This window comes from Schistocerca gregaria, chromosome 6, assembly GCF_023897955.1.
Source record: "Schistocerca gregaria isolate iqSchGreg1 chromosome 6, iqSchGreg1.2, whole genome shotgun sequence".
NCBI lineage: Eukaryota > Metazoa > Arthropoda > Insecta > Orthoptera > Acrididae > Schistocerca > Schistocerca gregaria.
The window spans coordinates 372,207,412-372,279,500 of record NC_064925.1 but is presented as its reverse complement, the minus strand read 5'-3'; the positions used below and the strand labels follow the sequence as shown (position 1 = coordinate 372,279,500).

Sequence of the window (72,089 nt, the reverse complement as noted above, 5' to 3'; positions counted from 1 at the left end):
TAACCATTTAACGTCAACGGTCGATTCAGTTGGACCACAGCACACAGTCTATTCCATGTAAACTCATCCCACACCATTATGGAGCCACCACAAGCTTGCACAATGCCTTGTTGACAGCTTGGATTCATGGCTTCGTGGGGTCTGCGCCACGCTTGAACCCCACCATCAGCTCTTACCATCTGAAATCGAGACTCATCCGACCATGCCACTGTTTTCCAGTCGTCTGGCGTCCTACCGAAATAGCCACGAGCCCAGGAGACGCGCTGCAGGCGATGTCGTGCTGATAGCAAAGGCATTCGCCTCTGCCGTCTGTAGTCATACACCATTAACGCGGCCGGCCGTGTGGCCGAGCGGTTCTAGGCGCTTCAGCCTGGAACCGCGCGACCGCTACCGTCGCAGGTTCGAATCCTGCCTCGGACATGGATGTGTTTGATGTCCTTAGGTTAGATAGGTTTAAAAAATGGCTCTGAGCACTATGGGACTCAACTGCTGTGGTCATCAGTCCCCTAGAACTTAGAACTACTTAAACCTAACTAACCTAAGGACATCACACACATCCATGCACGAGGCAGGATTCGAGCCTGCGACCGTAGCGGTCTCGCGGTTCCGTTATGTTTAAGTAGTTCTAAGTTCTAGGGGACTGACGACCTCAGATGTTAAGCTCCATAGTGCTCAGAGCCTTTTGAACCATTTTGAACCCATTAACGCGAAATTTCACGGCAATATCCTAACGGATACGTTCGTTTCATATTGGTTTCGGCGGTTATTTCATGCAGTGTCGCTTGTCTGCTAGCACTGACAACTCTACGCAAACGCTGCTGTTCTCGGTCGGTAAGTGAACGCCGTCGGCGACTGCGTTGTCCGTGGAGAGAGGAAATGCCTGAATTTTGGTATTTTTGGCACACTCTTGACACTGTGGATCTCGGATTGTTGAATTTTTCTAATGATTTCTGAAATGAAATGTCCCCTACGTCTAGCTCCAACTACCACTCCGCATTCAAAGTCTGTTAATTCACGTAGTGCGGCCATAATCACGTCTGTAACCTTTCCACGTGAATCACTTGAGTAATGATGACAGCTTCGACAGCACAGTGCCCTATTGTACCTTATGTACAGGATACTACAACCATCTGTGTACATGCACATCCCTACCACATGACTTCTATCGCCTCATTGTATATCGGACGCCATTTCGGTGACTTTTCTACTATTTCTTATCATATGATCAAGGTGTCACTGAACGTATGGGCAAAATTCTCCGTCAAGCAGGTGTGAAGCCGATTTTCCGAAGCAGGAGTGGAGCAAAAGGTATTCTTGGCTCAACGAAAGACGCAGTTCCCAATCTACAAACTGCTGGAGTTTACGAAATCGGATGCGAGTGTGGTTCAGTGTACTTAGGTGGGATGGGGGCGGCCCATCAGCAGACAGATATCTAAACATGAAAGATATATCCGACTAAGAGAACACACCAAGTCAGCGGTGGCACAACAGCAGGACGAGTGCGGCAAACATATCGAATTTCGTTAAGACGGCTTACTGGTGAAACAACCTCTTACCTTCAGGAGGAAGATTGGAGAGGCGACAGAAATAGCCAAGCGACTCTCCAACATGAATAGAGGGGAAGGGCACCCACTTCCAACGTCTTTTTTTTCTTTTTTTTGCATTTTGTTCATTGTTCATTGTTGATCGTTGTGTTCGGTCGTGGCGGACGTCGAAAGGAACCCTGTTCAAGTTCGGTGGTTGATCTTTTCACTCAGTTTATTTTATTAAAGAGGCCAACCGGCTCTCTGGCCGAACACGCTGAACTACCGTGCCGGCAACGTCTTGGCGGCCAGCAGTAACAACGCTACGGAATGGCAGCTCACGCAAAGCAACACACACAGGCGCTCGTAAGACCACAGAAACCGCCCATATACAGAGTGCTAGCACGCCTCAGCTGGCAACAGGCAGCAAGTAAACAGAGCTACGTCACAGCTGCCGCCCGTTTCCCATTCGCCCATTTCTACTGGTGGCAAGCAATAAAGTGAACACCAATCAAGTACGTCTACTTCCACCGATGCAAATAAATATAGAAAAAATCAGTAAGGCGCCTGCCGCTGCGGCAGAGCGGTTCTAGGCACTTCAATCCGCAGCCGCGCTACTGCTCGGTCGCAGGTTCGAATCCTGCCCCGGGCATGGATGTGTGTGACGTCCTTAGGTTAGTTAGGTTTAAGTAGTCCTAAGTTCTAGGGGACTGATGACCTCATCTGTTAAGTCCCATAGTGCTCAAAGCCATTTGAACCAACAGTAAGGGCGTCTAACATTCTGCCTCCTCATCCTCAATAACCTGTCAGAATTCGATAACAGTCTATTCCACTAGTATATAAGAAACAAACTTTTCTCATTCAGCAATTAGCAAAATTAATAAAAGACCTCCTGTGGAATGCCACTTGCAGTAGTGACCGAAACATTGGAAGATTTACACATTGAGAATGTGGACACTGACGTAAAGGAATTTTGTACTGTGACTATGACCGCGGAAGCCTACCCTCATAGTTTGAAAGAGCTTCGCAAAGAGGAAATCTGAGTTGTTTCAAAGAAAGTTAAGAAAAAGAAAAAAGATAAGTCGATCCACAAATAGAACTGAGGACGTGTTTTTGACATCCTTGGGGACACAATAGAAAAGGCGGTAAATCAAAACATTACGACCACGTGCTTAATAATGCGCTGTCCACCTTTCGAACGCAATACAGAAGCGATTCTGCATGACGTGGACTCCACTAGTCCTTGGTACGCTTCCAGAGGAATGTCGCACAAGATGTCTACACACAGATCAAGTAATTACGGCAAAAAAGGCAAATTTAAACTGAAATAATAAAGTCGATGAATTGAAGTCTTTCCCTATTTTGGCCCGCCGGTGTGGCCGTGTGGTTCTAGGCGCTTCAGTCTAGAACCGCGTGACCGCTAAGACCGCAGGTTCGAATCCTCCCTCGGGCATGGATGTGTGTGATGTTCTTAGGTTAATTAGGTTTAAGTGGTTCTAAGTTCTAGGGGACTGATGACCTCAGACGTTGAGTCCCATAGTGCTCAGATCCATTTGAACCATTTTTCCCTATTTTGAACTAATCCAAGTTGCTTTTGGAAATCATTGTGACTTAAAGCTATATGAATCATTTAGTTTGGATTGGATTGTTTTGGGGGGAAGAGACCAAACAGCGAGGTCATCGGTCTCATCGGATTAGTGAAGGATGGGGAAGGAAGTTGGCCGTGCCCCTTCAAAGGAACCATCCCAGCATTTGCCTGGAGCGATTTAGGGAAATAACGGAAAACCTAAATCAGGATGGCCGGACACGGGATTGAACCGTCGTCCTCCCGAATGCGAGTCCAGTGCGCTACCACTAAGCCACCTCGCTCGGTGAATCATTTAGTTAAGTTCACCTATCAGACGATGCTGTGTTCACTGTGTTTATGAACTCGCAAACGAATGCAGACGTAATACGCGGAGTTAAACATCACACAAGTGTTATATGGAATTTAATTTGAAATGGCATTAGTTTATTGATACTTCCTGCCCCCGATACTTACAGCTCATCAGTCTGAAGGCGCACATAGTCTTCTGACTTCTGTCGAAAGAGCTGCTTCCGTCAGGCATGGTTCCGAGAGTCTAAGTGAACGATCAGAAGTTGTTTCGTCACATCAGTTGCTGCACAGTGGCACAAGAGATCATGTTGTACAAATGGTACTCACTGCTGCAAATAACGTATCTTCGAAATGAAACATAGCACAGTGATGAATATAGTGTATTTACCTACAGCACATATTGTCATTTGATCGACAAAGTTGGAAGCGGCAAGAATTACCATGCTGGCAGCTCGAATTCCAGCGACCTCTGCCGATTCAGTACTAGGGAGATGAGAAACCAAGAAACTGAGTTGCTCTGTACAGAGGCTGAGGATGCGAAATGTACTGATAGGATAAAGCTCTCCCACCGTATTCGATTATGCACTACCTAGACACATTAATATGACGACCTCTCAGCAACCTGAATGACTACTTTCTATTGCGTGGACCGCTTCTGGACGTGTAGGAACAGGGGTAGTACGGATCTGGGAGGTACCGACGGGGATTCGGAGCCATGCTGATTCCAGTGCTCTGGCTAGTTGCGCTAGGTTTCTTCGTTGAGCGAAGAGCTCGGTCGAGGAGCTCCCACACAGTCTCGATTAGGTGTAAATCCGGGCAGCTTGATGGCCGATGGTGTGCGGTGAACTCATTCTGGTGCTCGTCGAACCACACACGTACACTAAGAGCTGTATGACACGTTGCATTGTCCTGCTGGTAGATAGCATCGTGCCGAGGAAAAGCAAACTGCATGTAGATGTAGACATGGTCCCCAGGAATAGATGCATACTTGTGTCGATCCATTGTGCCCTCCAGAATGACAAGACCACCCAGGGAATGCAACGAGGACTTTCCCCTGAGTATAATGCTCGCTCCTTCGGTCTGGACCCCTTTGCTTTCAAGCGTTTCACGCAGTATACGCCAACAGCCATCTGTCTGATGGAGCATAAAACGTGATTCATCTGGAAAGACCACCTGTCGCCACTCAGTGGATATCCAGGTGAGGTACTGGGGTTCAAATTCCAGCCTTTTCGCCGATGAACGACAGTCAGAATGGTTGCATGAACCAGGAGCCAGCTGTGGAGGCCCATACGCTGCAACGTTGATTGAACGGCCGTTGAGGAGACACTCTTGGTACCCCCTTGGTTCATCTGTGCGGTCAGTTACTCAACAATTGCTCCTCTATTCGCCTGTAAACATATCCACAGTCCCCGTTAACGTCTCCCATCTATGGCCGATGGTGACCCACAGTTATATTGATGTCGGTTTTGGATAGCGCCCATTTTTTCCACGCACAGTATACATTAACCATGGTGGCATGAGAGCAGTTTACAAACGCTCGGAAATGTTTCCGACCTTGGCCCGAAAGCCAATGATCATGTCCATTTAGACGTCAGATCAGTCACTCCGTTCCCTCATTACGAAAACGTCTGCATTTTCTCGCGTCCCCTGACACACTTCATACACCCACCACCACTGGTGGTGGCAGCTGCTGTCTGTGAACGGTTATTGCACATTGACGTCGAACATTTGTTATGGTCACATTAATGTGACTGGACGGTGTACAACAGCAATTATAGATTGCTTTTCATTCCGTTTATAGGGCTGCTGCGATTGACAAGGTAAATCAATTTTCTGGCGAAAATAAAATTTTCAGTTACAAATTCGTCTACAATTTTTAAAATTTCTTATAAAATATGTATTCTTTCTAATGATATATGCATGAAAAACTTCTATTTCAAGACACCACGAGAAAACACTCGACTTGTCGAACAATGTCTGTATGAGCGAGTACAGGGACCTGATGGCACAGAAATTTCAAAATGGTTCAAATGGCTCTGAGCACTATGGGACTTAACATCTGCGGTCATCAGTCCCCTAGAACTTAGAACTACTTAAACCTAACTAACCTAAGGACATCACACACATCCATTCCCGAGGCAGGATTCGAACCTGCGACCGTAGCGGTATCACGGTTCCAGACTGAAGCGTCTAGAACCGCTCGTCCACATCGGCCGGCACAGAAATGTTGTAAGAGAACCGAGAATGTGTAATTTGTAGCATTATGATTTTTCTGTAATTAATGTGTCCGCTAAACAGTGTAGTCGATTTGATGCTATGTTTTGCGTATCACGGATTGACGAAACTCAGATGTGTTGTTGGTTCACGTTCTGCCTGCTAATGTTGCTCCACACTCCTAATGCATTCCGTAGTTTTTTTAAGATTTTGCTAGGTAGTTAGTTACTTTCATGTTCCATGGGTCATTTGTACTATTAATTGTAAGGTTGTGGAATGAGTTCTACATTCACATTACACATTCATACGTAAACGTGGATACATGCTGACCATTTACAAGTTTTTTTGTTATTTAACAGATGTGTTAGTAACTGCTACCCGCCAACTGCAACATGTGACTAGAACAGGACTTCTTCTACAGAGTAGAATGAGTTGTCAAGGAGAAGTTTTTTCAGTATTGCTGCGCGGTATGGAATCCACACAAAAAAATGGTTCTGAGCACTATGGGACTCAACATCTGAGGTCATCAGTCCCCTAGAACTTAGAACTACTTAAACCTAACTAACCTAATGACATCACACACATCCACGTCCGAGGCAGGATTCGAACCTGCGACCGTAGCAGTCACGCGGTTCCGGACTGAAGTGCCTAGAAGCGCACGGCCACCGCGGCCGGCAATCCTGACCAACTGGTATTGACGGAAGGCATTTGAAAAGCTCAGAGAAGGGCAGCATGTTTTGCATTATCGGAAAATAATGGAGAAAGTATCACGGACATCATATGCGAGTTCGGGTGGTAATCTTTAAAACAAAGGCGAAATCTTTTCACGAAATTTCAATCATCAAATTTCTCCTTCCAATGTGAAGATACTTTGTTGATATGGAGAGAAATAAAATAAGAGAAATCGGAGTTTGCCTGGAAAGATTGAAGCCTTCGTTTTTTCCCGCGCTCTTTTCGGGAGTAGAACGGTAGAAGAATAACCGGAAGGTGGTTTGCTGAACCCTCTGCCAGGTGCTTAAGTGTGAGTTGCAGAATAACCATTTAGATGTAGATGTATATGAGGAGAACATTGTGATTCGCATAGACAAATGACTTAGGTAAGTCATATAAAATACCAACTGTCGCTATTTAGTTATTTAATGCCTGTAAAATTTGGCGAAAGAATGTGTAAATGTTTTCTGTAGAGAAACCCTTTTCAATTCCAAACTGAGATTTACCGGCGATATTATTGTTGCTCATGTGACGTAGTAACCTAGAATACACCACCTTCACAAAAATTTTGGAAAACGATATCGTTACTGAAACATATCGGTAGTTATTGACATCTCTAAAAATGTTCAAATGTGTGTGAAATCTTATGGTATTGAACTGCTGAGGTCATCAGTCCCTAAACTTACACACTACATAATCTAAATTATACTAAGGACAAACACACACACCCATGCCCGAGGGGGGACTCGAACCTCCGCTGGGATCAGCCGCACAGTCCATGACTGCAGCGCTTAGACCGCTAGGCTAATCCTGTGCGGCTATTGCCATCTCTATCACCTTTGTTATAGAGGAGGTTAACAGTTTCAGAAAAGGCAGCAGTAACGGCATGAGTACAAGTCTTTAGTTTTCTACCGGGGAAACACCATCAAATCCAGAGGAGCTTTTATTTTTGAAAGACCACACACACACACAAGTCATTAAAATTGCTACACCACGAAGATGACGTGCTACAGACGCGACATTTAACTGACAGGAAGAAGATAATGTGATAAGCAAATTAATAGCTTTTCAGAGCATTCACACAAGGTTGGCGCCGGTGGCGACACCTACAACGTGCTGACATGAGGAAAGTTTCCAACCGAATCTCATACACAAACAGCAGTTGACCGGCGTTGCCTGGTGACGCGTCGTTGCGATGCCTCAGGTAAGGAAGAGAAATGCGTAGCATCGCGTTTCCGACTTTGATATAGGTCGGACTGTAGCCTATCGCGATTGCGGTTTATCGTATCGCGACATTGCTGCTCGCGTTGGTCGAAGGGCAATGGCTGTTAGCCGAATATGGAATCGGTGGGTTCAGGAGGGTAATACGGAACGCCGTGCTGGATCCCAACGGCCTCGTATCACTAGCAGTCGGGATGACAGGAATCTTATCCGCATGGCTGTAACGGATCGTGCAGCCACGTCTCGATTCCTGAGTCAACAGATGGGGACGTTTGTAAGAAACAACCATCTGCACGAAAAGTTCGACGACGTTTGCTGCAACATGGACTATCAGCTCGGAGACCATGGTTGCGGTTACCCTTGACGCTGCATCACAGACAGGAGCGCCTGCGATGGTGTACTCAACGACGAACCTGGGGAACGAATGACAAAACGTCATTTTTTCGGATCATTCCAGCTTCTGTTTACAGCGTCATGATGGTCACATTCGTGTTTGGCGACATCACGCGGAACGCACATTGGAGGCGTCTATTCGTCATCGCCATACTGGCGTATCACCAGGCATGATGATATGGGGTGCCATTAGTTACACGCCTCGGTAACCTCTTGTTTGCATTGACGGCACTTTGAACAGTGGACGTTACATTTCAGATGTGTTACCACCCGTGGCTCTACCCTTCATTCGATCCCTGCGAACCCCTACATTTCAGCAGGATAATGCACGACCGCATGTTGCAGGTGCTGTACAGGCCTTTCTAGATACAGAAAATGTTCGACTGCTGCCCTGGCCAGCACATTCTCCATATCTCTCACCAATTGAAAACGTCTGGTCAATGGTGGCCGAGCAACTGACTCTTCACAATACGCCAGTCACTACTTTTGGTGAACTGTGGTATCGTGTTGAAGCTGCATGGGCAGCTGTACCTGTACCCGCCATCCAAGCTCTCTTTGATTCAATGAGCAGGCGTATCAAGGCCGTTATTATGGCCAAAGGTGGTTGTTCTGGGTACTGATTTCTCAGGATCTATGCAGCCAAACACATTGCGTGAAAATGTAATCACATGTCAGTTCTAGTATAATATATTTGTCCAATTAATACCTGTTTATCGGCCAAACATCCCACGAAATAAGCACCAAACGAAAAAACTACAAAGAATAAACTCTTATAGCTTGAAGGGGGAAACCAGATGGCGCTATGGCTGGCCCGCTACATGCCGCTGCCATAGGTCAAACGGATATCAAAGGCGTTTTTTTTTTTTTAAATAGGAACCCCCATTTTTTATTACATACTCGTGTAGTACGTAAAGAAAGATGAATGTTTTAGTTGGACCACTTTCTTCGCTTTGTGATAGATGGCGCTGTAATAGTCACAAATGTATAAGTACGTGCTATCACGTAACATTCCGCCAGTGCGCACGGTATTTGCTTCATAATACAATACCCGTGTTAAAATCGACCATTTACCTGTTGCGTAAAAGATCGATATCATGTTGATGTATGGCTATTGTGATCAAAATGCCCAACGGGCGTGTGCTATGTATGCTGCTCGGTATTCTGGATGACATCATCCAAGTGTCCGGACCGTTTGCCGGATAGTTACATTATTTAAGGAAACAGAAAGTGTTCAGCCACATGTGAAACGTCAACCACGACTTGCAACAAATGATCATGCCCAAGTAGCTACTGTCGCGGTTAATCCCCACATCAGTAGCAGACAAATTTCGTGAGAATCGGGACTCTCAAAAATGTCGGTGTTGAGAATCCTACATCAATATCGATTGCACCCGTAGCATATTTCTATGCAGCAGGAATTGGATGGGACGACTTTGAACGTCGTGTACAGTTCTGCCACTGGGCACAAGAGAAATTACAGGACAATAGCAGATTTTCTGCACGCTTTCTATTTAGTGACGAAGCGTCATTCACCAACAGCGGTAACGTAAACCGGCATAATATGCACAACACTATTGGGCAACGGAAAATCCACGATGGCTGTGACAAGTGGAACATCAGCAAATTTGGCGGGTTAATGTATGTGCGGCATTATGGGAGGAAAGATAATTGGCCCCCATTTTATTGATGGCAATCTAAATGATGCAATGTATGCTGATTTCCTACGTAATGTTCTACCGATGTTACTACAAGATGGTTCACTGCATCACAGAATGGCGATGTACTTCCAACATAATGGATGTCCGGCACATAGCTTGCGTGCGGTTGAAGCGGTATTGAATAGCATATTTCATGACAGGTGGATTGGACGTCGAAGCGTGAAAAATGGCTCGCACGTTCACCGGATCTGACGTCAAGGATTTTTGCTATCGTGATCCACCGACAACGCCTGACAACATGCGTCAGCGCATTTTCAATGCATGTGCGAACGTTACGGAAGGCGAACTACTCGGTGTTGAATGTCATTACACGTATTGTCAAATGCACTGAGTTGGACGGACATTATTTTGAGCATTTATTGCATTAATGTGGTATTTACAGGTAATCACACTGTAACAGAATGCGTTCTCAGAAATAATAAGTTCACAAAGGTACATTTATCACATTGGAACAACCGAAATAAAATGTTCAAACGTACCTGCGTTATGTATTTTAATTTTAAAAAAAACTAGCTGTTATCAACTGTGCGTCTAAAATTGTGAGCGATATGTTTGTGACTTTTACAGCGCCATCTATCACAAAGCGAAGAAAGTGGTTCAACTGAAACATTCATATTTCTTTATGTTCTACATGAATATGTAATAAAAATTGGGGTTCATATTAAAAAAAAAAAAAGAACGCAGTTGACATCCGTTTCACCTATGGCAGCGGCATCTAGCGGGCCAACCTTAGCGCCATCTGGTTTCCCCTTTCAAGTTAGACAAGTTTCGTTCTTTGTACAAGACATAAAAGGGCAGTGCGTTGGCAGAGCCGTTATTTGAACTCAGTTGATTAATAAGGAAAGGTTTCCGACGTGATTAAGACTGCACGACGGGAATCAACAGACTTTGAGCGCGGAATGGTAGGTGGAGCTAGACGCATGGAACATTCCATTTCGTAAATCGTTAACGAATTTCCAGATCAGCAGTGCCAAGAAGGTGCCGATAATATCAAATTTCAGGCATTACCTCTCACCACGGATGACCGAGAGCAAGATCGTTTGCATAGAGTTGTCAGTGCTATCAGGTAAGCAACATTGCGTGAAATAATCGCAGAAATCAGTATGAAACGTACTACGAATGTGTCCGTTAGGAGAGTGAGGCGAAATCTGACGTTGAAGTGCTTTGGCGGCAGACGACCGACAAGAGTGCCTTTGCTAACAGCACGACATCTCCTGCTGCGCCGTCCCCCTGGCTTCGTGACCCTATCGGTTGGTTTTTAGACAACTGTAAAACTGCCGCCTAGTCAGATGAGTCAAGATTCGAGTGTGTCGCAGACCTCACAATGCCATGGACCCTAGTTGTCAGCAAGGCACTGTGCAAGCTGGTGGTGGCTCCGTAATGGTGTGGGCTTTGTTTACGTGGAGTGGACTGAGTTCTCTGGTCCACCTGAACCGATCATTGACTAGAAATGGTTATGTTCGGCTACTTGGAGAGTTTTGCAGCCATTCATGCATTTCAGTTCCCAAACAACGACGGCATTGTCACTGGGCCACAATTGTTGGAAAAAAACACAGTGTGCATCAGATCAGATGAATTTAGGAGATCTACCAACATCCTTTTTGTTGTACCATCATATACAATATTCATATTGAAGTCACCGCATATAACAAATTTTTGCAATTCCTGTAAGGTGACTGAAGAAATGTCTCTAGCTTGAGCAGAAATGCTCTGAAACCAGAGTTAGGGGACCTATAAACAACAACAATTAGAAGTTTAGTTTCACTAAATTCAACTGCCCCTGCACAGCATTCAAATATCTGTTCAGTGCAGTGGCACGATACTTGTATGGACTCAAATGAAATACTGTTTTTACGTACGTGGCCACTGTCCCACCCCACAAGGAACTCCTTAAAAAACAGCCAGCTAATCTGTTTCCTGGTAAAGGAAGCCTCTGAATTGTTATATTATTTAAGCGGTGCTACGATGTACCAATAATTTCAGAGTCAACATCTATAAGCAGTTTACTAACTTTATCTCTTCTATATTTTGTTGAAATGTGCTAATTCCTTCTCTACTGGGAAACATGACGTCCTCTGAAGGTGATTCCTTAGTTAGAGGGACTTCCTTTAAGCAGGTATGCTATCAGCTGACTTCAATCTAAAAAAAGGTGCAGCTCTAACAACATCTACCATAGGAATTTTTCCGTGAGTGATCTCACCACCACCCACTGCACAGTCAACTATAGGCTTTGCCAGCCTCCCCTTCCCGTACCTATTGAAGTGCAGGCCATGCCTAGTGAAACCCGATCTACTGATAGAGTCAACTGGCACCACTGAAATGTGACCCGCGCCTTTTGCCGTCAGTGCCTTCTCCAGCCCCATGTTAACGCGTCTAACAGCCGCATTAAGATGAGGATGATCATGACGCTCAGACAGTTGCACGAAATGTAAATTAGTGCCACCATATTATCGTTGGCTACAGAAATATGAGATTGAGGAGCTATTTGACCATTGTACACCATTCTTTTTTAACTCCCTAGGGACAGAACTTATCTTAGTTGGACTTTTGGTAGGACTTTGCAACTCATTAATCATTCTTCCCGCCGATTTCACGTGGTTTTTCAGAACCATCTCCAACAATGCTCGACGGCCCCTGTCTGTCAGTACTTGAGGTCTGTATTGTCTTGGTTTACCTGTGGTTGTTCCTTCACGTTCCCACTTCACAGTGACATCACCAACAGACACCTCAGGCAACTTTAGAAAGGCTGGGTTGTCCCTGATTGTTCTGTTCCTCAGATGACATCCAATGACTGGTTCACGTTCAAAAAGCCACTGTGCTCCTGATCGATGCATTCTGCTGTTACTGCTTCTTTACTGACAACTTAATACTCGCTGCCTTGTGTTACGATAGTGGGTCTGCCTCTCGTGACACCTAGTGCACAATTTCGCATTACGTAGGGGTATACGGATACTTTTAATCAGCTAGGGCGTGTACTTGCCCTGGCGCCCCCATTACTGTATTTATGCCCCTAGCAACTACGTGTATATTTTTATATATTAAAGGAACTATCTTGACTGACTCACTGACTGACTCATCGTCAGCCAGTCCAAACCGCTAAGAATAGAAGCTTTAAATTAGGAGATGGTGTTAATCTTATACTGCAGACATCGCTTAATAATTGATGTTTCAAAATTAGAGGATGAAAGGTTTTTTGAAGATATGTCGCTATTAAAACAATTTTGAAGCTAGAACTACAACAATCGGTATTTTGTTTCTCTTTCATAAATTTAAAAAAAAGCGTTTCAGTGTTTTTGAAAACTATAATAGTGGCTGAAAGTTTTTTTTAAATAAATCATTACCGAAAAACAACTAGATCATTTTTAAACCTACATCTATGAAAAGTACTATTTGACCTCTCAGATAGAAGGGAAAAAAATAATTATTATAATTCTTAATGTTTCTGTAAACTCAGCTTCTAAGGAACCGAAACAGGGCATGAAAATTTTTAAGCAAATATTGCATTTTCTGCAGAAATCTCACTCATTAACAACACGTCGTCATTGGTTGCCGATAGACTGGCACACCGCACAGGTCCGTCACCATTACTGACGTAGAGAGAAAGCAGCGTATAATGTTGCAGCCATGCCCACTCCCACTTCAGCGTTGGAAATGTGAAACGTTCCCTTAAACAAAAATTATAAATGACTGTGCTTAAACTGAGACACAATATTTTTAGCGCAACGCATCTGACTTTCAATAATCCCTACAAAAGGATGGCCCTGACTAACAATAACCTATACCTTTCATGAAACACTTACCTCACAAAAATCTTGGTTACTCGAACTACTGCAATACAGCGAGCGCCAATACTACCAGCTAAATAAAAGATTCTAACTACTGAAGTCACTATCTACTGATAGGCATAGTTAGCAAATGGAAGATTTTGATAGAGAACAAACAATGTATTTACCTTAATAGTGTTCAAAAGTCATTATATATATATATCAGTTCATGACATCCAATCTTACAAATTTACTGTCTCTGATGGACACACGTGCAGATCATCCGCCCTCAAAACTCTGCCATCTCCCTCCCCACATACACCACTGCTGGCGGCTAACCTCCAACTGCGCAATACTACGAGCTGTTCACATCCAGCTGCCCAACACTACAATAGGGAGTATTCCAACAATGCAAACCAGCCACAGACTGCACACAGCACAGCCAGTGATTTTTACACAGATCGCTACGTGGCGTTACCAATATAAAAACCTAAACAGCCTACATACATAGCCCCCAAGCCCCCCACAAAAAATTTTACACATTGTTTTAGGCAGTGGCCAATACAGTTTTGAAAAATTTTTTCATAATTACAATAAGAAAGTATCAAATGCACACACTTATTGATATACTTTGGTCAAAAGCAAAGATTTTCTCACAGTAAAATTGCTGTGTTTTTCTCAAAGTCTGAGCAGTAAAAGAAAATGCACACAGAAGTAGTGGATTTCCATGCAGTCTTGAAGAAGTAGTATTGTCCTTCAACGGACAGACAGAGGTGACTCTTGACATGCAGACAGGTAATGGGCCACAACAGAGTAAACCCACAGCAGAGTCAGTCGAAGTTTTGAAGAATATTTGTAGGTAGGTCATCACAGAGTAGACCCACTGTATTCCTGGTAGAGATTGTGGTATTGGTGGGCCACCAGAGGTGTAGACCCATTGCAGTCCTTGTAGAAATAATGGTATTGGTGGGCCATCAAAGGTGCAGACCCACTGCCGTCCTGTCCTTGTAGAGATGGCCAGCAGCCATCTGTGGCGACTGTGCAGGTGCCCAATCACCACTGAAGAGTCTTGCGGACAATATAGCATATCCATAAACCACCACTTGGGCACTCACAAAGTTTTTGAAATTGTCCTTAGGACCAGCAATGCTCTTAACCAGTCCCTTTCTGAATTATTAACACACGTGCAAACACTAACAGTCCCAACTTGTCACATATTGTGCATATACTGTGACCAACAGAAATGAGTGCACTGAAATGAATGCTTACAAGTTACTTAATTTGATGAACTGGTGTCAATTACAATTTTATAACATGAGAATACAATCACAAAGATACAGAAAACATCATTAAAAAACATAATAATACACATACCGTTTGCAGTAATACAGACTTTACAAAAGAATAGAAATAAACAGATACATCAGTGTTACAGGAATTATGACATAAGTAAATAAATAAAATAATGAGAATAGTTTTCGAAACATTAATTTCGTATATGAGCATTGAAATATTACAGAATTAATAATGTCTAACCATCTTTACAAAGTAAATAACATAGTATTAGAAAAATTCTACAACATAACTCTTATCAGATAAACACATAAAGACAGGAAGAACACAAATACACTAGGGTACACAAACACATAGCGGAATAACACAAAGGGAAAGGACAGGGTTTGTTTTCAGTGAGATGTCTGGTGCTGCAGTCCAACCCAAAACTTCATTCCATAGATCTTCCCTCTTATTTCAACATTTGCTCCCCCCCCCCCCCCCCAAAAAAAAAAAATCCTATCTAAGCCTGTTGTCCTTAGCCCTACTGTTTTGTTCATATCCTTTTTCAAAATAAATATTTCTCTTTGTACAATATTGATTTTTACCCAAATCTTTTTCATGTAACTCCTCAATGCATTCTTTCCATATTCTTCATAGTTAGTTTCTTATATAGTCTACCCCCTCTTAAGCTAACTTAAATCTACTGAGCTCAGATATGTATACTAAGGGACGAGGCAATGCAGCAGCACAAAACAATTAACACAAACAGCAATGACAAAAAATGCAAATTGGCAAAGCTAGCAGCAGTAAATCTAAATTAGCTGAGCAAATGCAACCTTACAAATAATATGAACCAAAGTGGAGCAACAAGAAATATAAATCAATAGTAAAACTGGCTTAACAGAGTAATACAAAGTAAAATTCAGTAGCACTATGCCTGGAAAACAGCAGCAGCAAATGCTATGACTTATACCTAAACATGACAAAGCTCAAGCAGAAAATATATTACAGTAAAAATTGGAAATTTCTAACACCTATGTCAGATCTTAACACTAGAGTGTTGCATCACAAAAACTTACTCTGCAAAAAAACTTACAAAATTGTTGAAAAAATTATGTATGCAATTCCTGTGAAGGGAAATGTCTGTTTGCGCTCTCTTTTCTAAGAAAGTACATCATAAAATTATTCTTTGCTGGGTCTGTAGACAGAAAATAGTGATATTAGTACATCTATTAAATTTTATTTTAATCGCCAGCCAAGGTGACCATGCGGTTCTAGGTGCTACAGTCTGGAACCGCGCGACCGCTACGGTCGCAGGTTCGAATCCTGCCTCGGACATGGATGAGTGTGATGTCACTAGGTTAGTTAGGTTTAAGTAGTTCTAAGTTATTGGGGACTGATGACCACAGCAGTTAAGTCCCACAGTGCTCAGTTTTATTTGAACCAATAATGTAGTGCAACTAGAAACTAGATATTAAACAAAATGAGCAAATAAATACCTCAAGCACGGCGTGAAACGTCATTCACTAGCTATATGGCATTCCATAATGAGTAAAAAAATTTCTCAACTAGCAAGACAGTAGACGTGAAATGTTTCTCATCATTTCATTAGTCATTTCAGTATATACCAGAAAGTACAAGCTGCAAACCGTAATTATATGTTTCTGGTATGAGCGTGTCTTATTTGAACTGCTTTCTACAAAGAAATGTCAATAGCGAGGTTAATGGCCTCTTTTTTCCAACTGATGGCTTTTTCTCCAGGCGACTGGCACTGCTGGGCGCCCATAATGCATTACATCAAGGTCACTTATCTTTCTTACCGAAATATTTACGACAGCAGTTTGCGCCACAGTGACAGTTTCATAAAAAATTTCACAGGTCGACAATTTACGTTACAAATGTGTAGAAAAAACCCCCCATGAACCATGGACCTTGCCGTTGGTGGGAAGGCTTGCGCGCCTCAGCGATACAGATAGCCGTACCGTAGGTACAACCACAACGGAGGGGTATCTGTCGAGAGGCCAGACAAACGTGTGGTTCCTGAAGAGGGGCAGCAGCCTTTTCAGTAGTTGCAGGGGCAACAGTCTGGATGATTGACTGATCTGGCCTTGCAATAATAACCAAAACGGCCTTGCTGTGCTGGTACTGCGAACGGCTGAAAACAAGGGGAAACTACGGCCGTAATTTTTCCCGAGGGCATGCAGCTTTACTGTATGATTAAATGATGATGGCGTCCTCTTGGGTAAAATATTCCGGGGGTAAAATAGTCCCCCATTCGGATCTCCGGGCGGCGACTACTCAAGAGGACGTCCTTATCAGGAGAAAGAAAACTGGCGATCTACGGATCGGAGCATGGAATGTCAGATCCCCTAATCGGGCAGGTAGGTTAGAAAATTTAAAAAGGGAAATGGATAGGTTAAAGTTAGACATAGTGGGAATTAGTGAAGTTCGGTGGCAGGAGGTACAAGACTTTTGGTCAGGTGAATACAGGCTTATAAATACAAAATCGAATAGGGGTAATGCAGGAGTAGGTTTAATCACGAATAAAAAACAAAAAAACAGGAGTGCGGGTAAGCTACTACAAACAGCATAGTGAAAGCATTATTATGGCCAAAATAGACACAAAGCCCACGCCTACTACAGTAGTACAAGTTTATATGCCAACTAGCTCTGCAGATGATGAAGAAATCGAGGAAATGTATGATGAGATAAAAGAAATTATTCAGGTAGTGAAGGGAGACGAAAATTTAATAGTCATGGGTGACTGCAATTCGTCAGTAGGAAAAGGGAGAGAAGGAAACATAGTAGGTGAATATGGATTGGGAGGAAGAAATGAAAGAGGAAGCCGTCTGGTAGAATTTTGCACAGAGCATAACTTAATCATAGCTAATACTTGGTTCAAGAATCATAAAAGAAGGTTGTATACATGGAAGAATCCTGGAGATACTAAAAGGTATCAGATAGATTATATAATGGTAAGACAGAGATTTAGGAACCAGGATTCATTTCCAGGGGCAGATGTGGACTCTGACCACAATCTATTGGTTATGAACTGTAGATTAAAACCGAAAAAACTGCGAAAAGGTGGGAATTTTAATGAGATGGGACCTGGATAAACTGACTAAACCAGAGCTTGCACAGAGTTTCAGGGAGAGCATAAGGGAACAATTGACAGGAATGGGGGAAAGAAATACAGTAGAAGAAGAATGGGTAGCTTTGAGGGATGAAATAGTGAAGGCAGCAGAGGATCAAATAGGTAAAAAGATGAGGGCTAGTAGAAATCCTTGAGCAACAGAAGAAATATTGATTTTAATTGATGAAAGGAGAAAATATAAAAATGCAGTAAGTGAAGCAAGCAAAAAGGAATACAAACGTCTTAAAAATGAGATCGCCAGGAAGTGCAAAATGGCTAAGCAGCTATGGCTAGAGGACAAATGTAAGGATGTAGAGGCTTATCTCACTAGGGGTAAGATAGATACTGCCTACAGACAAATTAAAGAGACCTTTGGAGAAAAGAGAGCCACTTGTATGAATATCAAGAGCTCAGATGGAAACCCAGTTCTAAGCAAAGAAGGGAAAGCAGAAAGGTGGAAGGAGTATATAGAAGGTCTATACAAGGCGACCTACTTGAGGACAATATTATGGAAATGGAAGACGACGTATATGAAGACAAAATGGGAGATAAGATACTGCGTGAAGAGTTTGACAGAGCAATGAAAGACCTGAGTCGAAACAAGGCCCCGGGAGTAGACAACATTCCATTAGAACTACTTACGGCCTTGGGAGAGCCAGTCCTGACAAAACTCTACCAGCTGGAGAGCAAGATGTATAAGACAGGCGAAATACCCTCAGACTTCAAGAAGAATATAATAATTCCAATCCCAAAGAAAGCAGTTTAATAAGTCACAGCTGCAAAATACTAACGCTAATTATTTACAGACGAATGGAAAAACTGGTAGAAGCGGACCTTGGGGAAGATCAGCTTGGATTCCGCAGAAATGTTGAAACACGTGAGGCAATACTAACCTCACGACTTATATTGGAAGAAAGATTAAGAAAAGGCAAACCTACATTTCTAGCATTTGTAGACTTAGAGAAAGCTTTTGACAATGTTAACTGGAATACTCTCTTTCAAATTCTGAAGGTGGCAGGGGTGAAATACAGGGAGCGTAAGGCTATTTACAATTTGTACAGAAACCAGATGGCAGTTATAAAAGTCGAGGGGCATGAAAGGGAAGCATTGGTTGGGAAGGTAGTGCGACAGGGTTGTAGCCTCTCTCCGATGTTATTCAATCTGTATATTGAGCAAGAAGTAAAGGAAACAAAAGAAAAATTCGGAGTAGGTATTAAAATCCATGGAGAAGAAATAAAAACTTTGAGGTTCGCCGATGACACTGTAATTCTGTCGGAGACAGCAAAGGACTTGGAAGACCAGTTGAACGGAATGGACAGTGTCTTGAAAGGAGGATATAAGATGAACATCAAGAAAAGCAAAACGAGGATAAAGGAATGTAGTCAAATTAAATCGGGTGATGCTGAGGGAATTAGATTAGGAAATGAGACACTTAAAGTAGTAAAGGAGTTTTGCTATTTAGGGAGGAAAATAACTGATGATGGTCGAAGTAGAGAGGATATAAAATGTAGACTGGCAATGGCAAGGAAAGCGTTTCTGAAGAAGGGAAATTTGTTAACATCGAGTATAGATTTAAGTGTCAGGAAGTCGTTTCTGAAAGTATTTGTATGGAGTGGAACCATGTATGGAAGTGAAAGATGGACGATAAATAGCTTGGACAAGAAGAGAATAGAAGCTTTCGAAATGTGGTGCTACAGAAGAATGCTGAAGATTATATGGGTAGATGACATAACTAATGAGGAGGTATTGAATAGAATTGGGGAGAAGAGGAGTTTGTGGCACAACTTGACAAAAAGAAGGGACCGGTTGGTAGGACATGTTCTGAGGCATCAAGTGATCACAAATTTAGCATTGGAGGGCAGCGTGGAGGGTAAAAATCGTAGAGGGAGACCAAAAGATGAATACACTAAGCAGATTCGAAAGGATGTAGGTTGCAGTAAGTACTGGGAGATGAAGAAGTTTGCACAGGATAGAGTAGCATGGAGAGCTGCATCAAACCAGTCTCAGGACTGAAGACCACAACAACAACAACATGTGTCGAAACTAAATCGTATATATATAACAGTGTCCAAAAACTTTTCGCCGATATTGTGATACATTCACGAATGTACACACGTTTCATAACTCTTAAAGTACGATTCTTGGTTTCCAACATCCTTTTTCACAAACCAGAGTCCCTAACTTCTATTCATTATTCATATACATATAAACACGTAATCATATTCCTCATATATGGTAGCATCAGCTTATTGATCATAAACATACCTCAACAGCATAATACACATTGCCATCTTAATAATAACATCAGAAAACCTCAGCCAAATCTCAAAAACGTCGTAGCTTTCTGCAATAATTTCAAAAATTTAAAAAAAAATTCTCTGCTCATTTCAATAGTGTCATCTACCACAAACGTACTTTAAAAATCATGATCCCATACCAAATACATCATTCAAAGCTCTCATAGTATTACAATGGTTCCGAAAAAATATGAAGAGTTCACAGAGTACAGACAAAATACAATTTCATAAGTGTAAAGTTATCCAACTGTGTAATTGCGTAAACATGTGTCACTGACGTAGCAAAAAAAAAAAAGGTTTGTCTCTCTCAGTTAAATGATCAGATAGCTGTGTAATTCTGTGTTAGAGAAATATGGTACCGATATATAAAGTTGTATAAGCAAATACCATATTAGCTAGGGTTCCTAGCGCTCGCTACACGCTTAGCACACAAAGTAGGCGTGTACCTCCTGAGGGTTAATGTAATTATACCCTCAAGCGTTACAGATTACAGCAATAGAATGAAATGTATCACCGCAGACTTTCTTTGTATCTTTGTGGTTCAAAAATCTTTAAAACTAAATGTTTTAAGTACAAAATTAACCACTCAAATACGTGTACTGTAGCGCTAAACTGTGCGTCTTGTTGTAAGATAATCTCTGTCATTACTTAACGGTAAAAATGTGCCAAATGTCATAATTATCGCCGTCCATAAGTTCTACTTACCTCGTAATAAACAAAAGTGAAATGCTATGCGTATAGATATCGTAGTTATTACGTACAGTGTCGTGATCAAGAAAGTACTATACTGTAATGTATTGTTGTTCTACGAAAAAGGCTGTCTCATCGTAGCTATACCACAAAATTTACTACTAAAACATGTTTTCCTTTCCAGAAGAATTCAGAAAAACTGTGCAGATATAAAACAGATACACCGCAAAAGCAACAATGTAAATTGGGTCACACATTAGTAGCGTCATGATATAGTCGTGTAGCTGTCAAATAAACTAATCATTGTGTCATCTGGTATCTCTCAGAAATTTAAGGTAAATACATTGTTTGTTCTCTATCAAAATATTTCATTTGCTAACTATACCTATCAGTAGTTAGTGGCTTCAGTAGTTAGAATCTTTCATTTAGCTGGCAGTATTGGCGCTCGCTGTATTGCAGTAGCTCGAGTAACGAAGATTTTTGTAAGCGATTCGTGAAAGGTATAGGTTATTGTTAGTCAGGGCTATTCTTTTGTAGGCATTATTGGAAGTCAGATTGCGTTGTTCTAAAAATATTGTGTGTCACTTTAAGCAAAGTCATTTATAATTTTTCTAAGGGGACGTTTCAAATGTTCTTGCTGTTCGAGATAGCGGCAATGAGCACTAAATTTCGCAGCGTTGAAACCTCCAGATAGCCAAGAAATTTAATTACATAACCTTCCTACTATACTGCCGAAGTACGGAAAGTAAAATTTCGTTACTTACCATCCTTCGTGCAGGTGTAATGTCGATAGTCGGCAGTCTTCGTACTGGGCGCTTGTTGTAGCTAAACTTTCGCCAGTAGTTGAGAGGGATCCCCACGAAATAGGGAGTGGTCGTAGGACAATGAAACTTTGTAGGCGCGCGGAATAAAAATAACGAATAAAATCATCCAAAAAAAGACATTTTAATTTCCAGGTGAGAGGGCAACACCTCGCTTACGTTGAATTTTGCAAATTTTGCTCAATGTGAGGATAACCTGCATTCACGGCTGCCTAGAACCGCTGAGAGAAACCAGTTCGCAATTGTTCGCAGAATTTTTTGAAAGATGAACCATGGAATGTTCAGCTGTCGTGACACAACTCGCGCACTACTTCAAGATTGCAAATTGCATGCGGTATTCTAGCCGTGGCAACAGTAACTATTTCAACAACTTGAGCCGCAATTTTTTGTTGGCTTCTCCCAGGAGGAACAGCCAATTCGCCAGTTAATACGAATTTGTAGAAGTCCAACGTTCTCGTGGACATAGGACAGCGCCTGATGACATAAATAAAGAAAACAAACCACCACATGTGTTATCGGCATGTTGCAGAGTATACACTCCTGGTGTAAGCAGTCCACGGCAACAAATATTATACCGGTTGTACGATACATGGGCTACGGAATGAAAGTACGTTTTTGGCTTTAGTGGAACTGAAGATGGCGTGAGTGTTGGAGTGAAACTAATCTTTTGAAATAAATCAGTTTGATGATGCATTTCTGCTGGTTCGTTTTCTTTATTCAGTTATTTCGAACTTCCGAAACATGTTCTTCAGCCCCGGTGCGGAAAGAGGACCTCTCCGTAATCCTCTAATTTGGCAGTCTGAGTGGGACACTAGGAGAACTGCAGGGGGTGTTTACGGCTTACTCCCAAGTATCAGGAGCAGGCTCAAACTGCGCGGCATTGCCCCTACTCGAGGTGTGGTGCACCTATCAACAAGTCACGGTCCACATCCCAAACACCTGTATAGAGTTGGATGTATTAACACGCCAATCTGTGAATGTAGAGAGGAAGGTTCCGCTGATCATGCCGTTCTCAGATGCACCCTTTTTCAGGTAGAGGGAGACTGCAGACAATAAGAATGAGATCTCCAAACAATCGTAAGTGACCAAAACTTGTGAACTAAGGTCAATGACACCACATCGGACATTTAAATGCTACTGCTTAACTTTCTGTCTACAAGATCAAGTGGATCTTATGAACATCAAAATAATGTCAACAGCTCACAAGAAGCGTTTCCTTAATTATAGATAATGATAGGCACGTACGAATTTAATTAAGAGAAATTTCAACAAAAACAAAAGAAAGACTGCTATGGCAACCACACAGGCACGCATTGACTCGAGGATTGCCGTGGCACGCACATACTAGTGTGGATGATGTAGAATAGTGTAGCAACAATAGGTTTAGAAGTAGGTATAGTTGTAGTTAGTCGCAAACCTCGAGTTCTTTCGAGGCTGCCAACAACGTATCTAGTAATGTAACACTGAAGTTATTTACTTGCAACTTGGGTTAATTTGATTCTTATTTTTGAAATGTTCTGTTTTATTTCTACATTAATATTACCAATGGTTACTGTTAACACGATTTACTACTACATACAAAATATAAAACATTGTATGTCACTATGATTAACGAAGCCCGCCTGGTTAGCCTATCGGTCTAGCGCACGGCTTTCCGAAGCGGGTCCCCTGCACGAATCCGCCCGGCGAGGTCCGGTGAGACGGCCAGTCTGTGGATGGTTTTTAGGTGGTTTTTCGTCTGCCTCGGCGAATGCGAGCTGGTTCCCCTTATTCCGCCTCAGTCCTCCGCATACGCGTACACTCGTCTGGTGTGAGGCGTTCCCGGGTAGGCGGGGGGGGGGGGGGGGGGGGGGGGGGGAGGGGCGGGGTCCACGGGGACCGAACCGCACAGTAACCATGGCTTCTGTGTGGTGTGGCGGAGAGGCGAAGAGGACTGCGGTAGTGGTGTTGTGGACCATTCCGGCTGCGGCGGGGACGGAGCCTCCCCGTCGTTTCTAGGTCCCCGGTTAACATAACATAACATGAGTACCAATGTGTACGACCTGCGTAGAATTTACAGATAACAGGTCTAAAATTCGTAGCAATAAATTGAATTGAATTGAAAATCCTCTAATTCGTCGATCTCGCGAAGAGCAGCAGCACAATTGCTGTTTCGAAAAAAAAAAAAAAGAAAAAAGAAAGAGACCAGTTGATCCTCTCCAGGAACATGTTGACCGTCTGCAGTTTTAATTCACACTGATGTTTGTGTTCCAACCCTATGTCACCGTACCTATACCGGCGCCTAACGGCAAGTCATGACACTAACAATGCTAAGAACGCAAGTCTTGCAGCGTATTATCTGAACATCATTCCTATGTAACTGGACACGCATACGGTCAATAGCTTTACGTCTACACTAACTCAACTAGCGAAAGTTTAATTGTAGCTAACCGGTCGCTCAGCCTTTTAGAAACTTAGTTTCTACTCATGTCCGCCAGCGCCGCATTTTCGAATACCCACGTGTCCTATAATGTTCTTCGTATTTCCTCGTATTTGATAGTTTGCGATGTCATACGTGCTGAAAAATAACGAAAGACAGCAGCAGAAACAAAAGAAAGAGGTCGCATTGCGGGGTCGACCGCCGCCGTGGGAAGTCGTCCATTAGCTGTTTGCTGCGGCAACGTGCCGGGCGGCGTGGGCAGTGTGCTCACACACACACACCACAGCATCGCTTGGCCGGCGGAGCTTCTGCATCCACCAGACCTCAGTCCACCGCCTCGCCTCGGTGTGCTCCAGACATGCAGGCCAAGATGTTCGCCGTCAAGGTGAAGGATCTCAAGCAGCCGGGCTTTATTCTCAAGATCCTCGAGATTGTGAGTACCCGCCGACCACACAGCGGGAGCAGGTTCCACCATCTCTTGTTATCACTTGCCTTCCTACTCCGTTCTTTTCCTGTTCTTTCAGTATGTCTCTGCTTGGGGTAACACGTGCTTACGCAAAACTCACGCAGGCTTACGATAGGAACAAAAACCCACTAACAGTCTGAAGCCAGCACGTTAGCCTTGTCTACATCTATATCATCTACATCTAAATTTATACTCCGCAAGCCACCCAACGGTGTGTAGCGGAGGGCACTTTACGTGCCACTGTCATTATCTCCCTTTCCTGTTCCAGTCGCGTATGGTTCGCGGGAAGAATGACTGCCGGAAAGCATCCGTGAGCGCTCGAATATCTCTAATTTTACATTCGTGATCTCCTTGGGAGGTATAAGTAGGGGGAAGCAATATATTCGATACCTCATCCAGAAACGCACCCTCTCGAAACCTGGACAGCAAGCTACACCGCGATGCACAGCGCCATTCTTGCAGAGTCTGCCACTTGAGTTTGCTAAACATCTCCGTAACGCTATCCCGCTTACCAAATAACCCTGTGTCGAAATGCGCCGCTCTTCTTTGGATCCCACACTGATGAGCAATACTCAAGTATAGGTCGAACGAGTGTTTTGTAAGCCATCTCCTTTGCTGATGGACTACATTTCCTAAGGACTCTCCTAATGAATCTCAACCTGGCACCCGCCTTACCAACAATTGATTTTATATGATCATTCCACTTCATATGGTTCCGCACGCATACTACCAGATATTTTACAGAAGTAACTGCTACCAGTGCTTGTTTCGATATCATATAATCATACAATAAAGGACCCTTCTTTCTATGTATTCCCAATACATTACATTTATCTATGTTAAGGGTCAGTTGTCACTCTCTGCACCAAGTGCCTATCCGCTGCAGATCTTTCTGCATTTTCTAAACATTCATGGTGGTGTCTGTTTGTACTATATTGTGTCTCCCTACCACTTTCGCGCAACGACGCTCTGAGCTTGTTTTTTAGGGAATTAACTAGTTTGAACCTGGGACCTGTTGCTGGTAAGGAGACGCCAGACCACACATGACATGTAGAATTCAGAAGAGTTCAGTGAGACTAGCGATGATATAACCAAGTACTAAATGATCTCAGCGTCAACTCCACTGCACTCCCTGTAAAAGAATCTTAATACTAACTAAATTTAGTGGAAAGGGTTCAAGGCTTTCCTATTTTTAGTTAGTTGGTCAAATAACGTCGAAAAAGCAGTTAAGTTTACCATTGGAAATTTTATTCTACTCTTAAAACATCGTTTATAAATTGCACTATTGATAAAAGGAAATGTTTTAATACAGGACGGTAAAAACCAACTGCGTTCAACAAAAATGTGAACGAATATTCCCTAAATGGGTTTCCAAGTTCTACAATCGATCGAAGGATGACCTATGCCATATCACATCTATAATCTAGGTTTAAATGAAGTTTCACAAAAGAGAAAACTATCAAAATGGTCTACAGTGACCCTCAATTATCTTCAATTACTTATCTAACTTGTCGTAAATTACAGTGGCTGATGTGGCTTCTCAATAACTATAAAATAGAAAAATCATCGCGTTTCAGATCTTTACTTCAAGTGGCAAATGTGAACACCATGAGTTTTAATTAACGATCGACACCAGTATTACGCAAAAAGGGGGTGTAACAGATGAGACTTTTGCAGTTCTGAGTGAAGCCTTATGCGCTCAAAAATGCGGCATCGCGTGCGTTCATTACCTTGTCGGTGTCTAAGCAGCGTCAGGGCGGCAGCGGCCGGCGCAGCAGCCATCCAGCCCGCCGTCTCGGAACTCACTCTACTCTAACTTCTCGTTACTACAATTTACCGAATTTGGTTTAAAAAAACTATCTGGCTGTGTTTTCATCTGACCAATCAGGGTCTCAATGTTAACCTTTAGCTCCGCCTACAAAAATTCTGTCTATCCAATGAGAAACGTTATACTTTTCGTGGTGGGGCAATGTTTTTAAAGTTTGCAACGTAACAGAGACGCTAAAAAGTCTCACGCTAAAACTTGCGGGTGGTAGTGGACCTTTTCGTGTTATCGTAAGATCTATACTGCTTTTCTGGAGGGCTCTAGCTTTTAACATGGGCTGGGGGTGATCCTTGACGTACCTGAGACGCGAAAAAGCCTCACGCTAAAACGCGCGGGTTGTATAGTCGTACAGGTAGGCTCGCAGCGTGGGTGCCCAGCCCCTCCCTCATCTAGCTTAACACGGTTCTGCTCTCGGCTTCTGTCCTCGTTTCTCCCCTCGGAACTGCGTCTGCCTCACGGTGGGAAGGTACGACATGCATTTAGGCATTCTTGTGGTAGTCTGTGGTATTCCATTTGCTCACTCGTTACTCGTATTACTTTGGTTAATTTAATGTTACGATTTATTCGGAGCTATGTGACATACTACTGGATTTGCTTATCATGTCAGGGTTTTCATGTAAGGTGTTGGATTTGCCTGACACCTTACAATTTCGCTGCAATTTTCTGCTGCAAATTCTCTGTATACTGCAGCATCATCCGTGAAAAGTCGCATGAAACTTCCGACACTATCTACTAGGTCATTTATATATATTGTGAAAAGCAATGGCCCCATAAAACTCCCCTGTGGTGTGCCAGAGGTTACTTTAACGTCTGTAGACGTCTCCCCATTGATAACATCATGCTGTGTTCTGTTTGCTAAAAACTCTTCAATCGAGCCATACAGCTGATCTGATATTCCGTAGGCTCTTACTTTGTTTATCAGGCGACAGTGCGGAACTGTATCGAACGCCTTCCGGAAGTCAAGGAAAATGGCATCTACCTGGGAACCTGTATCTAATATTTTCTGGGTCTCCTGAACAAATAAAGCGCGTTGTGTTTCACACGATTGCTGTTTCCGGAATACATGTTGGTTCCTATAGAGTAGTCATAAAAAATGAACGAAGGAAGATTAGACTTTAACGTCCCATCGACGCAGGGGTCGTCAGAGATAGAACACTAGCTTCATAGGTAGCGCACCGCGCCTTGTGCACGTCCACCGCGGCGCTCGGGGGCCACAGCACCAAGTTAGGACACGAGAAGATGGCTTATAACAGCCCGAAACCGGTTGTGTGATAATAAAACAACTTTACAACTGAAACGATATTTTCAACGTCTGGAAATAAAACAACACCTGATCGGAACCCTCGCCCTCTCGAGTGCAAGTCCAGAGTGTTAACCACGCGGTATCTCAGTGAGTTTCGACGAACAAAATCTAATTTCTGATGTGCATTGTGGAATTACAACTGGACCGCTACTGTTCATATTACAGCATGTGCCTTCGTTAAGACTCGTAAGCGCCATTTATCTGGTGTTTCGGCAAATTTTTGCAATTTTCTTTGTTCAATGTGCGGATAGTCAACAAAAATTTTATATAAGGGTGCCAAATTCTAAAATTCCCATTTTTAGGTAGGTAATTAAACCCGGAATTTTTAAAACGCGTCTTGCCCCAAGAAATTAGTCTGATAGGAAGTATACAAAACTCAGTATTAAACTGTAGGCTCAAGTGCAGAGCACTATATCTGACGGGTTTCAAAGGAGCAAGGCTTCATGATCAGAGCTATTGTACAAAAAATGTAATGGAACTATTAAACACGTTCTAACAAGACACGATTGCAAAGTATGTGAAAACAAATTATTAATATTTTTATATTTATCGCCCTACAAGATTCTTGTAGAGTAATTCTGAAGACGAAGGTTTGCTGCTTCAAAACGCGTCAATTTTGGTGGTTTTCTACTGTAAAAGGTGTTGTAACTACATTTTAACACCGAGTTTAACAATTACTACCCCGTATACGTCATCAACACAATCAAAATATAAAAAAGTCATTGCATCTCAATCAGTTGATGGATATCCAGTCAATACTTTAAACGTAAATTATTCTGATACCTGAACGACAAGGTTATGCAAAAACTATATTCAAAATGTTACTTTCGGACATGTCAGAGAGAACAGACACCATCGGTGACCGTGCAGCTAGTTAGAATGAAATTAAAATTAAATCAATACACTGAAATGAATACCCTTAGCTGCATATAGGCGTTGATATACGTCAGCGGGGACAGTTGAAAATGTGTGCCCCGACCGGAACTCGAACCCGGGATCTCCTGCTTACGTGGCAGACACTCTAACCATCTTTTTTTTAAATTGCATTTTGTTCTATATTGTTCGTTGAATTTGTTCAGGGCGGACATCCGATAACACCAGGTCAGTTTATTCGTTGATCCATTTGCTCAGTTCTTTTATTACAAAGGGTACCTAACCCTCTGACCGAACACGCTGAGCTACCGTGCCGGCTCCATCTGAGCCACCGAGGACACAGAGGATAGTGCGACTGCAGGGACTCATCTCTGGCACGCCTGCCATGAGACCCACATTCCCAATAAATTGGAAATGTGGGTCTAACGGGAGGCGTGCCATGAGACCCACATTCCCAATAAGTTGCAGTCGCACTATCCTCTGTGGCTCAGATGTATTTAATTTCTTTGCTACAGGAGCATGTTTCTTTTGTATTTGTACTATCAGCGATGCCTTCATGTCTTTTTCATTTGGACATTTTCAATTTTATTAATTTCCTTACTTAATTAATTTTCGAATTAGCCACTATTTGTCAATATTTGGACATTGTAGAAACTATTTATGTGGTAGTGTACAAAAAGTATGTCAGCATAGGCTGTAAGTCTGACCTTGTAAAACAATTATTCTATACAAAGATGTTAGAGCACTTGCCCGCGAATATATATTAAAATGATCCCGGGTTCGAGCCCCGGTCGGGGCATACATTTTCAACTGTCCCCGTTGACGTATGCAGCTAAGGATATTCATTTCATTGTACTGAATTAATTGTATATTCAAAATACACTCCTGGCAATGGAAAAAAGAACACATTGACACCGGTGTGTCTGACCCACCATACTTGCTCCGGACACTGCGAGAGGGCTGTACAAGCAATGATCACACGCACGGCACAGCGGACACACCAGGAACCGCGGTGTTGGCCGTCGAATGGCGCTAGCTGCGCAGCATTTGTGCACCGCCGCCGTCAGTGTCAGCCAGTTTGCCGTGGCATACGGAGCTCCATCGCAGTCTTTAACACTGGTAGCATGCTGCGACAGCGTGGACGTCAACCGTATGTGCAGTTGACGGACTTTGAGCGAGGGCGTATAGTGGGCATGAAGGAGGCAGGGTGGACGTACCGCCGAATTGCTCAACACGTGGGGCGTGAGGTCTCCACAGTACATCGATGTTGTCGCCAGTGGTCGGCGGAAGGTGCACGTGCCCGTCGACCTGGGACCGGACCGCAGCGACGCACGGATGCACGCCAAGACCGTAGGATCCAACGCAGTGCCGTAGGGGACCGCACCGCCACTTCCCAGCAAATTAGGGACACTGTTGCTCCTGGGGTATCGGCGAGGACCATTCGCAACCGTCTCCATGAAGCTGGGCTACAGTCCCGCACACCGTTAGGCCGTCTACCGCTCACGCCCCAACATCGTGCAGCCCGCCTCCAGTGGTGTCGCGACAGACGTCAATAGAGGGACGAATGGAGACGTGTCGTCTTCAGCTATCAGAGTCGCTTCTGCCTTGGTGCCAATGATGGTCGTATGCGTGTTTGGCGCCGTGCAGGTGAGCGCCACAATCAGGACTGCATACGACTGAGGCACACAGGGCCAACACCCGGCATCATGGTGTGGGGAGCGATCTCCTACACTGGCCGTACACCTCTGGTGATCGTCGAGAGGACACTGAATAATGCACGGTACATCCAAACCGTCATCGAACCCATCGTTCTACCATTCCTAGACCGGCAAGGGAACTTGCTGTTCCAACAGGACAATCCTCGTCCACATGTATCCCGTGCCACCCAACGTGCTCTAGAAGGTGTAAGTCAACTACCCTGGCCAGCAAGATCTCCGGATCTGTACCCCATTGAGCATGTTTGGGACTGGATGAAGCGTCGTCTCACGCGGTCTGCACGTCCAGCACGAACGCTGGTCCAGCTGAGGCGCCAGGTGGAAATGGCTTGGCAAGCCGTTCCACAGGACTACATCCAGCATCTCTACGATCGTCTCCATGGGAGAATAGCAGCCTGCATTGCTGCGAAAGGTGGATATACACTGTACTAGTGCCGACATTGTGCATGCTCTGTTGCCTGTGTCTATGTGCCTGTGGTTCTGTCAGTGTGATCATGTGATGTATCTGACCCCAGGAATGTGTCAATAAAGTTTCCCCTTCCTGGGACAATGAATTCACGGTGTTCTTATTTCAATTTCCAGGAGTGTAGATATTTTTGTATTATTAATATGAACGTGGATGCCTCCTTCTCTTGATTCATCGACCTGAAATTATACGATTAAATCCAGACTCTCCAATGACTTACGAAACATACACTTATGAGCCGAAAGAAGACTCCTTTTTAGCAAAATGATTATCTCCCTTTGCAACAGAATACAACGACGATTGTATTTGAATGATATTTCATGAAGAGATGATGTAGACTTCGTGCACTATGGGTGGAACAACCATCATGTTGGTACCACAGGTTCCCCCTAGTCTGCAGAGGAGTGTCCTCTAGCATCCGTGACAGATGGTCTTTTAGGTGGCCGCGATACTCGAGCGCGTTCAGTGTTCCGTCTATGAAATACGGGCCTATGTACTGATGGTACACTATCCCACACCATACTTTTACGCTCCATGGACGCCCCACCTAACGAAGCAAACGTGGACTGTCAGCAGACCAATGGGGCTGTTTCGGCGGCTTACCTAGCTTTGATTGGTAAATGTGGCTTCATCACTAAAAAAAATACATGATACACTTGCAAAAGATGGCTCTCTGGACATCAAAAAGCACATGTGGAATGAATTGTTCTGCGATGCGGATCATCTTCAGATCTTTGGTCAAAATTCGTTTACAGCCAATAGACCCTGATGTTATTATGCAGGTATTCAATCCCTGCCGTTGAAGAAACCGACAAACAAATAAAACAGCGCTTACAAAAACTTTATCACTGGCCAAATAATGTTTCCATGCCTATGCCGCTAGGGTAGCTGATACAAAATGGTGTCTGGTGAAGGTACCTAGCGGCAGAATGCGGAGCTATTGTTCTACCAAGTACACTTGTACCTTGTATACATGAAGGAAAAAATAGCAACACCAAGAAGGAGTCGAGTGACATAAACGGAAGTTGGTTGACTTGTTTCTACATCTGAAAGATGACGCCTAATCAAACTTCGCGGCAGTCGCACAAGAATGGCGCTAATACAGTCACTATGAGGATGCAAATCAGGTTTGCCATTATCAACACTTCACTTGGTTTGAACGAAATCGTGTAATAGGGCTACGAGAAGCTGGATGTTCCTTCTTTCATACTGCAGGAAGAATTGGCAGGAATGTAGCCACTGTACAGGAATGCTGGCAGCAGTGATGTCGAGAATATACGGTCGGACCATCGTGTACGGCGTGTGGGTCTGGCGGAACGCGCTGCATCTGCAGCAGAAATCTAAGCAGCGGTTGGCACCACAGTGACAGATGATGATGAGGCCCCATACTCCGAGGATCGTAGGGAATTATGCAGGAAACCCGCACCGCCGTGCTAGGCAATGTCCTAGCAGAGGTGGTTTTCCATTGCCTTCCTCCGACCGTTACGGGGATGAATCTTGATAATGAAGACGACACAACAACACCCAGTCATCTCGAGGCAGGAAAAATCCCTGACCCCGCTGGGAATCGAACCCAGGACCCCTTGTATGGGAATCGAGAACGCTACCGCAAGACCACGAGCTGCGGACAATCGGCTGTTAAAAATCGGTAACTTCAAGCCAGTCGCCCTGTAATGTGCATTCCACTGCCCCCGAACCACCGCCATCTGCGACTTCAGTGGTTTAAAGCGAGAGCTCATGGGAGGGCGACGTGGAGGAGTGTTGTGTTTTCTGATGAAAACTGGTTTTGCATCGTTGCCAGTGATGGCTGTGCATTGATTAAATGGAGGCCAGTTGAGAGCTTGCAACCGACCTGTTTCTGTGCCAGAGACACTGGACTTATACCTGGAGTTATGATCTGGGTAGCGTTTTCGTATGATAGCAGGAGCACTCTCGTGGTCATTCCACGCAACCTGACTGCAAATTTGTACACCTGTATGGTGATTCGACATGTTGTGCTGCCATTGATGAACAGAATTCCAGAGAATGTTTTGAGAGAGGATAACGCTGGCCCACATACCGCTGTTGTAAATCAACATGCTGTACATATAATCGACATGTCACCTTGGCTTGCTCTATCACGAGCTCGTGTGGGACATCATCGGACGGACGTCTCCAGCGTCATCCACAGTTTTAGCCGACCCTGTATTGACCGACCAAGTGCAATAGACTTGGTACTCCATCCCACAAGCTGGCAGCCGGCACGTGTACAACACAATTCATTCACGTTTGCATGCTTGCGTTCAATAGTCTCGCCGTTACACCGGTTATTAGTGTGCCAGCGTTTCAAGTTTGCAATGGCTTATCTCTAGCTTACATTAACCAGTCGTCTTGCAGTGTTGATCACTTAAATATGTTGGTTAGCCTTCCAGAAGGGCGCTGCATACTCGAATAAAGGTTTAATGAAGGTCTTGCAAGTACGAACTATGTTCCATTATAAATGCATTTTGTATGTCCTTTAAACATTTTTATGAGCCCTAATCATCGTGTTGCTTTTGCTATAGTGTTTCTTCCATGCTAATGTAGCACCAACAGTCAGTGTGAGATAATTAGCTTTCATTTTAGGTGTTATTTCTTGTTCTAATAATTTTAATTTGACGCCTTCTGTTGTTTGTGTTTTACTTCTTATAAAGTTCTTGTACCTGAAGATAACAAGCTGGTTTTCTTGAACATTAGATATTATAAGCCCCGAAGTAGAGTCATTTTTCTAGCTCGTCAACATATTGCGTGTTCATTAGTTGTAGCTCATCTGTTGTCTTTTCTTGGTATCAGTATACGGTGTCATCTCTGGATAAAACACTAGATCGCGTGGTCGGGCGAGGTACATCGGTAGTGTATTGCATATATTATACAGTAATGCAGTAGACAGAGTGGAGCCCTGTGGTACTCCAGCTTCCGAAATTAAAATCACAAAAAGTTTGTCGCCTACTCTGACGGCTGTATGCATGTCATCGTAGTCGCAAATAATATTAACAGAATCTTCCGTCGGTTCTTGGTAGAACAACATTATAATAAATGAAAATCACCAGTTTGCTTTTGTTCTACAATATTGTGGAACAAAAGCAAACTGGTGCTTTTCATTTATCAAATTTATAACCTTGAGCAATGAATACGTTTCTACTTGAAAATGAAATTACAGTTACCTTTTTCTTATTCAGTCAGCTTTATAATAGGCTTCTGGCAACAAATTATTTCATATTTTCGTACAAATTGGTTAAAATAAGACGATTTTATAAATCTGATCTCTCTGGTACAAATATAAAATCTTTTTCATTTGATTTGTACTTTATAGTTAATTCATAAAATTCCTTACTTATTGTGAAATTTGTTAAATGTTTACCTCTTTTCAGTGATTTCATTGCAACATAAAATTAATTTTTACCTTTTCTATTAATCATGGTTTTAATGCTAAATTAAAAATCTGCATGATGGAAATCTTAGACTGCCCCATAAATCCGTATTTTTTAACAGTTTCAGGAAATACTATAATTAAATGCTAAATAAAATATTACAATTACCCAAGAACGTTTATTGGCTACTCAAAGTTATATTCTACTGGCAAAACCCAGAAATAACGGGTTAAGGAACAAAAAAAAATAAGAAAATGATGAATCGGGTTCCAGAATGAGATTTTCACTCTGCAGCGGAGTGTGCGCTGTTATGAAACTTCCTGGCAGGTTAAAAGTGTGTGCCCGACCGAGACTCGAACTCGGGACCTTTGCCTTTCGCGGGCAAGTGATCTATCAACTGAACTACCGAAGCACGACTCACGCCCGGTACTCACAGCTTTACTTCTACCAGTATCCGTCTCCTACCTTCCAAACTTTACAGAAGCTCTTCTGCGAACCATGCAGAACTAGCACTCCTAAAAGAAAGGATACTGCGGAGACATGGCTTAGCCACAGCCTGGGGGAGTTTCCAGAATGAGATTTTCACTCTGCAGCGGAGTGTGCGCTGTTATGAAACTTCCTGGCAGACTAAAACTGTGTGCCCGACCGAGACTCGAACTCGGGACCTTTGCCTTTCGCGGGCAAGTGCTCTACCAACTGAGCTAACGAATCACGACTCACGCCCGGTACTCACAGCTTTACTTCTACCAGTATCCGTCTCCTACCTTCCAAACTTTACAGAAGCTCTTCTGCGAACCATGCAGAACTAGCACTCCTGAAAGAAAGGATACTGCGGAGACATGGCTTAGCCACAGCCTGGGGGATGTTTCCAGAATGAGATTTTCACTCTGCAGCGGAGTGAGCGCTGTTATGAAACTTCCTGGCAGATTAAAACTGTGTGCCCGACCGAGACTCGAACTCGGGACCTTTGCCTTTCGCGGGCAAGTGCTCTACCAACTGAGCTACCGAAGCAAGACTCACGCCTGGTACTCACAAAGCCATGTCTCCGCAGTATCCTTTCTTTCAGGAGTGCTAGTTCTGCATGGTTCGCAGAAGAGCTTCTGTAATGTTTGGAAGGTAGGAGACGGATACTGGTAGAAGTAAAGTTGTGAGTACCGGGCGTGAGTCGTGCTTCGGTAGCTCAGTTGGTAGAGCACTTGCCCGCGAAAGGCAAAGGTCCCGAGTTCGATTCTCGGTCGGGCACACAGTTTTAATCTGCCAGGAAGTTTCATGAATCGGGTTCTTCATTAAACGTAGGAACTACTATAATTAAATACAAAACAAAATAAAATATGTCAGTCATTCACGAAACATGTTTATTGTTTACTCACAATTATGCGGTCTAAGATAATGAAAAAAAAAAAACAACGACACACCACGAAGTGAAGGAATTACCCAAGTGGGATCGAAATCCGTAGATGTGATGTACAAGTACAAAAGACAACAAATGACTACAGTTTCAGAAAAACTGAGTGGTTTATTCAGGAGAAAGAGCTTCGCAATTTGAGCAAGTCAATAACACCCTTATTCGAGCAGATTTTCTGCTTAGAATTGACTGATAGACTTGTTGGATGTCGCCCTGAGAGATATCATGCCAGAGTCTGTCCAATCTTCAATATCCCGAGGTACCTGGAGGGCCCTGTCCATAATGCAGCAAACGTTATCAATTGGGAAGAGATCTGGCGATCTTGCAGGCCAAGGTAAGATTTGACAAACACAAAGACAAGCAGTAGAAACTCACGCCTGGTGTGCGAGGGCATTAGCTTGCTGGAGTGTAAGCCCAGAATGGCTTGCCATAAAGGGCAACAAAACGGGACGTAGAATATCGTTGAGGTAGCGTTGTGATGTAAGGGTGCCGTGGGTGACAACCAAAGTGGTTCTGCTATGAAAAAAAGTGGAACCCCAGACCATCACTCTCGGTTGTCAGACCACATGGCGGGCCACAGTCACGCTGGTATCCTACGTTGTCTGGGACCTTACCAGACACTTATTCGCTTGTCAACGCAGCTCACTTCGAAGCAGGACTCATCGCTGAAGACAATTCTACTTCAGTCAATGAGATTCCAGACTGAAGTAGGGCTTACAGACGCCCTGGACAGTGGTGGGTACGGCTCGACAACCAAGGGTGATGGTCTGTTGTGCCATATCTTTTCATAGCAGTACACCTTTCGCTGTCATGCGCGGCACCCTTGCAAGACTCCGATATGTTGACGGGACTCCATGCCCCGTTTCGTTGCCCTTCATGGCAAGCCATCATGAGCTAACATATCAGCAAGATAATGCCCGCCCGCACACAGCAAGAGTTTCTACTGCTCGTCTTCGTGCTTGACAAACCCTATCTTGTCCAGCAAGGTAGCTGGATCTCTCCTGAATTGAGAACGTCTGAAAGCATTATGGGCTGGACACTCGAAAAATCTCGGTATTTTAACGATCTAACGCGCCTATTGGACAGTACGTGGCACGATATCCCTCAGAAGGACATATAACAACTCCATCGACCAATGCGAAGCCGTGTAACTGCTTTGCTTGCATAAGGGTCAGAGATGGACGAACGCATTTTTTTTTTTTTTAGAGTGTTATTTCTCCTCAAATGTCGGAAACAAGTTACAGGATCAAATACACTACTGGCCACCAAAAAAATTGCTACACCACGAAGATGACGTGCTACAGACGCGAAATTTAACCGACAGGAAGAGAAGATGCTGTGACATGCAAATGATTAGCTTTTCAGAGCGTTCACACAAGGTTGGCGCCGGTGGCGACACCTACAAAGTGCTGACATAAGGAAAGATTCCAACCAATTTCTCATACGCAAACAGCAGCTGACCGGCGTTGCCCAGTGAAACATTGTTGTGATGCCTCGTGGAAAGAGGAGAAATGCGTACCATCATGTTTCCGACTTTAATAAAGGTCGGATTGTAGCCTATCGGGGTTGCAGTTTATCGTATCGCGACATTGCTGCTCGCGTTGGTCGAGATCTAATGACTGTTGCAGAATATGGAATCGGTGGGTTCAGGAGGGTAATATGGAACGCCGTGCTGGATCCCAACGGCCTCGTATCACTAGCAGTCGAGATGACAGGCATCTTATCCGCATGGCTGTAACGGATCGTGCAGCCACGTCTCGATCGCTGAGTCAACAGATGGGGATGTTTGCAACACAACAACCATATGCACGATCAGTTCGACGACGTTTGTAGCAGCACGGACTATCCGCTCGGAGACCATGGCTGCGGTTACCCTTCACACTGCATCGCAGACAGGAGCGCCTGCGATGGTGTACTCAACGACGAACCTGGGTGCACGAATGGCAAAACGTCACTTTTTTTTCGGATGAATCCAGGTTCCGTTTACAGCATGATGATGGTCGCATCCGTGTTTGGCGACATCGCGGTGATGAAGCGGTGACGAAGCGTGTATTCGCCATCGCCATACTGGCGTATCACCCGGCTTATGGTATGGGGTGTCATTGGTTACACGTCTCGGTCACCTGTTGTTCACATTGACGGCACTTTGAACAGTGGACATTACATTTCAGACGTGTTACGACCCGTGGCTCTAACCTTCAGTCGATCCCTGAAAAACCCTACATTTCAGCAGGATAATTGCACGACCGCATGTTGCAGGTCCTGTACGGTCCTTTCTGGATACAGAAAATGTTCGACTGCTGCCCTGGCCAGCGCGTTCTCCAGACCTCTGACCAACTGAAAACGTCTGGCCAATGGTGGCCGAGCAACTGGCTCGTCACAATACGCCAGTCATTACTCTCGAAGAACTGTGGTATCGTGTTGAAGCTGCATGGGCAGCTGTACCTGTACACGCGATCCAAGCTCTGTTTGACTCAATGCCCAGGCGTATTAAGGCTGTTATTACGGCCAGAGGTGGTTGTTCTGGGTACTGATTTCTCGTGATCTATGCACCCAAATTACGTGAAAATGTACTCACATGTCAGTTCTAGTACATTTGCCCGATGAATACCCGTTTATCGTCTACATTTCTTCTTCGTGTAGCAGTTTAATGGCCAGTAATGCAAAATACTGTTGTATCGGCTTGTTCATTTAGACTGAGTACTACCTTGGTAGCTGCCTGGGGTGACGGCTGGCCGTGTTGCAGGCGATGCTGCTGACGACGACGCTGGTGGCGCGGCTGGGGCGCGGGGGCGGGCCCGTCAGCTTCCACCGGCTGTCTCCCGACGCCGACACGCTGGGCCAGGGCGTCTGCCTGGCCTACCTCATCATCACGCCGGTGCTGCTGCTCGGCTACCTCACCGGCGAGATCGGACACCAGCGCAGGAAGATGGTCAGTCTTCCGCCGCCTCACTCTGCTCCCGCTGCGCAGCGAGTGGTAGGCCACTGCGTTCCCGTTCTTCCTGTAGAGCACCGGTCGTCAAGCCGAGCAATCAAATGTTAGTGCTGCTCGCGTCCTCAGCCGTATTTCATGGCAACACGGGTCTAACAACTATAGATTTCGCAAGATGGCTGTGACCAGTTTTCGTCCAAGCTGAGCGAGTTCATTCGCTTGTTCAGAAGGGGAATGCGACAAGCGTTTGCTACCTTTCGACCAGTCGGCGATGACAGAATCGACGCACACCCCCTCCAGTCTTTCTCAAACGATTGTACAGAAGCCATTTGGTTAAAAATAATAATTTTCGCTTCACTTCTAGCTTTACATGTCAGGTTCATTATGAACTGCCCATCATTTCGTTAATGGTCATAATTACTGTAATATTTACGTGGAAGTAAGACACTGCGCGAAATCCGATAAAGTTTGCAGTGAAAAATAGGAATTGCTACGATTTTGGGTTTGGTGCGAATTACATAATATTTTGCTGCATATAAAAAAATAATGGTTCAAATAGCTCTGAGCACTATGGGACTTAACTAACTAACCTAAGGAAATCACACAACACCCAGTCATCAAGAGGCAGACAAAATCCATGACCCCACCGGAAATCGAACCCGGGAACCCGGGCGCGGGAAGCGAGAACGCTACCGCACGACCACGAGCTACGGACTGCATACAAAATTTAGCTAACATAGTTAAGGGGAAGTTTACTATCTTTTCGTTCAAAAAATCGATTTTTTTAAATCGCATTTTTGGATCCATAAAAGTGTTCAAAATCCACCTCTGAAACGGTTTTTTCGAATACGGAACGGGAATGTTTGTTAGTTTTTTGCTTTCGGAGGACGAGTTATTGTACCGGTGCTTTGGAGGAAACACACAAAACTCCAATGAGAGTTTGAACGCATGTGTTTCGAAGTTAGCACCCAAGCATTTGCATCCTGGTGCGAAGACTGTGGAGATTGCGACTTTCCTGGCAATGAGCAGCTTCAGCGAAGGGTATTCAGCAATTCTGAAGACCATGACAACGATGGACGTCATCCTGAGACTCTAATTCGACGCAGTTCGCCAAGCATTCGGATTCAAGTGGCCGAAAACCGCTTGTCAGCAGTCGTACGAGCGGCTCTGGAGCAGCGCAGGATGGCCCAGATCGAGCAAAAGGTCATCTGTAAGGAAGAAGAAGGTCTAGTTAATGGGCACAGAATAGCAGATTGCACGTATTGCAGGTAAAACTTCAAAGGCGTTTTTCTCGAAATGACATTTTTTTATCGCGCGGTATGGTAACTTCAAATCTACTGAACCGATTGGCATAATTCTTTGTTTCTTACGAAGCTAACTAAATTTTCTAGGAGTTGTACCACTTTTATACCGCTCCATCAACTATAAATATTTTTACTTGGCCGACGAGGTCGAAAAATCGAAGGAAAAAGCCCTATCTTTTTCAAATGGCCGCCATTTTGTTTCCTATGGTCGAAATAACTTAAGCGAGGTACAACTCCTACAGAACCTTATATACTTCGCTAAAGTCAACTCAATATTGATTTCAGACCAGCCGACTGACCTGTGACACACCGCCCGTGGAGGTCTACATCGAAATTTTGTTTCGTTCAACGGCACTACCGCCTTTGCTCTTCGACATTTCCTGTCGAAAAAATTCCAGTTTGTAGAAGAAATATCAATAAACATTTTGACCAAATTTGACATTGATATCTATGACACATCCCGAGAAAATAATTCTCAAAGAATATGATTCTTTCGGGCCAAAGATCGTAAACCTCCCCTTAAATTTTCTTTGACTTGGGTGGAGGTCTCTGTCTGTCACCAGTCTTGAGAAAATTGATCTGACATAGTGCCTTCATTTGCGATCACATTGCGCTGGCGATAAAGCCAGATTGAAGTACCCACAACATTCCTCATAGTTCATAAACAGTTTGAGGTATCAAAATGATACTTTGGCAAATGGTAGCACTCAAAGAGGAGAGTATTTTTCCATGTGGTTGTTATGCAAAACTTCATTATGTACCGTGTTATTCCATTAACTATAGACTTTTCCGATGAAAGAATTTAATTTTTGAGCATCATTGATAGTTGGTGAAACGAGAAATGCTACGAGTTTTGGAACAACGTAAGCGAAGTCATTACAAGTTTATTTTGTATTGTGGATGTGCTTTTTCATAAGATACTGACCTTATACTTTTGTATGTATGTAGTGAACCGGGGACCTAGAAACGATGGGGAGGCTTCATCCAGCTGTAGCTCTCCGTGGTTCACAACCCCACAACAGGCCACAGCAGTCCACCAACCCCACTGCCACCCCACACTGAACCCAGGGTTATTTTGCGGTTCGGCAAACAGTGAACCCCCCGGGGATGTCTCATACCAGACGAGTCTAGCCCCAAGTGTTTGCATGGTAGAGTAATGATGGTGTTCGTGTACATGGAAATGGTTTTTGCACAGCAATCACTGACACAGTGTAACTGAGGTGGAATAAGGGGTACCAGCCCGCATTCGCCGAGGTAGATAGAAAACCGCTTTAAAAACCATTTACAGGCTGGCCAGCATACCGGACCTAAACACTAATCCACCGGACGGATTTGTGCCGGGGATCGGCACACTTTCCAGCTCGGGATGAGCCCCGTTAGACTGTGTGACTAGCTGGATGGGCTGATACTAACCTTGCTTTTTCTCAGTTCCTCACTTAATAAACTTAATAAACCCGCTTCAGAATTCTCTCGCAATTGTGTCTGCACATGTAAGTGAGGTGAGATTATGTAAACTGCGGCGTTTTGGCAAAAGAAGCGAATTTTAAAATGCAACAAAGAAATGTATAGGTTTTACTCAACATTCGCCACTCATTCTTTTTAGATACTAGCCAAAAAAGAGGTGACACATCTTTTTGAATGGTCAGCATGCAGTTGTGGGTACCCACTTGATGTTTACAAAAAACGTGATTGTAGGCTTCTGTTTTAAACGGAACTTCCCCTCCAGCGCCCGGCATTTCCCCTACAGCGCCTGCCTGCAACCCCCACCACTAACGCTCTCCCCATGCATGCCCTGCTGTCTGCGCATCTACTGGCAATGGTATTCTGCATGTACTATAACAGCCGAACCCAAAACTGTCAACCGACGTTAAGAGCTTCATAACAGTGTAGTTGTTCCTACATAGTGGCAATCAAAAATCCAGAGACACAAATATTTTAAGATGTGCTCGAGTTCCATTGACATTGGTGAAGTCGACACTGAGCTAGAGTGCAAGCAGAATAACGTGGCCGGTAGGCATGGAATAGGCGGGGCACGGATGGAGAGGAGTCTTGTGGTGGGCGTCTTGGGCAGTCCCTGCAGCGGAAATGACGAGCACTAGGGGGGAAGTGGAGTTTCGAACTGAAGTCTATGCTCACATTTTTTGTAGGTGGAGCCTCTCCATGCACACACTTGCATGGTGACCATTCAAAAAGACCTATTGTTACCTCTGCTTTGTTAGTAACAAGAGAGAACTCCGCTGAAAATGCAACAAACGCAGCGATTTATTATCGCTTCCTTGTTAACCACTTGTAGCTTTGAGAGAAGGGTTATGAGTGGCAAATTTTGGGTAAAACGTACACATCTCTAATCGTCATGTTAAAATTTGCTTCTTTTGCCAAAACACAAGGAAGTTTACACAGTGTCAGCTCACTAACATGCAGTACAGAAGCAACTGCGAGAGAATTCTGAAACCGTGGTTTATTAAGTAAGGTACTGAGGAAAAGTAAGTTCAATAGCTTATGAAAAACCACATCCTCAGTACAAAAATAATCGTGTGTTATAAAACACATATTATTTCTCGTTTAACCAGCTAATCATGGCCATTAAAAATTACATTCTTTCATCGAAAAAGTTTGTATGTAGTGGAATATCACGACAGATATTGAAGTAATAAACATATGGCAACATACTCTCCCCTTTGCGTGCTGACATTTGCCAAAATCTTCTTTCGGTATCTTAGACCGTTTATGAAATATAAGGAACGTTGTGGATATTTCATTCTAGTCTAATCGCTGGCGAGCGCTCTCCCAAAAGGATTCGGTACAACAGATCAATTTTCGCGTGATTACTGACGAACAGAGACCTCTGTCCAAGTATAAAGAAAAATTCAGTATGTTAGCTAAATTCCATACGCAGCGACATACTGTGCAGGTCATCATGAAGCTGACATATAAGTTATAAGTAACGTAAAAATGATTTTTTTACCGAATAGTTTCTGTAAAATCGTTTGAGGAAGACTGCACAGTGTGCGCCCTGATTATGCCATCGTTGCGTGTACCCGATCGGCCGAAAGCGGGCAATTTCGGTCTCCCCATCCGAACAAACAGATGAACTCGCACAGCGCTTTGGACGAAAACTGGTCACTGCGCATCGGCTACCATATCTCGCGCGTAACAAGGGAATGGACCAATCCGAAATGTCGAAAACAACCCTGAAATTTTTATTTTTTATGCATGAAGAGTACAAGGCAATAAACGCACTGCCAAAATTTTAGCTGCTAATGTGCAATGCAAGCACTAAAAAAATGTTAAACTTACTCGTTTTGTCGCACGAGGAACCGCTTAGGACGACGGTATGTTTAGTTCTTCCTGCCTAGCGTACGTTCGGCCGTGAGAAGACAGTGTATCGCCGCGTAGCGCAAATGTCGGGAGTGGCCCAAGCGAATCTGGATCCCTAAACCATACAAAAATGTCACATATCATTAATGTTTTGAATAAGAGGCAGTACGTATTGACGGCTAAACTGTTGTATATGTAATTCCTAGATAGGTGACTAGCAGAGAAAAATAATTATCAAGGCAATGTTTCATGTTACATCACACACGGTTTCCATTAATCGTGACTTTAAAACGCCGAAATGAAATACACTCCTGGAAATGGAAAAAAGAACACATTGACACCGGTGTGTCAGACCCACCATACTTGCTCCGGACACTGCGAGAGGGCTGTACAAGCAATGATCACACGCACGGCACAGCGGACACACCAGGAACCGCGGTGTTGACCGTCGAATGGCGATAGCTGCGCAGCATTTGTGCACCGCCGCCGTCAGTGTCAGCCAGTTTGCCGTGGCATACGGAGCTCCATCGCAGTCTTTAACACTGGTAGTATGCCGCGACAGCGTGGACGTGAACCGTATGTGCAGTTGACGGACTTTGATCGAGGGCGTATAGTGGGCATGAGGGAGGCCGGGTGGACGTACCGCCGAATTGCTCAACACGTGGGGCGTGAAGTCTCCACAGTACATCGATGTTGTCGCCAGTGGTCGGCGGAAAGTGCACGTGCCCGTCGACCTGGGACCGGACCGCAGCGAAGCACGGATGCACGCCAAGACCGTAGGATCCTACGCAGTGCCGTAGGGGACCGCACCGCCACTTCCAAGCAAATTAGGGACACTGTTGCTCCTGGGGTATCGGCGAGGACCATTCGCAACCGTCTCCATGAAGCTGGGCTACGGTCCCGCACACCGTTAGGCCGTCTTACGCTCACGCCCCAACATCGTGCAGCCCGCCTCCAGTGGTGTCGCGACAGGCGTGAATGGAGGGACGAATGGAGACGTGTCGTCTTCAGCGATGAGAGTCGCTTCTGCCTTGGTGCCAATGATGGTCGTATGCGTGTTTGGCGCCGTGCAGGTGAGCGCCACAATCAGGACTGCATACGACCGAGGCACACAGGGCCAACACCCGGCATCATGGTGTGGGGAGCGATCTCCTACACTGGCCGTACACCCCTGGTAATCGTCGAGGGGAGACTGAATAGTGCACGGTACATCCAAACCGTCATCGAACCCGTCGTTCTACCATTCCTAGACCGGCAAGGGAACTTGCTGTTCCAACAGGACAATGCACGTCCGCATGTATCGCGTGCCACCCAACGTGCTCTAGAAGGTGTAAGTCAACTACCCTGGCCAGCAAGATCTCCGGATCTGTCCCCCATTGAGCATGTTTGGGACTGGATGAAGCGTCGTCTCACGCGGTCTGCACGTCCAGCACGAACGCTGGTCCAACTGAGGCGCCAGGTGAAAATGGCATGGCAAGCCGTTCCACAGGACTACATCCAGCGTCTCTACGATCGTCTCCATGGGAGAATAGCAGCCTGCATTGCTGCGAAAGGTGGATATACACTGTACTAGTGCCGACATTGTGCATGCTCTGTTGCCTGTGTCTACGTGCCTGTGGTTCTGTCAGTGTGATTATGTGATGTATCTGACCCCAGGAATGTGTCAATAAAGTTTCCCCTTCCTGGGACAATGAATTCACGGTGTTCTTATTTCAATTTCCAGGAGTGTAATTCTAACATATACATCCCCATATACGTCATAATAAAGCGAAGTGTCATTTGAATGACGAAAAGAAACATTTTCCTTACACCAAGGCACACGAGATGAAAGAAACATAAATTCTTTTAGGTGTTTCTTCGACTCGTCGTGTTGGACCATTCCCTTGTAAGTAAAGTTGGCTGCAGACTACAATGGGCAGAGGGTAAGCGGGGCGGTTACTGCGCGGTTAGAGGCTGGGAGAGGGAGAATATCTTACTGTTTTGTCTCCCAGTACTAACAACTCGTTGGCGTACGCGAATCATATCAGGCACTTGCTATGCTATAAATTTCAGACGGAAGTAACATGTATTCGTGAGTGCACATTACAGAGATTGTTATCTTCATATGTGGTACATCCACTGATGTGACGAAAGTCATGGGATAGCGATTTGCTTCCATATGTATGGTGCAGAGTTAGGTTATACATTACACTGATGTGACAGAAGCCGTGGGATAGTGACATATACATACACATGTGGCGATAGTATCGTGTTCACAAGGTATAAGAGGGCAGTCTATTGGATAAGCTGTCATTTGTACTCAGGTGATTCATGTGAAACGGTTTCCGATTTGACTATGGTCGCGCGATGAGGATTAACAGACTTTCGATGCGGAATGGTAGTTGGTGCTAGACGCACGGGACATTCCATTTCGTACATTGTTTGGGAATTCAATATTCCGCGATCCACAGTGTCAAGCTTGTGCCGAGAGTACCAAATTTCAGGCATTGACTGTACCTCGCGTGGTCCTATTGGGCCCTACGTGAGTAATAATAACACTCTGAGTTACGCCTTTGTATTTGCAATTATGTCGGCTTTTGCGTATTTTGTTTCCAGTTGGGACAATCTGCGGTATTTCGTTGCAGCACCAATGAGAGCATTCCTCATAATTAGTTATGAACAAATTCAGGATGTCGCTTTGACTTTTTATGGAAACAGAATAAACTGCTCAGCTGCTATTCGAGCGTTGGTTGAATTGTGGTGTTACGAACAAAATTGCTAGGAGCCATTATGAGCTACAGTTATTCTATACTATTGAAATCAGGCGTAGGTGTTGCCACAGATATTTTAATAAAAGAAAGGGTAGACAGAGGCCCCTATGCTATACTTAATAGAACCTGAGTGGAATAAAATGTAAGTCCTGAAGAAAGGCATAGTGAAGCCTTCCTTGGGAATGGCCACGCCAGAAATGTTGGCAGACATTTGCTGTAAAGCAGTGGTCATCAAACTTTGTTACTAACATAGTGGGGCGGCGTGTACCGATGTTATTATCAATTTATATCCTATAGCAATTAGTATGTTATAAGCTTCCAACGGACTAGGTATGGTAAGGGTGCGATAAAGATGGATGATAGCTAAAAGTCGGCACTACTCGGACACTTTGTGTTGTCTGATCTCTGTGTCAGACTGCTACCATCCTCAGTGGCTCTAAAGTTGTGACACTGTGTAATTGCCTGACAAAGTGTTGTTGTATTGTCTGTGTAAGGGTGTGATTAGTCCTAAATGATTAATAACAGAAATTTTACTCATATTTAAATCCCTTATGAACAATGAGACACGATCACAAATATTCAGTAACTATTTGAAAGTCATGTTTCTTCTATGACTTGCGTTGTATTAAAGTAGCCTTAATTTAATTTCCTATTTCTTGTTACAAACACACAGCGGTGACAAAAGTCATGGGATACCTGCTAATATCGGATCGGACCTCATTTTGCCCGGCGTAGTGCACCAACTAGATGAGGCATCGACTCAACAAGTCGTCGGATGTCCCCTGCAGAAATATTGAGCTATGCTGCCGCTATAGTCGGCCATAACTACAAAAGCGTTGCCGGTGCACACACTGACCTCTCGACTATGTCGCATAAATGTTGGGTGGGATTCGTGTTGGGTGGTATGGGTGGCCAAATCGAATTTTCCAGAATGTTCTTCAAACCAACTGCGACCAGGTGACATGGGTATTGTCACCCATAATAACTGAAGTCCATGAATGGCTGAAAATGGTCTCCAAGTAGCCGATCGTAACCATTTCCAGCCAATGATCGGTTCAGTCGGACCAGAGGACCCAGTCCGTTCCATGTAAACACAACCCATACCATTACGGAGCCACCATGAGCTTGCACAGTGTCTCGTTGACAACTTAGGTCCATGACTTCAAGGAGCTGGCGCCACACTCGAACCCTACCAGCAGTTCTTACCAGCTGAAATTGTGACTCACCTGACTAGGTCACACCTTTCCAGTCTGTTAGGGTCCAACCGATACCGTCAAAACTCCTGGAGAGGCGTTGCAGGCGCTTACGTGCACAGCCACTCGCATCGGCCGTTTGCTGCCACAGCTTATTAATGCCACGTTTTGCCCCACTGTTCGTCGTATGTCCCACATTAATGTCTGTAGTTATTCCACGCATTGTTCCTTGTCTGTTGTTGTTGTTGTTGTTGTTGTTGTCTTCAGTCCTGCGACTGGTTTGATGCAGCTCTCCATGCTACTCTATCCTGTGCAAGCTGCTTCATCTCCCAGTACCTACTGCAACCTACATCCTTCTGAATCTGCTTAGTGTATTCATCTCTTGGTCTCCCTCTACGATTTTTACCCTCCACGCTGCCCTCCAATGCTAAATTTGTGATCCCTTGATGCCTAAAAACATGTCCTACCAACCGATCCCTTCTTCTAGTCAAGTTGTGCCACAAACTTCTCTTCTCCACAATCCTATTCAATACCTCCTCATTAGTTACGTGATCTCCCCATCTAATCTTCAGCATTCTTCTGTAGCACCACATTTCGAAAGCCTCTATTCTCTTCTTGTCCAAACTAGTTATCGTCCATGTTTCACTTCCATACATGGCTACACTCCAAACAAATACTTTCATAAACGACTTCCTGATACATAAATCTATATTCGATGTTAACAAATTTCCCTTCTTGAGAAACGCTTTCCTTGCCATTGCCAGTCTAAATTTTATATCCTCTCTACTTCGACCATCATCAGTTATTTTACTTCCTAAATTGCAAAACTCCTTTACTACTTTAAGCGTCTCATTTCCTAATCTAATTCCCTCAGCATCACCCGATTTAATTTGACTACATTCCATTATCCTTGTTTTGCTTTTGTTGATGTTCATCTTATATCCTCCTTTCAAGACCCTGTCCATTCTGTTCAACTGCTCTTCCAAGTCCTTTGCCGTCTCTGACAGAATTACAATGTCATCGGCGAACCTCAAAGTTTTTATTTCTTCTCCATGAATTTTAATACCTACTCCAAATTTTTCTTTTGTTTCCTTTACTGCTTGCTCAATATACAGATTGAATAACATCGGGGAGAGGCTACAACCCTGTCTCACTCCTTTCCCAACCACCGCTTCCCTTTCATGCCCCTCGACTCTTATGACTGCTATCTGGTTTCTGTACAAATTGTAAATAGCCTTTCGCTCCCTGTATTTTACCCCTGACACCTTCAGAATTTGAAAGAGAGTATTCCAGTCAACATTGTCAAAAGCTTTCTCTAAGTCTACAAATGCAAGAAACGTAGGTTTGCCTTTTCTTAATCTTTCTTCTAAGATAAGTCGTAAGGTCAGTATTGCCTCACGTGTTCCAACATTTCGACGGAATCCAAACTGATCCTCCCCGAGGTCCGCATCTACCAGTTTTTCCATTCGTCTGTAAAGAATTCGCGTTAGTATTTTGCAGTTGTGACTTATTAAACTGATATTTCGGTAATTTTCACATCTGTCAGCACCTGCTTTCTTTGGGATTGGAATTATTATATTCTTCTTGAAGTCTGAGGGTATTTCACCTGTCTCATACATCTTGCTCACCAGCTGGTAGAGTTTTGTCATGACTGGCTCTCCCAAGGCCGTCAGTAGTTCTAATGGAATGTTGTCTACTCCGGGGGCCTTGTTTCGACTCAGGTCTTTCAGTGCTCTGTCAAACTCTTCACGCAGTATCTTACCTCCCATTTCGTCTTCATCTACATCCTCTTCCATTTCCATAATATTGTCCTCAAGTACATCGCCCTTGTATAAACCTTCTATATACTCCTTCCACCTTTCTGCCTTCCCTTCTTTGCTTAGAACTGGATTGCCATCTGAGCTCTTGATATTCATACACGTGGTTCTCTTCTCTCCAAAGGTCTCTTTAATTTTCCTGTAGGCAATATCTATCTTACCCCTAGTGAGATAAGCTTCTACATCCTTACATTTGTCCTCTAGCCATCCCTGCTTAGCCATTTTGCACTTCCTGTCGATCTCATTTTTGAGATGTTTGTATTCCTTTTTGCCTGCTTCATTTACTGCATTTTTATATTTTCTCCTTTCATCAATTAAATTCAATATTTCTTCTGTTACCCAAGGATTACTAGCAACCCTCGTCTTTTTACCTACTTTATCCTCTGCTGCCTTCACTACTTCATCCCTCAGAGCTACCCATTCTTCTTCAACTGTGTTTCTTTCCCACATTGCTGCCAATTGTTCCCTTATGCTCTCCTTGAAACTCTGTACAACCTCTGGTTCTTTCAGCTTATCCAGATCCCATGTCCTTAAATTCCCACCTTTTTGCAGTTTCTTCAGTTTTAACCTACAGGTCATAACAAATAGATGGTCAGAGTCCACATCTGCCCCTGGAAATGTCCTACAATTTAAAACCTGATTCCTAAATCTCTGTCTTACCATTATATAATCTATCTGATACCTTTTAGTATCTCCAGGATTCTTCCATGTATACAACATTCTTTTATGATTCTTGAACCAAGTGTTAGCTATGATTAAGTTATGCTCTGTGCAAAATTCTACCAGACGGCTTCCTCTTTCATTTCTTAGCCCCAATCCATAATCACCTACTATGTTTCCTTCTCTCCCTTGTCTTACTGACGAATTCCAGTCGCCCATGACTATTAAATTTTCGTCTCCCTTCACTACCTGAATAATTTCTTTTATCTCATCATACATTTCATCAATTTCTTCATCATCTGCAGAGCTAGTTGGCATATAAACTTGTACTACTGTCGTAGGCATGGGCTTTGTGTCTATCTTGGCCACAATAATGCGTTCACTATGCTGTTTGTAGTAGCTTACCTCGCATTCCTATTTTCCTATTCATTATTAAACCTACTCCTGCATTACCCCTATTTGATTTTGTATTTATAACCCTGTATTTACCTGACCAAAAGTCTTGTTCCTCCTGCCACCGAACTTCACTAATTCCCACTATATCTAACTTTAACCTATCCATTTCCCTTTTTAAATTTTCTAACCTACCTACCCGATTAAGGGATCTGACATTCCACGCTCCGATCCGTAGAATGCCAGTTTTCTTTCTCGTGATAACGACTTCCTCCTGAGTAGTCCCCGCCCGGAGATCCGAATGGGGGACTATTTTACCTCCGGAATATTTTACCCAAGAGGACGTCATCATCATTTAATCATACAGTAAAGCTGCATGTCCTCGGGATAAATTACGGCTGTAGTTCCCCCTTGCTTTCAGCCGTTCGCAGTACCAGCACAGCTAGGCCGTTTTGGTTAATGTTGCAAGGCCAGATCAGTCAATCATCCAGACTGTTGCCCCTGCAACTACTGAAAAGGCTGCTGCCCCTCTTCAGGAACCACATGTTTGTCTGGCCTCTCAACAGATACCCCTCCGTTGTGGTTGCACCTACGGTACGGCCATCTGTATCGCTGAGGCACGCAAGCCTCCCCACCAACGGCAAGGTCCATGGTTCATGGGGGGGCACCGTCAAATCTACGTGAGTGCCACTGCTCTCGGTCGTTAAGTGAAGACCGGCGGCCATTGCGCTTCCTGTGGTGAGAGGTAATGTCGCTTCTGATGGTTGCCTTCTTTTGTGTCAAATTTGTTTCGTCCTTTCAGAATGAAGTCTCTTCCTTCCATCAGGCGGTACTCTGATCCGTTTTCTACTTTCCCTCTGACCAGCTTTCCAATCAAATATCTTTTGTCTGAATGTTTTTCTATCTGTAACGTTTGCGTGATTCATACCGGCACTTTAATACCCTCCTTAATTCAGAATGTATGATTTGCTTGTTTCTTAAAAAAAGGTCATTTGTACCTTACTTGTTACTATAGATGACATATATTTCACTTCCAACAAAACTTGGTCATCCTTCTTCGGTTATATATCTGATATAGGTATATCACAACGAAGTTGATTGCTTTCCTAAAATGCAGTATTTCGGGCTTCACGCGACTTTTCTAATTCAGCCCACCCATTAATTTTTCTAGATTCTACTGACTTTGCATTTGGTGTATACTATAAAAAGATATCGATTTTTGCTATAATAATGTGTGCGCCACAGAAATCCGGTGGAATCATAACCCTCAATCGAAATCTTACTATTGTTATTACAAAAGGCAATTCAGAGTTTTTTGTATGATACCGTTCTTCGAAAATTTTTTGCTTGCCAGACCATCTTTAGCAACCCTTTCAGTGCACAAATGAAAGCGGCTAATGCAAGCCTTAACCTTGTTAATAACTTCACTGTTACACATATTCGTAAAAATCTTATGAGACTTCAAATGGCTAAAATGGTTCAAATGGCTCTGAGTACTATGGGACTTAACATCTGACCGTAGCGGTCGCGCGGTTACAGACTGAAGCGCCTAGAACCGCTCGGCCACCGCGGCCGCCCAGACTTCAAATCTTACCGTGATAATTTCAGAATGTTTTGTCCGAATGTATCAGACTTCTCCTTACTTCTGTATCGTAATATACACTGAGGTGCCAAAAGTCATGGGATAGCGATATGCACATACAAAGATGGCGTAGCATAGCGTACACAAGGTACAAAAGGTCAGTGTATCGGAGAAGCTGTCATATATACATAGGTGATTCACGTGAAAAGATTTCCAACGTGATTATGCTCGCAGGACGAGAATCAACAGACTTTGATTGCGGAATGGTAATTGCAGCTAGAAGCATGGGACACTCCATTTCGGAAATCGTTAGCGAATTCAGTACTCGGCAATCCACAGGAGTGCGCCGAATACCAAAATTCACACATTGCCTGTCAATGCATGCTGTATCCGCAGAAATAAGTGTGGGACATACGACGAGTGTATCCGTTAGGATAGTGCAGCGAAATGTGGCGTTAATGCGCCATGGCGGCAGGCGACCGACGCGAGTGTCTTTGCTGACAGCACGACTTTGCTTGCAGCTCCTCTCCTGGGCTCGTGGCCGTATCGGTTTGACTCTAGAATACTGCAAAATATGGCCTGGTCAGATAAGTCCCAGTTTCAGTTGATGATTTGCTGATGTTAAAATTCGAGTGTGACGCTCACAAAGCCATGGACCCAGGTTGTCAACAAGGGACTGTGCAAGCTGATGGTGGCTCTATAATGGTGTGGTCTATGTTTACATAGAATGAATTGGGTCCTCTACTCCAAATGAACCGATCGTTGACTGGAAAAGGCTATGTTTGGCTACCTGGAGACCATTTGCAGCCATTCAATGGACTTCATGTTCCCAACAACGATGGATGGATACAACTCTTGACAGATGACACGTAAATATGCATCGTGTCTGATCACCTGCATCCATTCATGTCCATTGTGCATACCGACGGACTTGGGCAATTCCAGCAGGACAATGCGGCACCCCACACGTCCAGAATTGCTACCAAGTAGTTCTAGAAACTCCCCAGACATGAACATTGTTGAGCATATCTGGGATTCCTGGCAATGTCGTGTTCAGAAGAGACCTCCACCCACCCACCCCCATACTATCGCAGATTTATGGACAGCCCTACAGGATTCATGGTGTCAGTTCCCTCTAGCACTACCTCGGACATTAATCGAGTCCATGCCACGTCGTATTGCGGCACTTCTGCTTGCTCACGGGTGCGCTACACGATATTAGGCAGGTGTACAAATTTCTTTGGCTCTTCAGTGTAAATATCATTCATGTTTCATAATTTTAAAATTAAAAATGTTCCATAAATATCTTTCATTCTACAGTTCAGTTAGGTGCTAAAGTTGGAGGTACTAGCAAATGTGTAATTGCATTGAGGGGTAATGGTCTAAGAAAGGTTGGGAACCACTGATATAGAGAATAATAGCAGCCCTGTCACACTTTACTCGGGAGATTGTTTGGTTTGCTTTGTTTGGTGTCTTTGTGTGTGTGTGTGTGTGTGTGCAGTACGAGGGGTGTTTGAATAGTCTGTGCAAAAACATAAACTACTTACGTATTTGGTGGTAAACCTTTTTTATTTTTGTACATAGTTGCCTTTTAGACTTATACACATCGTCCAAAGCTGTTCTAATTTGTTGATTCCTTCTGAATAATAGGAATTGTCCAAGTCTGTAAAGTAGCTATTAGTTGCTGCAATCACCTCCTCATTTGAATAAAATCTACGTCCCGCCAGTCATTTCTTCAAACTGGGGAATAAATAGCAGTCCGAGGGTGCCAAGTCTGGAGAACAGGGGTGATTTGAAACGAGTTGGAATCCTATTTCCATTAATTTTACAACCACTACTGCTGAGGTGTGTGCTCGTGCATTGTCGTGATGGAAAAGGATTTTTTTGCACTCCAATTGCTGGGGTTTTTCTTGCAGCTCGTTTTTCAAACGGTCCAATAACGATGAATAATACCCACCTGTAATAGTTTTACCCTTGTCCAGATAGTCGATGAGGATTATCCCTTGTGGGTCCCATAAGACAGTTGCCATAATCTTTCCGGCCGAAGGATTACTCTTCGCCTTTTTTGGTGCAGATTCTCTCTCGGTAACCCATTGTTTATATTGTTGTTTGGTCTCAGGAGTATAGTAATATATCCATGTTACATCCACAGTGACGAAACGACACCTGAAGTCCTGTGGATTCTTCCTGAACAGCCGAAAACCATCCTTGCAACACTTTACCCGATTCCGTTTTTGGTCAAGCGTGAGCAATCGTGAAAAACCATCTTGTGGATAGCTTTCTCATGTCCAAATATTCATGCAAAATATTATGTACCCGTTCATTCGAGATGCCCACAGCACTAGCAATCTCACGCACCTTAACTCTTCTGTCATCCATCACCATATCATGGATTTTATCAATGATTCCTGGGGTCGTAACCTCCACAGGGAATCCAGAACGTTCAGCATCACTAGTGCCCATATGGCCACTGCGAAAATTTTGAAACCACTCATAAACTGTTCTAATCAAAAGTGCAGAGTCACCGTGATGTTTATCAAGCTTCTCTTCAGTCTCCTGAGGCGTTTTGCCTTTCATAAAGTAATGTTTAATCACCACACGAAATCCTTCTTCGTCCATTTTTTGACAATCACTCGACTTCCTTGATTCACACTAATGCCAAACACAAAAAAATATACCAATATGGCTGAAATTTGGTGTGCGTTCTTTGCAAAGATGCTGCTAACTAAACATGACCTCGATACGCGCTGGTGGTGCCATCTCTCGGACTTTTCACGGACTTTTCAAACGCCCCTCGTACTTTGTGTTCAGCCTATGTTGCATATTGCCGCTGCTGGTAACAGGCTCGTACCCCTGGCAGCGGACTGGAAGTACTGAACCGCACTCAGCGTTTGCGTGTGCGTGAGTGCAGGAGTTCATGTTCAGCGTGTGCGGCGCGCTGTTGCTGCTCGTGGCTGGCGCCGTGGCGGTCGACTTCTGGCGCAGCGTCGGCATGATCCCCATGACGGCGGGCCCCGAGCACTGGGCGCGCGTCCGGGCCGAGCTCTCCGGGCTGGTGGCCAGCGAGCGAGCCTCGGGCCTCTCCTTGGGCTGCCTGGCGCTTCTGACCGCACTGCTCTACCTCATCGACGCCTTCTTCGGCTACCGCATGGGACTCTCCGCCTCCTCCGTCTGATAACAGTAGAAAGGTGAGGCGTCCCGTCTCTTTTCCATTACTTTTTTTTGAGCTTTTCCTCATTACAGAGGCTTATCTCCAACATAAAAATTTACTCGGAAATTACTATATAGAGGATAAACGTTCTTAAACTATATTTTCAAAATACTCCGCCAGATATTCCGATCTTGTGTGTCCTCGTTGTGTGCTGTACATTTTGGGGCCAGGTGGTCATAGGTCGTCCTCTTCTTCCTCTCCCCTCCGGTTCCCACTCCAGTACTAATTTTGGTATTCTGGCTTCCTCCATTCGTCGTACATGCCCATACCACTGTAATTTCTTCCTATCCATTACGTCATATATTCTTTCATTTATTTCCATTCTCCTTATTATTTCGGTGTCCCTTATCTTCTCTTTCCTGGGGAGTCTTACCGATCTTCTCCAGAAGTCCATCTCTAGAGCTTGTAATTTTTCATGTGCTTCAGGTTAACTGTCTAGGTCTCCGTTCCATACACCCATTACTGGATGTAGAAACACAAATACTTCCATACTACACGCAGGCGACCATTCGGATTTGGCACAACTCTGGAATATAGAAACGTCTTGATCGCATAATTCTTTATTAAGAGTTACGCATTTCAAGTTTTCATCATCAGGCTGAAGCTGTGGAATGAAGTGTACAAGAAATCAATTGCAGATAATGTACGTAAGTGTAATTCTAAGTATTCAAGTATACAGAAACTCCAAAAACTATCGCACTTACATAAAATTCAAACTTTAGTACAAAGCTCACGAAAGTGAGTACATAAACTGAATACAACACAAATCTCGTCTCATGTAGGCATATTTGACAGTGCCGTCATTTGTCGGATAGAAGCAGGGCCAATCTGAGTGTGGCGATTGAACTATCAAACACGTAAACGATGGCCAGTAGGTGGCGCTATCGCTGACCATTGAAAGCAAATCAAAGACTAACTTTACAAACTTCTGTACACTGCGATTAAGTACAAGTCAGCATTATGTGTCAGCAGCGCGTGAAAAAATTTGACAAAAGCATTTTGCTACTTTTGTGGAAGAGAAACTCATATTAACAGCATGAAAAGTGCGTTGTTAGGTAACAACGTAAAAAAACGTCACAGAGGTAGTCTTTAGTCAATAATCAAAGCAGAACACACTTGTAACCAATAACTGGTGTGGTACAATATAAACATGACACCAATATGAGTAATAAGTAAAATGTAAGTGTGAAGGAAAAAGTTCACAACCATAGCAAGATAATGTATTTAAGTATCATAAAATGTAATCAAATTACAATAGACGAACATGTAATAATTTTATCATGATTGTAAACTGATAACAGCTGGACAGTTACACAAGCTAACGCTAAGTTAAAGAGTATTTTTAAAAAAATACCCCTTTTATCGTATAATATTTCTTTCACTTCAAATTGTTGCGACCAGTCTTAGCTCACCTAAACGATTCTGTTATGTCATTTATTACATGTTCGTCCATCGTAATTTGATTACATTTTGTGATACTTATGTACATTTATTTTGTGATTGTTGTGAACTTTCTCCTTCACACTTATACAGTATTTTACTTATTACTCAAACTGATTTTATGTGTATATTTTACCACACGAGTTATTGGTCACAATTGTCTTCTGTTTTGAATATTGACAAAGACTACATCTACAACGTTTTTTACGGTGTTAGCTAACGACGCACTTTTCATGCTGTTAATATTGAGTTTCTCTTCCGTAAAAGTAACAAAAATGTGTTTGTGTAAAATTTGTTCACAAGGTACTGACATGTACTTAATCGCAATGTATAGAAGTTTCTAGAGCGACTCTTTGACTTGCTTTCTAAGATCAAGGCTTGCGCCACCTGCTGGCCATCGTTTACCTATTCGATATTTCAGTCGCCACACCGAGTTTGGCACGGGCTCTATTCAATAGACGACAACACTGTCAAACGTGCCTACAGGAGATGAGATTTGTATTCAGTTAATGTGCTCACTTTCGTGAGCTTTGGGCTAAAGTTTGATTTTTATGTTAGTACTATACTATTTGGAATTTATGTATATTCGAATACTTAGATGCACACTTCCGTACATTTTCTGTAATTAATTTCTTGTACATTTCATGCCACAGCTTCACTCTGACGATGAAATATTGAAATGCGTAACGCTTAATAAAGAATTGTCCGATCAAGACCTTTCTATTTTTCGAAGTTCTACACCTCTTTTGTCGTTAACCAACAGAGTATACAGTTTAGACTATTACAGTTCGTGCACCATACACTGTCTGATCAACAGCACCCTGACAGCTGTTTAGTGGATATTAGTGTGGGTGTGTCCACCCTTTGTGGCTTCATGTGTGGATAAATTGGTTATGTTCTAAATTCTGAGAAACACAGGGAATACGGGGGAATACATTATGTACAAGAGCAAAGAGGGAACAATAACAGTGGAGACCAAGAACGAAGTGCTCGGATTAAAAAGGATGTGAGGCAGAAGTGTAGTCTTTCGTCCCTACTGTCCAATCTGTTCACCAAAGAAATAATGACGGAAATAAAACGTAGGTTCAAGAATTAGAATTCAATATGACAGGATATCACTGATGAATTTCGCTATTGACATTGCTGTCCCCAGTGAAAGTGAAGAAAACTTACATGATCTGCTGAATGGAACTAACAGTGCAATAAGTACAGAATATGGATTGAGACTAAATAGCAGAAAGACGAAAGCAGTGAGAAGTAACAGAAATGAGTACAGGGAGAAACTTAACCTTAGGATCAGAGATAGCGAAATAGATGAAGTTATTCTGCTATCTAGACAGCAAAATAATGACGGCTAGAGCAAGGACATAAAAAGCAGACTGTCACTGGCAGAAAGGGCATTCTTAGCCAAGAGAAGTCTACTAGTATCAAACAAAGACCTTACTTTAAGGAAGAAATTTCTGAGGATGTACGTTTGGACCGCAGTTTTGCAGTATTGTATACTAGTGAAACATAGACTGTGGGAAAACTGGAAAAGAAGAGAATCGAGGCATCAGAGATGTAGTGCTACATAAGAATGTTAAAAATCAGGTGGACTGGTAAGGTGAGAAATGAGGAGGTTCTCCGAAGAATCGGCGAGGAAAGGAATATATGGAAAACACTGATAAAAAGAAGGGGCGGTGTGACAGGACGTCTGCTAAGAATTCAGGGAAAAGCTTTCATGATTGGAGAGGAAGAGCTTATGGAGCTCAACAGCGAGACTGTCAGCGCACTTCCGTGGTACTAGAGGCGGCTGTAGAGGGGAAAAGTTGTAGAGGAAGTCGGAGATTGAAATTTATCCAGGAGATAATTGAGGGGAAAAAAGGCTGAGGGAAAATTCGCTTATATTTCGCTTGACCAAAGTATTTAAAGTAAAACTGAGTGTTTTTCTTAAGTGTGAAGACGGAAGCTGCGGTAAAAGTGCAATGTTTGTGTGCATGTGTCGAGGTGGAGGTGAAAGGTAGGGAAGAAAAATCTGGCTGTCTGTGAGAGACGACGTGTGGGCGACATTTTATTGAGTTGGAAATGGAATACAATGGGGATAGACATTTAGGAGGGAGAGGGTAAACCACTATACATATCTCATCAAAAGAATCCAGACGCCTTTCAGTGGACATTAATATGGTGCGTGGCCACCCTCCGTCTTTATGATGCCTGAAAGGGTCCAGAAGCGAAGTAGATGCTGTAACTCATCCCAAAGGTGTTCCGTTGGGTTCACAGTAGGACTCTGGGCAGGCCAGTTCATTTCAGGAATGTTACTTTCCTCAAACCATTGCGTCACAGACGCAACTGTATGACAGAGAGCGTTGTCATGCTGATACAAACAATTATTGTCTTCAAACTTCCTTTTTTTTGCCGTCAGTCTTCCGACTGATTTGTGGTGCCCACCACAAATTCTGCCCCAGTGCCACCCTTTTCGTCCTCTTAGAGCAGCACTTGCAACTTACGTCCTCGGTTGCTTGCTGGATGTATTCCAGTCACTGTCTCCCTCTACAGTTTCTTCCCTCCACAGCTTCCTCTAGTACCAATGGAAGTTATTCTCTGATGTCTTCAAAGATGTGCTATCATTCTGTCCCTTCTTCTTGTTAGTGTTTTCCACATATTCCTTTCCTCACCGCTTCTGCGCAGAACCTTTTCATTTCTTACTTCATGAGAGCAACTAACTTACGAAAATCGTCTATAGCATCACAAAACCTTCGAACCTCTTCTATTCCATTTTTCCCACAGTCCATGTTTCACTACTATATAGTGCTGCGGTCCAAACGTACATTCTCAGAAATTTCTTCCTCCTATTGAGATGTATGTTCAATATTGCTACACTTCATTTGGCCAGGAATTCCCTTTTTGCCAGTGTTAGTCTGCTTTTTATGTCCCTCTTGCTCTGTCCGTCATGGGTTATTTTGCTGCCTAAGTAGCAGAATTCCTGAACTTCATCTACATCGTGATCAATTCTGATGTTAAATTTATCGGTATTCTTATTTCCGCTACTTCTCATTACTTTCGTCTTTCTTCGATTTACTCTCAGTCCATATTCTGCACTCATTGGACTGTTCATTACATTCAACAAAATCCTGTAATATTATTCACCTTCACTTACTCAAAAGATACCAATGTCGTCAACATATCTTATCTTTGACGTCCTCTCCTTGAATTTCAATGAGCGGGCCGTTGTGACCGAGCGGTTCTAGGCGCTTCAGTTCGGAACCACGCGGCTGCTCTAGTCGCAGGCTCGAATAATGCCTCGGGCATGGATGAGTGTGATGTCATTAGGTTATTTAGGTTTAAGTAGTTCTAAGGGACTGATGACTTCAGATGTTAAGTCCCATAGTGCTTAGAGCCATTTGAACGATTTTTTGCATTTTAATCCTACTCTTGAACCTTTCCTTTGTTTCTGTTTAGCTTCTTCGATTTATAAATCGAACAGTAGAGGCGAAAGACTACATCCGTGCCTCACACTCTTTTTAATCCGAGCACTTCGTTCGTGGCCTCCTGCTCTTGATGTTCCCTCTTGGTTCTTGTACACATTGTATGTTTCCCGTCTTTTCCTACACATTACCCCAATATTGCTCAGAATTTCGAACATCTTGCACCATTTTACTTTGCCAAACCTTTTTTTCCAGGTCGACGAATCCAATGAATCTGTCTTTTTTTTCACATTCTGCAAATCCAAACCTTCCTATCGGATTGTCACAGGTTGTATCGTGATTCACCGCCCAAAATCACTTACTTCCAGTCACCTATTGTCTAGTAACGTCACTCTTTGGATCACCTCAAACGTCGCTTATCATCTAAAACAGAAAAGTGTGGCTCGTGAGAAACTGCTCTACCATTCTAACCCATTCCTTTTAGTTCCTCACGTACAATCACTGCGCCAACTGCACTGCTGGTAGCATTTTGGAACTCACCAATTTTTTCGAGTGATTTCATGCAGTTTATTACAACCTCCCTCGGCAGTGGTTGACAGTCCCTGGCGGTTCTATATGAGGTCTTCTGGTCTTCGTTTAACTGTGATTGTTCTTTCATGTTTCCACTTCACAATGACATCACCAACAGTCGTCTTGGTCTGCTTTGGAAGGGTTGAAATGACCCTGATGGAATTGTTAGCAAAATGCCGTCCAATCACTAGTCCACATTCAGAATCATTGCATGCTCTTCGTCGACCCATTGTGCTGTTACTGTGCATCTACTGGCAACACAATACTCCCTGCCTCCTTTCGTACACAAATGCGAATCCTTGAAGAGAAGACGACGTTGTTCTCGTGAAACGCTACCGAGAAAATTAAGAGAACAAGCGTTTGAGGCTGACTGCAGAGCTAGAACACTGTCACCCGTACATTACAAGTAAGGATGGAAACACAAGATAAAAGAAATGATGGTTCTTACAGGGGCATCCACACAGTCGTTTTTCCCTCGCCCTGTTTGCGAGTGCAAAAGGAAAGGAAACGATTGGCAGTTGTACATGGTTTACTTCCTATATACTATACTGTGGTTTGTAGTGTGTGTAAGCAGGTGTAGATGTATATCACCCTTATTTCTGAGTGTGACGATAGTTAATGAAATCCATGGTGAAGGATATGGTTCAATTGTATTAGTCCAGGTTGATAATGGGTGACAAGGGAGTTGCTCCTTTATAGATGACTGTTGGGGACGGTGTGAGGACTAGGAGTGTTTGAGAATATGGCACAAGAAATCTATTCGCAAGCTAGGTTGGGGGCTACTGCCTGTCTGTGAAGGCTCTGGTCAGACGTTCAACTTATTGGACAAGGGCCTTCTTGTTAACAGTAGATATGCCGCCAATGGGAGGTGGCATGATGGGTTAAGGAGGGCCAGATGCAATGAAATGGAGAAAAGAAGTTGAGGTTGCCAAGGAATGAAGACAGGGTGTCTTGAACCTGGTCCACTCCCAAGAATCAGCCAGAACAGAGTGCCCATCCCCCCACATCCCCTCAGCATCCAATATAACACTGGACTGAACTAAATGAACAATATTGCTCACCAAGGCTTTGATTTTCTATCATCATGTCTAGAAAAGAGACATCCTACTGAAGATCCTTCCTACTCCTCCTGAAGTGCTGTTCCATCACCCATCCAACCTACATATCACTGTGGAAGGCCTGTTGTAAGACTTGCCCAATCCATCCATCCAGCACTTTATTCCTGTCAGAGGCTTATCCTATCCCATCATAGGCAGAGTCTCCTGTGAAAGAAGTGGTATCATATATCAACTCCACTGCAGTGACTACACTACGTGTCAGAATGAAACCAACCAGCTGTTCACCAGAACGAATGGCCACTGCCAAATTGTGGCCAAGAGCAAAGTTCATAATCCTGTGGCATCTGAGCACAACATGCTTGAGTTCAAAAGCTGCTTCACATTCTGGTCCATGTGGATCCTTCCCTCCACCACCAGCTTTTCTGAACTATGCAGATGGAAGTTATCCTTGCAACACAACCTTCACATCCATAACTCCTCTGGCCTCAATCTCTGTTAACCCTCTCTACCCAACAGTTTCCCTTTCCTCTGCTCAGTCACCCTCTCCCAGTCAATATCTCCATATCACCTTCATCATGCACTGCATCCCACTAGTGTGTGAGGCACTTTCCCATTCCATGCACCTACCACCCTACTCTCTTGAATCGTAGGTGGCAAACTGGCTACCTACCTCTGAGCCACTAACTACCCACCAACAACCCCTAATCCTGCCTCCCACTCCTCGCTCCCTCCAACCACTCTGCCCGGCACAAACACCACATCACACTAGTCTACCTCCAGAGATGCAATCCCAGCTCTGTGTCCAGCTGGGGCAATGCAGGGGCACATGTATGTGTATGTGTATGTCTTTATACTCTAGCTTGACAAGGGATTAATTCCAAAAGATATGAAGGTTTTTCTTTTTCCTCTCAATCGGGTGTGCCTTTCAATGACTCAATGTTTCTGCTATGTAGTGAGTCGTCCCCTTTACCCTGAATTATACACAGTGAGTGATCTTTTACCCTTAATTATATACTTGCATAAAGTAATAGAGAAGCAATTCCTACATTTGTTAGTGTTAGTGTTAACATTAATAACAACTTGTTGTTAGTAAACTTTACGCAAGAACCAGTTGGTGGCTGATTGTGTCAGTTAATGTGTAAGTTAATTTATTCCAAATCCCTCAAAGCTTTCCTTCATGGTGGTATTTATAAAACATGATGTGTGAATCAATGAATGACTAATGGAAGTTTGTTGAAGACTTTTGAACTATAATACTGATCCTTCCTCTGAATGTTAAACATTTAGACAAAGTTTACATGCATTTTATTTCTGCAACTTGTCATTGCGTAAATCACAATTCAAATAAAGTGATTTTTGTTATTAGTGAAAAATGTCATACTGAAGTGAATGTGATGCAGTCTTCCAAATAACAACAACCACATGAACAGTTTCCCTGTGTTCCCAGCATATTTCAGATGTTACTTTCAGGATTACTCTCAAAGTAAAAAATACTATTGGTGTTTTCTCTATGCAGCTGAATGGTTAAATTTGAGCTGTTCCTTTTGCATTGATGTGTATTGCTATGTTCATTTGAAAGCAAAATTCTTCACAACTGGTACAGCTACACTCCTGGAAATTGAAATAAGAACACCGTGAATTCATTGTCCCAGGAAGGGGAAACTTTATTGACACATTCCTGGGGTCAGATACATCACATGATCACACTGACAGAACCACAGGCACATAGACACAGGCAACAGAGCATGCACAATGTCGGCACTAGTACAGTGTATATCCACCTTTCGCAGCAATGCAGGTTGCTATTCTCCCATGGAGACGATCGTAGAGATGCTGGATGTAGTCCTGTGGAACGGCTTGCCATGCCATTTCCACCTGGCGCCTCAGTTGGACCAGCGTTCATGCTGGACGTGCAGACCGCGTGAGACGACGCTTCATCCAGTCCCAAACATGCTCAATGGGGGACAGATCCGGAGATCCTGCTGGCCAGGGTAGTTGACTTACACCTTCTAGAGCACGTTGGGTGGCACGGGATACATGCGGACGCGCATTGTCCTGTTGGAACAGCAAGTTCCCTTGCCGGTCTAGGAATGGTAGAACGATGGGTTCGATGATGGTTTGGATGTACCATGCACTATTCAGTGTCCCCTTGACAATCACCAGAGGTGTACGGCCAGTGTAGGACATCGCTCCCCACACCATGATGCCAGGTGTTGGCCCTGTGTGCTCGGTTGTATGCAGTCCTGATTGTGGCGCTCACCTGCACGGCGCCAAACACGCATACGACCATCATTGGCACCAAGGCAGAAGTGACTCTCATCGCTGAAGACGACACATCTCCATTCATCCCTCCTTTCACGCCTGTCGCGACACCACTGGAGGCGGTCTGCACAATGTTGGGGCGTGAGCGGAAGACGGCCTAACGGTGTGCGGGACCGTAGCCCACCTTCATGGAGACGGTTGCGAATGGTCCTCGCCGATACCCCAGGAGCAACAGTGTCCCTAAATTGCTGGGAAGTGGCGGTGCGGTCCCCTACGGCACTGCGTAGGATCCTACGGTCTTGGTGTGCATCCGTGCGTCGCTGCGGTCCGGTCCCAGGTCGACGGGCACGTGCACCTTCCGCCGACCACTGGCGACAACATCGATGTACTGTGGAGACCTCACGCCCCATGTGTTGAGCAATTCGGCGGTACGTCCACCCGGCCTCCCGCATGCCCACTATACGCCCTCGCTCAAAGTCCGTCAACTGCACATACGGTTCACATCCACGCTGTCGTGGCATGCTACCAGTGTTAAAGACTGCGATGGAGCTCCGTATGCCATGGCAAACTGGCTGACACTGACGGCGGTGGTGCACAAATGCTGTGCAGCTAGCGCCATTCGACGGCCAACACCGCGGTTCCTGGTGTGTCCGCTGTGCCGTGCGTGTGATCATTGCTTGTACAGCCCTCTCGTAGTGTCCGGAGCAAGTATGGTTGGTTTGACACACCGGTGTCAATGTGTTCTTTTTTCCATTTCCAGGAGTGTATTTAATCAAAAGACACCAAAACTTACAGGAACAGCAGAAAAAAGAAATTCTGTAAATTCTCTTTCACAGCATATACCACTTCAAAGAAACTAGATATTAGTGTTGTGGCTGATTTGTGTTTTAATATATTAATTTGCAACATATTTTAAAATGAGAAACAAATAAAAATGTTTGATTAATCTAATTTAATCTTCCAGTTTTTCAGTTTGTGCCAGCAACAGCTGCAGAGGATGCCACTCATCAATGTAGCTTGTTTGTGAGAATATTACAACTTATGTATATCACTTATTCACAAGCAGAATTATAGTGTAAAAATATATAATTTGAAACATTTTTTCACCTTTGAAAAACTGTAGCTTCCACATTTTTACAAATAATTTACACAGGTGTCATATTAACAACCATGATAAAAATGATATGGTAGTAATCATTATAATCTGAAAAATCATAATAGTCTTGAAAGTCAATCACTAATTACTATAAAGTTATTTCTTATTTTACACAGCTTTGTATTAAATATATTTATTTCAAAGACAAATACAAAAGTGTGGTTGCAACATCCAAATTTTTTACATAAACATTGTCAATAAAACCATTATATTGTTCAATGATTGCAATTATGGTGTAATTATCAATACATTAAATAAAAATATTTTCTTATTAAATTTTATATTGCATATATGTCCTTAAATATGTGCAGCTCATAGTGTCTCTTGAACATAATATTTTATAATTCTGCTCTTGCATGTTCTGCCATTTCCATTCAAGAGCTGTATATATGCAGTTCCTTTCATATTGCTTTAAAAATTGTAAATGGTAGACTAAAACATCCAAGTGATAGTGGAACACCAATTGTAATTCTATTTTAATTGGAAAGACACCATTAACAGAGCACTCTCCATATAATCTCATTCATTTGCAATGTTTTCATTGTCTCATTTTAGGGTGCCAGTAAGTGATTTCTATAGAAAGAGCTGTGAATAACAATAGAGACATTTGAACTAAAAACGATGAATATTACATTATGCCTTGTACAAAACCAGGTTTATAAACAAACATTCCTTCTGCATACTTCATCAAAATATGAAGCCTCTTAGCCAAAAAGGAACATATTATACTACTAGCATAAAGAAAAATAGATTATACATCTGCAGACATCTTATATTTAGCAACATTTACTTGGAAGTCACTGTAACTGAATGTACAGAACATACATTGAGAATCACAATTTTGTATCTTGTTAATGTAATAGTAAAAGGAAAGAGAGTGTATTAACATACACAAAAGGCAGATGCAACTCCTTCATCCAAATTCATAATGAGTAATATGAAAAACTTCTATTTGAACTTTGTACCAGATTGTTTGATTTGGAAGCATACAGACTAATAATGCTGGCTGTTTCCCATAGTTCTGCTGATAAACTGATTTTCTGAAACCTTTCCTTTGACTGAATAATGAAATGATTGAACATAACAACTCACTATATGCAAGGATCATTCAATAATTAAAGAGACAAATCGATCTGGGGAAAAAACTGTTAGTAGGGAAAGTTTGGTACTTTTATGGCTTTATGTTGGCATCACTGGGATGAGCCCTGATCAGCTGATGTATCAACATTGTTTTGTTTATAGCCTCAAAAATAGATTTTAAGATGGCAAGTCCACTTGAAACGTCCACATTATTTGACCAATATTCTGTGAGAAACCTGTGAATATATATAGTAGAATATTTAATGTTTATGGTGAAGGTTGTATGAATCATGGAAATTTTGACAAGTGGGTAGAGCAGTTCAAAAATGGTCCTGACTCAGTGACTGATGAACACCATTCTGATCGCCCAGTTGCAGTTTCAACTCCCTCACTTGAAAGTCGAATTGATAACATTATTCGTGCCGACCGCCATGTGACTGTGGAAATGATAGTTGATATGATTCAAGTTAGCACTGGTACAGTTCATAACATTATCTGTAACAAGCTGTAGTACCGGTACCGCAAAACATGTGCAAGATGGGTACCAAAGGAGCTGATGTGGTTGCACAAGGAAACAAAGTTGAGTGTGTGTACAGAGCTAAAGGGACATTATGAAAAAGAAGGTGAGCACTTCCTCAACAAAATTTTAACTTGTGATTAAACTTGGGTTCACTATTATGAACCAGCATCAAAAAGACAAAGGATGGAGTGGAAGCACACCAACTCACCTGTCAAGAAAAAATAAAAAACCCAAACATCAGCAGGAAAAGTCATGTTGACAGTGTTTTGGGATGCTGAAGGTGCAGTTTTTTGAGTCTCGAAGAGAAGTGTACAATGAACAGACAATACTACTCAGATTTGCTTTTAAACAAGATGAAGCCAGCCATGAGAGACAGACAGCATGGATTTCAGAGGAGATGTGTGATTCTCCAGCAAGACAACACACGTCTTCATACTGCTCAACTAACGCATGAAACCATTCAAAAATGGGTTTGGAAGTACTGCCTCATCCCCTTACAGTCCTGATTTAGCACCTAGTGATGTCCATTTGTTTGGTGTACTGAAGGAGGCATTACATGAAAAGAGGTTCCAGGACCAGGACAACAAGGACGTGAAAAAGTTTGTGGGAAATTGGTTCAAACAAAAAAGCTTGCAGCCCATTGGAACAAGTGTATAAATGTTCAAGGGGATTATGTTGAAAAGCAGAAAAAATACTGTTTTGTAAAAATAAATGCTTTTTTCTCCAGACCAATTTGTCTCTTTAATTATTGAATGACCCTCATAGTTAAGGCACTGTGTGGTCAATGTGCTAAAAAAAAGGTTCAGAAAGTTGTTAAGCTTTCAGATGATGTTCTTCTGGACTAACTAGAGTTTGGAGCATGAACGAAGAAGGGTCAAGGTCAGATACACAGCAACAAGTTGAAGTGAACCACATGACTTGTAGCGAACTGCATGTCAGTGAATTTCTTGCCTTTATTCTATGTGAACCATGCTATTTACTTAGTACACACCATTCATTTCAGTCATAATGTTCAATGTTGAGTGGTTATTTAGCTCTTGCCATATTCCTTACTTGTGACAGGAAGCGACCATGCCAAGTGCTATACAGATGAGAAAGAGGGCTGATGTTCCATCTGTGCCAGTACTTTCAAAGACAATCTTCCCCTGAACTTGAGCTGGATCAGCATATGTCACACCATTGCCAAATATCATGAGTGAACTGCAGAAGTTTGTGCAGTTGGTTTTGATGAAGCCATTGTGTCTACCTGAGCCTGTTGCCAAGGTGTTTTCAAATCACTATGCAGTCACAAAATTGGAGAGGATGACCCCACAAAAAAGTTTACTGGTTCATAACATACAGTATACATGTTAAAGTTGAATATCTGACAGTAGAAAAATTAGTTCTGCATATGGAAGAAGTTGAATATTTTAATAGAAACAAATAGACCTTGTTGTGAATACTGAAAGATGTGGATTTCAGGTATCAGAAAACAAACCATGGGAGGAAATTACTTATGGTACATAGTAATATTGTACATGCAAGGAATCTGTTTTTGATAAGAATGTTATAAATCAAACAAGCTCGCAGGGATCGAATTTATTACATAGATGAAACTAACTTCAAGCTTTCTCTCTTAAGCACACACACACACATGTATACACACAATATATTATTAAACATTCATAAATTCTTCTATAGAGCAGCAGAAGTTCTCAAGCAGATATTATTTCAATCTTTATCTGGAGTTAACTTCGCTATCTATTAAATTCCTTACATCAGTGTGTTGATTGTCAAAAAAGGCAGCTAAGTAGTGATAGATTTGTCTGGCCCATGAAAGAATGCCACAGAAATTGAATATAGATGCCAGCGACCCCACAGAAGCCTACTTACTATTCTGTCTGTGTGTCAAAGGGTTTGACAGGCAATAACTGAAATGTACAAGTAACAATAACAACTGTTTATTAACAAAGAAACAGAACTCAGTGGAGTGTCCACACTACTTGATTTCGGACTGAAACATCCATCCCTGATAATGCCTAGAAGATGCTCATAATGACAAGTAAATTGGAAATTTGGGTCTCATGAGGAGTGTGTCCAAAATAAGTCCCCTGCAGTTGCACTATCCTATGTTTTCTCAATGGCTCATGAATTGAGTGTCTGCCATGTAAGCAGGAGATCCCAAAGTTTGAGTCCCAATCAATGCACACATTTTCAACTGTCCCTGTTGATATTTATCAATGCCTGTAAGCAGCTAGTGATCTAATTTCATTGTAATTTCATGTTCAAGTCCCAGCTTTGCATACAGCTTTAATCTTCCAGGAGGTTTCAGAGCAGTGCACACGCCACTACAGATTGAAAATACAGCCTTGTAAATAAGGAATCAATAAAGCTGATCATTTGATGAAACTGTTTATAAATGACAACTGTTCAAAAACAGTTGCATAACATAATTTAAATGTAAACACTCAAATGCAAATTCAGATGCTTTATTCACATTTGAGAATTTTATATGCAATCATTGCTACCAAACAAAACAGTTAAGTAATACTGTAGTCAGTATATATAATAATACAAGACAGCTACACTGCACAGTTAGATAAATTATAATAACAATATTCAGTTATGTAATAGATCACCTACAAGAAAATGCACTACATTATTAGGTGCATGATACAGACAATAAATAATTAAACAGTTATGTAAATGAAAATAAGTACAAGAGAGTAATAAAATAAATACACAAAATGGTGCAAGATTATACAATACTGTCTTGTCTATACCATAATAAAATTTCCAAAAAGAGAATATGAATACTATTCTCATAAAACAATTAAAATTTTATATGGTATATAACATTTATATAGTCTGTTAATGCACTTTATTTGATCTAAGTTATATGAGAGATGAAAAAACTTTAGGTGTTTAGTCCATAGCCACTATACAAGTGAGACAAACCACAATTTTATTTCATGACAAATTGTAGTGTGATTTTATAACGTCAAATGAAAATCCTAAAGCAAGGTTATTAATGAAGTACAACATTTAGAAATGAAAGCACATTTATTACAAACTCCAATCTGAAGTAGAAAAGAACTGAACTCCTGCATGTAGAGTGCAACTATTTATAGAAACACTGAGTATTCCAGAATGCTGGTGTTTATACAAAAATTGAATACTCCATAGTATAAGGATATTACAAATATAAAGTATTTATTTATTTATTCATGTTCTCTAGATCTGGTATACAAAAGAATTGCATGGATATGGAACGAGTCACAATATAAATTAACACAGTAGCCTACTTGTATTTGTATATGGTACTTCAAGAATCTCCCAGAAATGATATGTAATAAATGACAAATAATTTCTGGTGGTCAGGTATGAGCTAGCAACTTGCTTCACACCAGTCAGTGATGCTAACCACTATGCTACACTGCCTGCACTACAGCTTGCAACATTGTTGCCTCTCCAGGAGAAACAGTGACCTGCTATTTCAAAAGTTCTCATTGGAGCCAACTACAGCACCCCGTATCTATATTTTGTCACTGTCGAGTGGGTCTTCAATTCCCTTGAACCTCTCACCATCAGTCTGCACCTTGGACTGTAGTAGAGTTTCATACAGAGCATGTGGACAATGTATCTGCATTTTTGTCTTCTTGATGAAGGGTCATAATCCTTGCCCTTCATATGTGATGTCCAACAAATGACAAAGGATATGATACAGTCCAGAGCAGAGCTTTAGTAACTTTTCTGATAGGCCAATTTTTCACACAGGCTAAAAATCCATACCAAGTCTCCTGGGCTGTATCTCACTGGCTGGTGCCTGGCATTATAGGGTCTCTGTCTTTCTGCTGGGTGTCTAGGGTCTGCATGCAAGCCAATTGCCTTGCTTTTTTTTGTCCTGATGATGAGATGTTTCACACAGTCCTCTTGAGTATTGTCCAGTTGCAGTGGTATCAGTGTACCCATTTTTGTTGTATCCTCATGACCATGGAGCAGGAAGAATGGTATTAAGTCTGTAGAGTCTTGCTTGTGTTGTATATGAATGTCAGAATGAGCAGAAAGTGATCCCAATCTCTCTCTTTGCCATCATAACGCAATGAGAACATATATGACAACATCTTACAAAACACACTGTGAGGCCACTCATCCAATCAGTGGTAGGCAGTTGTAATCCTATGGGTCATGTCACAACAAGAAATTACCTCTAACATTAGTCTGAAGTGGAAAAGGTTTCCACCATAAAGATCATAACATGTTGTGTTCCATGATTGAAATTTATATCTTCTACAAGGAATTTCGCAATTTCCAGGGCTTCAGCACTTGGCACAACTTTGGTGATGACATAACAGGTGAGATAGTCACTGATTCTCATTTGCTGAATTCAGGAACCTCCCCAAGAGGTCAGTTGCAATTCAGTAGAGTGGCACTGCTGCAGGTGGGATTGGTGTCATATGCTCTGAAGGTAACTTCAGCTCATGCTTCTGTCATCATCATCATCATCAGTGGCCCACATAGTGTTTAATGGCTCAGAAGATATCTGGCCAGTTATACCTGAGTCTGATTCTGTTTACTGCCTTCAAAAATCCCAGATGACCAGATGTTGAAGCATCATGGAAGTATTTTAGGATAACTGGCCACAGATGAGCTGGTATAATGAGCCAGTTAGTTACATGTTCCATAGATCACCTGAATGATTCTTTTATCAAAATTATGTGCAATGTGTCAGTTTACAGGACATGTATATGTGATTACTGTTAACAGTCTTCTTCTTCTTCTTCAGTTCACATATTAGGCCAATTACCTGTTATGGTACCCATTTCTTGCATGGTCTTCCTACATTTCTTCTTCCAGAACATTTATAATTTAGACTCTTAACTGGGAATCTTTCTCCACCCATCCATTCTACATATCCCTTCCATTTTCTCCTACTTTCTTTTACTTCCTCATTTATGTTACATGTTCCTAAATATTTCCTTACATCTTTCTTGTCCACCTTCCCAGTCTTCTTAGAAATGAAATTTCTTGAGACAATATTCTACTTTATTGGTATCTTGTTGTTTCCCATGCTTCACTTCCATAAGTAAGGTTTGGTATTGCTAATGCTTTATAAAAATTCAGCTGGGTTTCTTTCCTGGCTTTATTCTGCAAACATTTTATGATATTTCCACACAGGGAGGTAAATTTATTTAATGTTTGGTTCACATCATGGTTATATTCGTAAGTGGTGTCACAGTCTAGATATTTAAAATGTTTACTTGCACCAAGATTTTATAATTCAAGTCTATTTTGGATCTTATTGGCTGTCCACCATGAACTGCAATCATTTTTGTTTTATCTACTGAAATGTTAGACTGTAATTTGAGGCTCTCTGCTGCAACTTATAAACTGTCATTTGAAGGTCATCATCATTCTCTGTGATCAGAATTAGGTCATCTACATATATTAAATTTAGTCTAGCATCATGATCTAAAAGAATTCCCTTTATGTTCAACATTTTCCATTTGCTTCCTACTTAATCTACAAATGTACATATATGTATATTGAAGAGTGTCATATTCCTTTCTTTGTTTGTCTTCATTGGCTTTGTTGCCATATTTCTATAACAATTTCTGTGTTCATAATAGGGGGAAACATTCCACGTGGGAAAAATATATCTTAAAACAAAGATTATGTGAGTTACCAAACAAAAGCACTGGCAGATCGATAGACACACAAACAAACACAGAAAATTCAAGTTTTCGCAACCAACGGTTGCTTCATCAGGAAAGAGGGGAGGAGAGGGAAAGATGAAAGGATGTGAGTTTTAAGGGAGAGGGTAAGGAGTCATTCCAATTCTGGGAGTGGAAAGACTTACCTTAGGGGGAAAAAAGGACGGGTATACACTCGCACACACAAACATATCCATCCACACACATACAGACACAAGGCCCAAACTCTTTGCCTTTAAATATGTCTGC

The 72,089-nt window shown here is 43.0% G+C and overlaps 1 protein-coding gene and 1 non-coding gene across 2 annotated transcripts; both read left to right on the top strand.

Annotated features, from left to right (window-relative positions):
* The first annotated feature begins 24,351 nt into the window (after nucleotides 1–24,351).
* On the top strand, nucleotides 24,352–64,823 carry LOC126278048 (uncharacterized). Its single transcript, XM_049977842.1, has 4 exons — nucleotides 24,352–24,488; nucleotides 38,244–38,429; nucleotides 54,358–54,634; nucleotides 64,356–64,823. The coding sequence occupies exons 1-3, from the start codon at nucleotides 24,414–24,416 to the stop codon at nucleotides 54,619–54,621; spliced, it is 525 nt and encodes a 174-aa protein (XP_049833799.1). The 5' UTR covers nucleotides 24,352–24,413; the 3' UTR covers nucleotides 54,622–54,634; nucleotides 64,356–64,823.
* Nucleotides 35,261–35,335, top strand: Trnas-cga (transfer RNA serine (anticodon CGA)). Its single transcript has one exon. It is a non-coding gene; the product is annotated as a tRNA-Ser (tRNA).
* Nucleotides 64,824–72,089: the final 7,266 nt, after the last annotated feature.

Excerpts from the sequence above, each read along its gene's own strand:
- LOC126278048 (XM_049977842.1), top strand. The coding sequence starts at position 24,414 with ATGCAGGCCAAGATGTTCGCCGTCAAGGTGAAGGATCTCAAGCAGCCG. Across the intron at positions 24,489-38,243 it reads TTCTCAAGATCCTCGAGATT|GCGATGCTGCTGACGACGAC; the intron begins GTGAGTACCCGC and ends GCCGTGTTGCAG. Across the intron at positions 38,430-54,357 it reads GACACCAGCGCAGGAAGATG|GAGTTCATGTTCAGCGTGTG; the intron begins GTCAGTCTTCCG and ends GCGTGAGTGCAG.